Genomic DNA, 59,402 nt, shown 5'->3' on the forward strand with positions numbered 1-59,402 from the left:
GGAAATCCCTCTCCGACCGCGTGCTTCCCGAGGGCGGGCTGGCGGGGACCTGTGGCCAACTGGGAGTTGTTTCTTCTGTTTTCAAATAGGATTTAAAAGTTGTGCAAAGTTTTTTCTTAACGTTTATTTTATTAAAAAATTCCGAAAAAGACCTGTGCTGTACCTCGTCATTTGGGGGATAAATTTTACTCGTTGCTGTTGTGGAGGAGCAGGCGTTTTCACCTTGGCCATAATAAACAGAAATGGGTGTAGACAAAACCAACCAACCAACCAACCAACCAACCAACCAACCAACTAACAAACAAACCAACCAAACAACGAAAAGACTACTTCCCTCAACAACAACAACAAAAATCATAAAAGCAAAACAAAAAAAAACCTCCAAAAAAAAAAAAAAACAAACCCACCAAAAAAAAAAAAAAAAGAAAAAACCCACCAAAAAAAAAAGGAAAACAAACAGAAAACCTCCGTAGAAAACACGCTGATCCAGCCTTTCAACGTTCTGACGCTTCGGCAAGCCCAGATGGCCAGACCAGAACCTGGTCTCTGGGCGGGGGCCTGGCCATTCGTCCACAGAGGGAGGGGAGTGGGGGTGGGGATGGGGGAGGGGGAGGGGCGGTCGACCAGCTGGCCCGGCCCTGACATAGTCTTTGGCTGTGGATAACAGAGATTGGGTTGACTGGGGCCTGGGCCGAAGCGCTGGTCCCGCCCTCGGCTGGCCGAGAAGCGCCAAAGCAAGCCACCCTCCTGCAGCCGGAGCCAGGTGCCTGGACATGACCGGAGCGGGGGTAGGACGAGCAGGGGGCACGCTGTCTGCAAGGAGGCAGCGTCCGAAGGGTGGTCCTGGATGCCGACGGGACCATTCAGATCCAGAAGTGTCCGTGCGTGACTGCGGATTTACACACACAGACGCGCACACGCACGCGCACGCGCACACGCAGAAGCACACCCACACCCACACCCACACCCACACTCCTCCCCCCACTCCCCCCTGCACCCCACACCCGCACCCGCACCCGCACCCGCACCCACAACACAAAGGTATTCATCCACCTTTGTGTAGTAAAAAGTATACTTGCACAATGTTTTGTACTCGTATTATTTTGCGCTATTAAAAACGGGGAAGTTAAAACGCGGGATTTGGGGCGGCGGCGGGGAGAGGGTAAAAGAGAGGGATTGACCTTTGCCCTTTCAAAATGGGCGGCTGACTGGTTTGGCTCCGTGGACAGAGCATCGGCGTGCGGACCAAAGGGTCCCAGGTCCGATTCCAGTCGAGGGCATATACCTCGCTTGTGGGCACATCCCCAGTAGGAGGTCTGCAGGAGGGCAGCTGATTGAGGTTTCTCCATCTTGGAGGTTTCTAATTCTCTATCCCTCTTCCTTCCACACTGTAAAAAAATCATTCTTCTGGCTGTGGATGTGGGCTCGAGAGACCAGAATCACCCCCCAGAACCAGCAGGATGTGTTTCTATGTCGTGGGAACCGTTAGTGTTCACTTACCTACCTTCGTCCTCGCCAGGCGCCGCCCTGGAGTCTTCATCCTGTTCCATGAGAACCACTTCGGGTTCCTCTGGCTGTCGGCAAAACACTTCATCCTGTTCCGCAGAGTCCAGAACACCTTCCAGAATGGGGAGGCAACCATCCCTGCAGGCCTTCCTGGGGATGCCCTCGAACATTCAGTCCGGGCCCCCCTGGGAGGAGCAGCTTGTATGCACTTTGAAGATTGGATCTTCTGACTTGGTTTAAAAAACAAAAAAAAACAAACAAACAAACAAACAGGCAAAAACCCTCCTCTTAAAATTAAACACACACACACACACACACACACACACACACACAAAATAAAATAATAATAAAGAAAACCACAACCCTCCTTAGTAATGACATTGATCCAGCCTTTCAATGCTTTAGACACTTCGGCAAGCCCATGCGGCCCGGCCCGGACTTGGTCTCTGGACAGGGGCCTGAGCATTCATTCATCCAGAGAGGGAGCTGGACCAGAGGGCCCAGCCCAAGCATGGCTTAAGAGCCCGTCCCGCCCTCTGCTGGTCGAGTAGCGCTAATGCAAGTCACCCTCCCGCAGCCACCTCTGGGGAAGGCAGACACAGGTGCCTGGACTTGACCTGAGGGGGGGAAGGACAAGCAGGGGGTGCACCGCCTACAAGAAGGCAGGGGCTGAAGGGTGCTCATGGATGCCGACGGACCATTCAGATCAAGAAGTGTCTGTGCGGGACTGTGTGTTTACGTCCGCAGTCACGCACAGACAAGCACTCTGCCGCACTCAGACCCTGCTCCGAAGGGCCCCACAGACACAGGGACGAGTCATGCCCTCCCTCGGTAGGGCTAAGCTGTTTGACTGCAGACAGATGGCATTCTCTCCCTAGGCCCCAACTCTTCACCCTGTTCAGAAGGGTACCCTCGCCCTGGCCCTCAACTTCTTCAACTCCAGCTTCCGGTCTTCCTGAGAACTGACCCGTTTATGCAAATCAATTTCACCTGCCTCAGCCTCAGCGTCCTCTTCCAGAGATGGGTTCATGTCACCTGCAAGGTGTCCCTGCTCCCACCACACTGGAAGCCCTCAAGGTGCCAAACCCTAAGCTGCTTTTCTGTAGGGAGACGCCTCCAGGGATATGCCTCTAGGGGTGTGAGGGTGTGGTGTGGGGAGTCGGGGGTGGGGGGGCGGCGGGAACATTTCACAGAAATGCAGTAAACACGAACACGAACACACACACAGCTGTGGTACATCTACCCAGTGGAATACTACGCTGCGGTAAAAAAGTGGGAAGACGAAGGAATTCTTGCCAGCATGGATGGAACTGGAGAGCATTATGCTCAGTGAAATTCGCCCGTCAGAGAAAATTGAATACCACATGATCTCACCCATTTGTGGAATACAGAGAACAACATAGACTGACGAACAGGGACCGATCCATACACATCTATACCCCCGCTCTCTGACGGGGCTGTTTGACTGCTGGTGGCCTCTGGCGTCCTGGGCTCAAAGCCAAGTATGGAAAGCATACACATTTTATTCACATCCACCTCAGCCTCTGCCTCCCATGACCTCCAAGGGCCGCTGCGTCCGGTGGGTTTGCGTCTCCGGTCTCCCCCTCCCCCATCCCGCACACCCCACCCCCCTCCCCCTCCCCCTCCCCCCCCTCCCAATGCAAATGGGACCAATGTTTTCAGGGGTCCATTGCTGAGAGATAGAATCAATTGCAATGCATGAAGAGAAATGAGCACAGAAATAAGAAAAGAAAAAAATAATAACAATATAAAGTAAAATAAAACCCGCCAACACTCTTCACGGGTCCCGGGTCGGAGGAGCCTGCCCAAGAGGCGCCCGCCGGTCAAGCACCCCAGGCATCGCAGCCACTTTCAGGAGAACCTTTCCTGGAGATGCGCCACCTGCCCCACCCTAAAGTTGGCGTCCCCCAAACGGTGACGCTTCATTCCTGGGAGCGGCTGATTGGTGGGCCTCTCTGGCTCCTCCCACCCACCACGCTCTGGGACTATAAAAGTAGGGGCGGCAGCACCTCGCAGGGTCTATGGTTCGCAGACCTTCTCAGCCCCGAAGAAGGCGCATCTGAACTCTGTCTCCATCTGAACAGCTGTCTCCGTGTCATTTCTTCTTCCGCAGGAGTCCGTCCACACCTTTGCGAATCCCTGGGCCTGGACCCCAACATCTGGTGCCCGCTCGGATACGGCTCCGGCGCCACGCGCACGCGCGCGCGGTAAGGGAAGGGCCGGCGTGCTTCCCGCAAGGGCTCGATCCGAGCCCGATTCCTGCCCGCCATGGCCGACAAAGTCAACACGTCTCTGGACGACATCATTCGGCTGAACCGCAGCCAGCGGGGCGGCCGCGGCGGGGGCAGGGACCGAGGGCGGGACCGAGGGCGGGACCGAGGCTGGGCCGGCTCCCAGGGAGGCCGCAGTGGTGGAGCGAGCCGGGGCGGCGGGCCCTTCCGGAACCGGGCGGCCCTCGACCCAGGCAGGAACCGGCCGGCGCCCTACAGCAGGCCGCCGAGACAGCTTCCCGACGAGTGGCAACACGACCGCTTCCGCAGGGGCTTGGGCAGGGGCGCCGGCCCGGTGACCGGGGGGAAGCTGCTTCTGTCCAACCTGGCCTTCGGAGTGTCCGACGCGGACGTCCAGCAGCTGTTTGCGGAGTTCGGGCCTCTGAAGAAGGCCGGGGTCCACTACGACCGCTCCGGCCGCAGCCTGGGAACAGCCCACGTGCACTTTGCGCGGAAGGCAGACGCCCTGGAAGCCATGAGACAGTACCACGGCGCCCCTTTGGATGGCCGTCCCCTCAACATCCAGCTCGTCACCTCGCAGATACACACGCAGCGCAGGCCGGTACAGAGTGTCAACAGAGGCGGGGTGACTCCACACCGAGGATCTGGAGGCTTGGGCGGCGGCATGCCGAGTCGTGCCCGCGGAGGCAGCCGGGCTACAGGCAGGGGCACCGGACGCAATTCAAAGCAACAGATCTCTGCGGAGGAGTTGGACGCCCAGCTGGACGCTTACAACTCCATGAGGAGCACCAAAAAGGTGGACGCCCAGGTGAACACTGGCAGCGTGCTGAGGGGCACCAAAAAGTTGGACTCCCAGAAGGACGCTTACAACCCGATGAGGAGCACCAAAAAGCTGGACGCCCAGGTGAACACAGGCAGCGCGATGAGGGGCGCCGAGCAGTTGGACCCCCAGAAGGACGCTTGCAGCGCGATGAGGGGCGCCGAGCAGTTGGAGGACGCCCTGCTGGACGCTTGCAACACCGTGATGGACACCGAGGAGTTGGAGGACGCCCTGCTGGACGCTTGCGACACGGTGATGGACACCGAGGAGTTGGAGGACGCCCTGCTGGAAGCTTACGACACGGTGATGGACACCACCTAAAGCACCACCAAGCCAGTGCGTGCGTGGTGGAGCTACGCCTGGAAATCCTCTCGCGGTGCTTCCCGAGGGCGGGCTGGCGGGGACCTGTGGCCAACTGGGGAGTTGTTTCTTCTGTTTTCAAATAGGATTTAAAAGTTGTGCAAAGTTTTTTCTTTAACGTTTATTTTATTAAAAAATTCCGAAAAAGACCTGTGCTGTACCTCGTCATTTGGGGGATAAATTTTACTCGTTGCTGTTGTGGAGGAGCAGGCGTTTTCACCTTGGCCATAATAAACAGAAATGGGTGTAGACAAAACCAACCAACCAACCAACCAACCAACCAACCAACTAACAAACAAACCAACCAAACAAACGAAAAGACTACTTCCCTCAACAACAACAACAAAAATCATAAAAGCAAAACAAAAAAAACCTCCAAAAAAAAAAAAAAACAAACCCCACCAAAAAAAAAAAAAAAGAAAAAACCCACCAAAAAAAAAAGGAAAACAAACAGAAAACCTCCGTAGAAAACACGCTGATCCAGCCTTTCAACGTTCTGACGCTTCGGCAAGCCCAGATGGCCAGACCAGAACCTGGTCTCTGGGCGGGGGCCTGGCCATTCGTCCACAGAGGGAGGGGAGTGGGGGTGGGGATGGGGGAGGGGGAGGGGCGGTCGACCAGCTGGCCCGGCCCTGACATAGTCTTTGGCTGTGGATAACAGAGATTGGGTTGACTGGGGCCTGGGCCGAAGCGCTGGTCCCGCCCTCGGCTGGCCGAGAAGCGCCAAAGCAAGCCACCCTCCTGCAGCCGGAGCCAGGTGCCTGGACATGACCGGAGCGGGGGTAGGACGAGCAGGGGGCACGCTGTCTGCAAGGAGGCAGCGTCCGAAGGGTGGTCCTGGATGCCGACGGACCATTCAGATCCAGAAGTGTCCGTGCGTGACTGCGGATTTACACACACAGACGCGCACACGCACGCGCACGCGCACACGCAGAAGCACACCCACACCCACACCCACACCCACACACCTCCCCCCACTCCCCCCTGCACCCACACCCGCACCCGCACCCGCACCCGCACCCACAACACAAAGGTATTCATCCACCTTTGTGTAGTAAAAAGTATACTTGCACAATGTTTTGTACTCGTATTATTTTGCGCTATTAAAACGGGGAAGTTAAAACGCGGGATTTGGGGCGGCGGCGGGGAGAGGGTAAAAGAGAGGGATTGACCTTTGCCCTTTCAAAATGGCGGCTGACTGGTTTGGCTCCGTGGACAGAGCATCGGCGTGCGGACCAAAGGGTCCCAGGTCCGATTCCAGTCGAGGGCATATACCTCGCTTGTGGGCACATCCCCAGTAGGAGGTCTGCAGGAGGCAGCTGATTGAGGTTTCTCCATCTTGGAGGTTTCTAATTCTCTATCCCTCTTCCTTCCACACTGTAAAAAAATCATTCTTCTGGCTGTGGATGTGGGCTCGAGAGACCAGAATCACCCCCCAGAACCAGCAGGATGTGTTTCTATGTCGTGGGAACCGTTAGTGTTCACTTACCTACCTTCGTCCTCGCCAGGCGCCGCCCTGGAGTCTTCATCCTGTTCCATGAGAACCACTTCGGGTTCCTCTGGCTGTCGGCAAAACACTTCATCCTGTTCCGCAGAGTCCAGAACACCTTCCAGAATGGGGAGGCACCATCCCTGCAGGCCTTCCTGGGGATGCCCTCGAACATTCAGTCCGGGCCCCCTGGGAGGAGCAGCTTGTATGCACTTTGAAGATTGGATCTTCTGACTTGGTTTAAAAAACAAAAAAAACAAACAAACAAACAAACAGGCAAAAACCCTCCTCTTAAAATTAAACACACACACACACACACACACACACACACACACACACAAAAAATAAAATAATAATAAAGAAAACCACAACCCTCCTTAGTAATGACATTGATCCAGCCTTTCAATGCTTTAGACACTTCGGCAAGCCCATGCGGCCCGGCCCGGACTTGGTCTCTGGACAGGGGCCTGAGCATTCATTCATCCAGAGAGGGAGCTGGACCAGAGGGCCCAGCCCAAGCATGGCTTAAGAGCCCGTCCCGCCCTCTGCTGGTCGAGTAGCGCTAATGCAAGTCACCCTCCCGCAGCCACCTCTGGGGAAGGCAGACACAGGTGCCTGGACTTGACCTGAGGGGGGGAAGGACAAGCAGGGGGCGCACCGCCTACAAGAAGGCAGGGGCTGAAGGGTGCTCATGGATGCCGACGGACCATTCAGATCAAGAAGTGTCTGTGCGGGACTGTGTGTTTACGTCCGCAGTCACGCACAGACAAGCACTCTGCCGCACTCAGACCCTGCTCCGAAGGGCCCCACAGACACAGGGACGAGTCATGCCCTCCCTCGGTAGGGCTAAGCTGTTTGACTGCAGACAGATGGCATTCTCTCCCTAGGCCCCAACTCTTCACCCTGTTCAGAAGGGTACCCTCGCCCTGGCCCTCAACTTCTTCAACTCCAGCTTCCGGTCTTCCTGAGAACTGACCCGTTTATGCAAATCAATTTCACCTGCCTCAGCCTCAGCGTCCTCTTCCAGAGATGGGTTCATGTCACCTGCAAGGTGTCCCTGCTCCCACCACACTGGAAGCCCTCAAGGTGCCAAACCCTAAGCTGCTTTTCTGTAGGGAGACGCCTCCAGGGATATGCCTCTAGGGGTGTGAGGGTGTGGTGTGGGGAGTCGGGGGGGGGGGGCGGCGGGAACATTTCACAGAAATGCAGTAAACACGAACACGAACACACACACAGCTGTGGTACATCTACCCAGTGGAATACTACGCTGCGGTAAAAAAGTGGGAAGACGAAGGAATTCTTGCCAGCATGGATGGAACTGGAGAGCATTATGCTCAGTGAAATTCGCCCGTCAGAGAAAATTGAATACCACATGATCTCACCCATTTGTGGAATACAGAGAACAACATAGACTGACGAACAGGGACCGATCCATACACATCTATACCCCCGCTCTCTGACGGGGCTGTTTGACTGCTGGTGGCCTCTGGCGTCCTGGGCTCAAAGCCAAGTATGGAAAGCATACACATTTTATTCACATCCACCTCAGCCTCTGCCTCCCATGACCTCCAAGGGCCGCTGCGTCCGGTGGGTTTGCGTCTCCGGTCTCCCCCTCCCCCATCCCGCACACCCCACCCCCCTCCCCCTCCCCCTCCCCCCCCTCCCAATGCAAATGGGACCAATGTTTTCAGGGGTCCATTGCTGAGAGATAGAATCAATTGCAATGCATGAAGAGAAATGAGCACAGAAATAAGAAAAGAAAAAAATAATAACAATATAAAGTAAAATAAAACCCGCCAACACTCTTCACGGGTCCCGGGTCGGAGGAGCCTGCTCAAGAGGCGCCCGCCGGTCAAGCACCCCAGGCATCGCAGCCACTTTCAGGAGAACCTTTCCTGGAGATGCGCCACCTGCCCCACCCTAAAGTTGGCGTCCCCCAAACGGTGACGCTTCATTCCTGGGAGCGGCTGATTGGTGGGCCTCTCTGGCTCCTCCCACCCACCACGCTCTGGGACTATAAAAGTAGGGGCGGCAGCACCTCGCAGGGTCTATGGTTCGCAGACCTTCTCAGCCCCGAAGAAGGCGCATCTGAACTCTGTCTCCATCTGAACAGCTGTCTCCGTGTCATTTCTTCTTCCGCAGGAGTCCGTCCACACCTTTGCGAATCCCTGGGCCTGGACCCCAACATCTGGTGCCCGCTCGGATACGGCTCCGGCGCCACGCGTACGCGCGCGCGGTAAGGGAAGGGCCGGCGTGCTTCCCGCAAGGGCTCGATCCGAGCCCGATTCCTGCCCGCCATGGCCGACAAAGTCAACACGTCTCTGGACGACATCATTCGGCTGAACCGCAGCCAGCGGGGCGGCCGCGGCGGGGGCAGGGACCGAGGGCGGGACCGAGGGCGGGACCGAGGCTGGGCCGGCTCCCAGGGAGGCCGCAGTGGTGGAGCGAGCCGGGGCGGCGGGCCCTTCCGGAACCGGGCGGCCCTCGACCCAGGCAGGAACCGGCCGGCGCCCTACAGCAGGCCGCCGAGACAGCTTCCCGACGAGTGGCAACACGACCGCTTCCGCAGGGGCTTGGGCAGGGGCGCCGGCCCGGTGACCGGGGGGAAGCTGCTTCTGTCCAACCTGGCCTTCGGAGTGTCCGACGCGGACGTCCAGCAGCTGTTTGCGGAGTTCGGGCCTCTGAAGAAGGCCGGGGTCCACTACGACCGCTCCGGCCGCAGCCTGGGAACAGCCCACGTGCACTTTGCGCGGAAGGCAGACGCCCTGGAAGCCATGAGACAGTACCACGGCGCCCCTTTGGATGGCCGTCCCCTCAACATCCAGCTCGTCACCTCGCAGATACACACGCAGCGCAGGCCGGTACAGAGTGTCAACAGAGGCGGGGTGACTCCACACCGAGGATCTGGAGGCTTGGGCGGCGGCATGCCGAGTCGTGCCCGCGGAGGCAGCCGGGCTACAGGCAGGGGCACCGGACGCAATTCAAAGCAACAGATCTCTGCGGAGGAGTTGGACGCCCAGCTGGACGCTTACAACTCCATGAGGAGCACCAAAAAGGTGGACGCCCAGGTGAACACTGGCAGCGTGCTGAGGGGCACCAAAAAGTTGGACTCCCAGAAGGACGCTTACAACCCGATGAGGAGCACCAAAAAGCTGGACGCCCAGGTGAACACAGGCAGCGCGATGAGGGGCGCCGAGCAGTTGGACCCCCAGAAGGACGCTTGCAGCGCGATGAGGGGCGCCGAGCAGTTGGAGGACGCCCTGCTGGACGCTTGCAACACCGTGATGGACACCGAGGAGTTGGAGGACGCCCTGCTGGACGCTTGCGACACGGTGATGGACACCGAGGAGTTGGAGGACGCCCTGCTGGAAGCTTACGACACGGTGATGGACACCACCTAAAGCACCACCAAGCCAGTGCGTGCGTGGTGGAGCTACGCCTGGAAATCCTCTCGCGGTGCTTCCCGAGGGCGGGCTGGCGGGGACCTGTGGCCAACTGGGGAGTTGTTTCTTCTGTTTTCAAATAGGATTTAAAAGTTGTGCAAAGTTTTTTCTTTAACGTTTATTTTATTAAAAAATTCCGAAAAAGACCTGTGCTGTACCTCGTCATTTGGGGGATAAATTTTACTCGTTGCTGTTGTGGAGGAGCAGGCGTTTTCACCTTGGCCATAATAAACAGAAATGGGTGTAGACAAAACCAACCAACCAACCAACCAACCAACCAACCAACCAACTAACAAACAAACCAACCAAACAAACGAAAAGACTACTTCCCTCAACAACAACAACAAAAATCATAAAAGCAAAACAAAAAAAACCTCCAAAAAAAAAAAAAAAACCCCACCAAAAAAAAAAAAAAAAAAAAACCCACCAAAAAAAAAAAAAAAAAAAAAAAAAAAAAGGAAAACAAACAGAAAACCTCCGTAGAAAACACGCTGATCCAGCCTTTCAACGTTCTGACGCTTCGGCAAGCCCAGATGGCCAGACCAGAACCTGGTCTCTGGGCGGGGGCCTGGCCATTCGTCCACAGAGGGAGGGGAGTGGGGGTGGGGATGGGGGAGGGGGAGGGGCGGTCGACCAGCTGGCCCGGCCCTGACATAGTCTTTGGCTGTGGATAACAGAGATTGGGTTGACTGGGGCCTGGGCCGAAGCGCTGGTCCCGCCCTCGGCTGGCCGAGAAGCGCCAAAGCAAGCCACCCTCCTGCAGCCGGAGCCAGGTGCCTGGACATGACCGGAGCGGGGGTAGGACGAGCAGGGGGCACGCTGTCTGCAAGGAGGCAGCGTCCGAAGGGTGGTCCTGGATGCCGACGGACCATTCAGATCCAGAAGTGTCCGTGCGTGACTGCGGATTTACACACACAGACGCGCACACGCACGCGCACGCGCACACGCAGAAGCACACCCACACCCACACCCACACCCACACACCTCCCCCCACTCCCCCCTGCACCCACACCCGCACCCGCACCCGCACCCGCACCCACAACACAAAGGTATTCATCCACCTTTGTGTAGTAAAAAGTATACTTGCACAATGTTTTGTACTCGTATTATTTTGCGCTATTAAAACGGGGAAGTTAAAACGCGGGATTTGGGGCGGCGGCGGGGAGAGGGTAAAAGAGAGGGATTGACCTTTGCCCTTTCAAAATGGCGGCTGACTGGTTTGGCTCCGTGGACAGAGCATCGGCGTGCGGACCAAAGGGTCCCAGGTCCGATTCCAGTCGAGGGCATATACCTCGCTTGTGGGCACATCCCCAGTAGGAGGTCTGCAGGAGGCAGCTGATTGAGGTTTCTCCATCTTGGAGGTTTCTAATTCTCTATCCCTCTTCCTTCCACACTGTAAAAAAATCATTCTTCTGGCTGTGGATGTGGGCTCGAGAGACCAGAATCACCCCCCAGAACCAGCAGGATGTGTTTCTATGTCGTGGGAACCGTTAGTGTTCACTTACCTACCTTCGTCCTCGCCAGGCGCCGCCCTGGAGTCTTCATCCTGTTCCATGAGAACCACTTCGGGTTCCTCTGGCTGTCGGCAAAACACTTCATCCTGTTCCGCAGAGTCCAGAACACCTTCCAGAATGGGGAGGCACCATCCCTGCAGGCCTTCCTGGGGATGCCCTCGAACATTCAGTCCGGGCCCCCTGGGAGGAGCAGCTTGTATGCACTTTGAAGATTGGATCTTCTGACTTGGTTTAAAAAACAAAACAAACAAACAAACAAACAAACAAACAGGCAAAAACCCTCCTCTTAAAATTAAACACACACACACACACACACACACACACACACACACACACACACACAAAATAAAATAATAATAAAGAAAACCACAACCCTCCTTAGTAATGACATTGATCCAGCCTTTCAATGCTTTAGACACTTCGGCAAGCCCATGCGGCCCGGCCCGGACTTGGTCTCTGGACAGGGGCCTGAGCATTCATTCATCCAGAGAGGGAGCTGGACCAGAGGGCCCAGCCCAAGCATGGCTTAAGAGCCCGTCCCGCCCTCTGCTGGTCGAGTAGCGCTAATGCAAGTCACCCTCCCGCAGCCACCTCTGGGGAAGGCAGACACAGGTGCCTGGACTTGACCTGAGGGGGGGAAGGACAAGCAGGGGGCGCACCGCCTACAAGAAGGCAGGGGCTGAAGGGTGCTCATGGATGCCGACGGACCATTCAGATCAAGAAGTGTCTGTGCGGGACTGTGTGTTTACGTCCGCAGTCACGCACAGACAAGCACTCTGCCGCACTCAGACCCTGCTCCGAAGGGCCCCACAGACACAGGGACGAGTCATGCCCTCCCTCGGTAGGGCTAAGCTGTTTGACTGCAGACAGATGGCATTCTCTCCCTAGGCCCCAACTCTTCACCCTGTTCAGAAGGGTACCCTCGCCCTGGCCCTCAACTTCTTCAACTCCAGCTTCCGGTCTTCCTGAGAACTGACCCGTTTATGCAAATCAATTTCACCTGCCTCAGCCTCAGCGTCCTCTTCCAGAGATGGGTTCATGTCACCTGCAAGGTGTCCCTGCTCCCACCACACTGGAAGCCCTCAAGGTGCCAAACCCTAAGCTGCTTTTCTGTAGGGAGACGCCTCCAGGGATATGCCTCTAGGGGTGTGAGGGTGTGGTGTGGGGAGTCGGGGGGGGGGGGGCGGCGGGAACATTTCACAGAAATGCAGTAAACACGAACACGAACACACACACAGCTGTGGTACATCTACCCAGTGGAATACTACGCTGCGGTAAAAAAGTGGGAAGACGAAGGAATTCTTGCCAGCATGGATGGAACTGGAGAGCATTATGCTCAGTGAAATTCGCCCGTCAGAGAAAATTGAATACCACATGATCTCACCCATTTGTGGAATACAGAGAACAACATAGACTGACGAACAGGGACCGATCCATACACATCTATACCCCCGCTCTCTGACGGGGCTGTTTGACTGCTGGTGGCCTCTGGCGTCCTGGGCTCAAAGCCAAGTATGGAAAGCATACACATTTTATTCACATCCACCTCAGCCTCTGCCTCCCATGACCTCCAAGGGCCGCTGCGTCCGGTGGGTTTGCGTCTCCGGTCTCCCCCTCCCCCATCCCGCACACCCCACCCCCCCTCCCCCTCCCCCTCCCCCCCCCTCCCAATGCAAATGGGACCAATGTTTTCAGGGGTCCATTGCTGAGAGATAGAATCAATTGCAATGCATGAAGAGAAATGAGCACAGAAATAAGAAAAGAAAAAAATAATAACAATATAAAGTAAAATAAAACCCGCCAACACTCTTCACGGGTCCCGGGTCGGAGGAGCCTGCTCAAGAGGCGCCCGCCGGTCAAGCACCCCAGGCATCGCAGCCACTTTCAGGAGAACCTTTCCTGGAGATGCGCCACCTGCCCCACCCTAAAGTTGGCGTCCCCCAAACGGTGACGCTTCATTCCTGGGAGCGGCTGATTGGTGGGCCTCTCTGGCTCCTCCCACCCACCACGCTCTGGGACTATAAAAGTAGGGGCGGCAGCACCTCGCAGGGTCTATGGTTCGCAGACCTTCTCAGCCCCGAAGAAGGCGCATCTGAACTCTGTCTCCATCTGAACAGCTGTCTCCGTGTCATTTCTTCTTCCGCAGGAGTCCGTCCACACCTTTGCGAATCCCTGGGCCTGGACCCCAACATCTGGTGCCCGCTCGGATACGGCTCCGGCGCCACGCGCACGCGCGCGCGGTAAGGGAAGGGCCGGCGTGCTTCCCGCAAGGGCTCGATCCGAGCCCGATTCCTGCCCGCCATGGCCGACAAAGTCAACACGTCTCTGGACGACATCATTCGGCTGAACCGCAGCCAGCGGGGCGGCCGCGGCGGGGGCAGGGACCGAGGGCGGGACCGAGGGCGGGACCGAGGCTGGGCCGGCTCCCAGGGAGGCCGCAGTGGTGGAGCGAGCCGGGGCGGCGGGCCCTTCCGGAACCGGGCGGCCCTCGACCCAGGCAGGAACCGGCCGGCGCCCTACAGCAGGCCGCCGAGACAGCTTCCCGACGAGTGGCAACACGACCGCTTCCGCAGGGGCTTGGGCAGGGGCGCCGGCCCGGTGACCGGGGGGAAGCTGCTTCTGTCCAACCTGGCCTTCGGAGTGTCCGACGCGGACGTCCAGCAGCTGTTTGCGGAGTTCGGGCCTCTGAAGAAGGCCGGGGTCCACTACGACCGCTCCGGCCGCAGCCTGGGAACAGCCCACGTGCACTTTGCGCGGAAGGCAGACGCCCTGGAAGCCATGAGACAGTACCACGGCGCCCCTTTGGATGGCCGTCCCCTCAACATCCAGCTCGTCACCTCGCAGATACACACGCAGCGCAGGCCGGTACAGAGTGTCAACAGAGGCGGGGTGACTCCACACCGAGGATCTGGAGGCTTGGGCGGCGGCATGCCGAGTCGTGCCCGCGGAGGCAGCCGGGCTACAGGCAGGGGCACCGGACGCAATTCAAAGCAACAGATCTCTGCGGAGGAGTTGGACGCCCAGCTGGACGCTTACAACTCCATGAGGAGCACCAAAAAGGTGGACGCCCAGGTGAACACTGGCAGCGTGCTGAGGGGCACCAAAAAGTTGGACTCCCAGAAGGACGCTTACAACCCGATGAGGAGCACCAAAAAGCTGGACGCCCAGGTGAACACAGGCAGCGCGATGAGGGGCGCCGAGCAGTTGGACCCCCAGAAGGACGCTTGCAGCGCGATGAGGGGCGCCGAGCAGTTGGAGGACGCCCTGCTGGACGCTTGCAACACCGTGATGGACACCGAGGAGTTGGAGGACGCCCTGCTGGACGCTTGCGACACGGTGATGGACACCGAGGAGTTGGAGGACGCCCTGCTGGAAGCTTACGACACGGTGATGGACACCACCTAAAGCACCACCAAGCCAGTGCGTGCGTGGTGGAGCTACGCCTGGAAATCCTCTCGCGGTGCTTCCCGAGGGCGGGCTGGCGGGGACCTGTGGCCAACTGGGGAGTTGTTTCTTCTGTTTTCAAATAGGATTTAAAAGTTGTGCAAAGTTTTTTCTTTAACGTTTATTTTATTAAAAAATTCCGAAAAAGACCTGTGCTGTACCTCGTCATTTGGGGGATAAATTTTACTCGTTGCTGTTGTGGAGGAGCAGGCGTTTTCACCTTGGCCATAATAAACAGAAATGGGTGTAGACAAAACCAACCAACCAACCAACCAACCAACCAACCAACCAACTAACAAACAAACCAACCAAACAAACGAAAAGACTACTTCCCTCAACAACAACAACAAAAATCATAAAAGCAAAACAAAAAAAACCTCCAAAAAAAAAAAAAAAACCCCACCAAAAAAAAAAAAAAAGAAAAAACCCACCAAAAAAAAAAAAAAAAAAAAAAAAAAAAAGGAAAACAAACAGAAAACCTCCGTAGAAAACACGCTGATCCAGCCTTTCAACGTTCTGACGCTTCGGCAAGCCCAGATGGCCAGACCAGAACCTGGTCTCTGGGCGGGGGCCTGGCCATTCGTCCACAGAGGGAGGGGAGTGGGGGTGGGGATGGGGGAGGGGGAGGGGCGGTCGACCAGCTGGCCCGGCCCTGACATAGTCTTTGGCTGTGGATAACAGAGATTGGGTTGACTGGGGCCTGGGCCGAAGCGCTGGTCCCGCCCTCGGCTGGCCGAGAAGCGCCAAAGCAAGCCACCCTCCTGCAGCCGGAGCCAGGTGCCTGGACATGACCGGAGCGGGGGTAGGACGAGCAGGGGGCACGCTGTCTGCAAGGAGGCAGCGTCCGAAGGGTGGTCCTGGATGCCGACGGACCATTCAGATCCAGAAGTGTCCGTGCGTGACTGCGGATTTACACACACAGACGCGCACACGCACGCGCACGCGCACACGCAGAAGCACACCCACACCCACACCCACACCCACACACCTCCCCCCACTCCCCCCTGCACCCACACCCGCACCCGCACCCGCACCCGCACCCACAACACAAAGGTATTCATCCACCTTTGTGTAGTAAAAAGTATACTTGCACAATGTTTTGTACTCGTATTATTTTGCGCTATTAAAACGGGGAAGTTAAAACGCGGGATTTGGGGCGGCGGCGGGGAGAGGGTAAAAGAGAGGGATTGACCTTTGCCCTTTCAAAATGGCGGCTGACTGGTTTGGCTCCGTGGACAGAGCATCGGCGTGCGGACCAAAGGGTCCCAGGTCCGATTCCAGTCGAGGGCATATACCTCGCTTGTGGGCACATCCCCAGTAGGAGGTCTGCAGGAGGCAGCTGATTGAGGTTTCTCCATCTTGGAGGTTTCTAATTCTCTATCCCTCTTCCTTCCACACTGTAAAAAAATCATTCTTCTGGCTGTGGATGTGGGCTCGAGAGACCAGAATCACCCCCCAGAACCAGCAGGATGTGTTTCTATGTCGTGGGAACCGTTAGTGTTCACTTACCTACCTTCGTCCTCGCCAGGCGCCGCCCTGGAGTCTTCATCCTGTTCCATGAGAACCACTTCGGGTTCCTCTGGCTGTCGGCAAAACACTTCATCCTGTTCCGCAGAGTCCAGAACACCTTCCAGAATGGGGAGGCACCATCCCTGCAGGCCTTCCTGGGGATGCCCTCGAACATTCAGTCCGGGCCCCCTGGGAGGAGCAGCTTGTATGCACTTTGAAGATTGGATCTTCTGACTTGGTTTAAAAAACAAAACAAACAAACAAACAAACAAACAAACAGGCAAAAACCCTCCTCTTAAAATTAAACACACACACACACACACACACACACACACACACACACACACACAAAATAAAATAATAATAAAGAAAACCACAACCCTCCTTAGTAATGACATTGATCCAGCCTTTCAATGCTTTAGACACTTCGGCAAGCCCATGCGGCCCGGCCCGGACTTGGTCTCTGGACAGGGGCCTGAGCATTCATTCATCCAGAGAGGGAGCTGGACCAGAGGGCCCAGCCCAAGCATGGCTTAAGAGCCCGTCCCGCCCTCTGCTGGTCGAGTAGCGCTAATGCAAGTCACCCTCCCGCAGCCACCTCTGGGGAAGGCAGACACAGGTGCCTGGACTTGACCTGAGGGGGGGAAGGACAAGCAGGGGGCGCACCGCCTACAAGAAGGCAGGGGCTGAAGGGTGCTCATGGATGCCGACGGACCATTCAGATCAAGAAGTGTCTGTGCGGGACTGTGTGTTTACGTCCGCAGTCACGCACAGACAAGCACTCTGCCGCACTCAGACCCTGCTCCGAAGGGCCCCACAGACACAGGGACGAGTCATGCCCTCCCTCGGTAGGGCTAAGCTGTTTGACTGCAGACAGATGGCATTCTCTCCCTAGGCCCCAACTCTTCACCCTGTTCAGAAGGGTACCCTCGCCCTGGCCCTCAACTTCTTCAACTCCAGCTTCCGGTCTTCCTGAGAACTGACCCGTTTATGCAAATCAATTTCACCTGCCTCAGCCTCAGCGTCCTCTTCCAGAGATGGGTTCATGTCACCTGCAAGGTGTCCCTGCTCCCACCACACTGGAAGCCCTCAAGGTGCCAAACCCTAAGCTGCTTTTCTGTAGGGAGACGCCTCCAGGGATATGCCTCTAGGGGTGTGAGGGTGTGGTGTGGGGAGTCGGGGGGGGGGGCGGCGGGAACATTTCACAGAAATGCAGTAAACACGAACACGAACACACACACAGCTGTGGTACATCTACCCAGTGGAATACTACGCTGCGGTAAAAAAGTGGGAAGACGAAGGAATTCTTGCCAGCATGGATGGAACTGGAGAGCATTATGCTCAGTGAAATTCGCCCGTCAGAGAAAATTGAATACCACATGATCTCACCCATTTGTGGAATACAGAGAACAACATAGACTGACGAACAGGGACCGATCCATACACATCTATACCCCCGCTCTCTGACGGGGCTGTTTGACTGCTGGTGGCCTCTGGCGTCCTGGGCTCAAAGCCAAGTATGGAAAGCATACACATTTTATTCACATCCACCTCAGCCTCTGCCTCCCATGACCTCCAAGGGCCGCTGCGTCCGGTGGGTTTGCGTCTCCGGTCTCCCCCTCCCCCATCCCGCACACCCCACCCCCCTCCCCCTCCCCCTCCCCCCCCTCCCAATGCAAATGGGACCAATGTTTTCAGGGGTCCATTGCTGAGAGATAGAATCAATTGCAATGCATGAAGAGAAATGAGCACAGAAATAAGAAAAGAAAAAAATAATAACAATATAAAGTAAAATAAAACCCGCCAACACTCTTCACGGGTCCCGGGTCGGAGGAGCCTGCTCAAGAGGCGCCCGCCGGTCAAGCACCCCAGGCATCGCAGCCACTTTCAGGAGAACCTTTCCTGGAGATGCGCCACCTGCCCCACCCTAAAGTTGGCGTCCCCCAAACGGTGACGCTTCATTCCTGGGAGCGGCTGATTGGTGGGCCTCTCTGGCTCCTCCCACCCACCACGCTCTGGGACTATAAAAGTAGGGGCGGCAGCACCTCGCAGGGTCTATGGTTCGCAGACCTTCTCAGCCCCGAAGAAGGCGCATCTGAACTCTGTCTCCATCTGAACAGCTGTCTCCGTGTCATTTCTTCTTCCGCAGGAGTCCGTCCACACCTTTGCGAATCCCTGGGCCTGGACCCCAACATCTGGTGCCCGCTCGGATAGGGCTCCGGCGCCACGCGTACGCGCGCGCGGTAAGGGAAGGGCCGGCGTGCTTCCCGCAAGGGCTCGATCCGAGCCCGATTCCTGCCCGCCATGGCCGACAAAGTCAACATGTCTCTGGACGACATCATTCGGCTGAACCGCAGCCAGCGGGGCGGCCGCGGCGGGGGCAGGGACCGAGGGCGGGACCGAGGGCGGGACCGAGGCTGGGCCGGCTCCCAGGGAGGCCGCAGTGGTGGAGCGAGCCGGGGCGGCGGGCCCTTCCGGAACCGGGCGGCCCTCGACCCAGGCAGGAACCGGCCGGCGCCCTACAGCAGGCCGCCGAGACAGCTTCCCGACGAGTGGCAACACGACCGCTTCCGCAGGGGCTTGGGCAGGGGCGCCGGCCCGGTGACCGGGGGGAAGCTGCTTCTGTCCAACCTGGCCTTCGGAGTGTCCGACGCGGACGTCCAGCAGCTGTTTGCGGAGTTCGGGCCTCTGAAGAAGGCCGGGGTCCACTACGACCGCTCCGGCCGCAGCCTGGGAACAGCCCACGTGCACTTTGCGCGGAAGGCAGACGCCCTGGAAGCCATGAGACAGTACCACGGCGCCCCTTTGGATGGCCGTCCCCTCAACATCCAGCTCGTCACCTCGCAGATACACACGCAGCGCAGGCCGGTACAGAGTGTCAACAGAGGCGGGGTGACTCCACACCGAGGATCTGGAGGCTTGGGCGGCGGCATGCCGAGTCGTGCCCGCGGAGGCAGCCGGGCTACAGGCAGGGGCACCGGACGCAATTCAAAGCAACAGATCTCTGCGGAGGAGTTGGACGCCCAGCTGGACGCTTACAACTCCATGAGGAGCACCAAAAAGGTGGACGCCCAGGTGAACACTGGCAGCGTGCTGAGGGGCACCAAAAAGTTGGACTCCCAGAAGGACGCTTACAACCCGATGAGGAGCACCAAAAAGCTGGACGCCCAGGTGAACACAGGCAGCGCGATGAGGGGCGCCGAGCAGTTGGACCCCCAGAAGGACGCTTGCAGCGCGATGAGGGGCGCCGAGCAGTTGGAGGACGCCCTGCTGGACGCTTGCAACACCGTGATGGACACCGAGGAGTTGGAGGACGCCCTGCTGGACGCTTGCGACACGGTGATGGACACCGAGGAGTTGGAGGACGCCCTGCTGGAAGCTTACGACACGGTGATGGACACCACCTAAAGCACCACCAAGCCAGTGCGTGCGTGGTGGAGCTACGCCTGGAAATCCTCTCGCGGTGCTTCCCGAGGGCGGGCTGGCGGGGACCTGTGGCCAACTGGGGAGTTGTTTCTTCTGTTTTCAAATAGGATTTAAAAGTTGTGCAAAGTTTTTTCTTTAACGTTTATTTTATTAAAAAATTCCGAAAAAGACCTGTGCTGTACCTCGTCATTTGGGGGATAAATTTTACTCGTTGCTGTTGTGGAGGAGCAGGCGTTTTCACCTTGGCCATAATAAACAGAAATGGGTGTAGACAAAACCAACCAACCAACCAACCAACCAACTAACAAACAAACCAACCAAACAAACGAAAAGACTACTTCCCTCAACAACAACAACAAAAATCATAAAAGCAAAACAAAAAAAACCTCCAAAAAAAAAAAAAAAACCCCACCAAAAAAAAAAAAAAAGAAAAAACCCACCAAAAAAAAAAAAAAAAAAAAAAAAAAAAGGAAAACAAACAGAAAACCTCCGTAGAAAACACGCTGATCCAGCCTTTCAACGTTCTGACGCTTCGGCAAGCCCAGATGGCCAGACCAGAACCTGGTCTCTGGGCGGGGGCCTGGCCATTCGTCCACAGAGGGAGGGGAGTGGGGGTGGGGATGGGGGAGGGGGAGGGGCGGTCGACCAGCTGGCCCGGCCCTGACATAGTCTTTGGCTGTGGATAACAGAGATTGGGTTGACTGGGGCCTGGGCCGAAGCGCTGGTCCCGCCCTCGGCTGGCCGAGAAGCGCCAAAGCAAGCCACCCTCCTGCAGCCGGAGCCAGGTGCCTGGACATGACCGGAGCGGGGGTAGGACGAGCAGGGGGCACGCTGTCTGCAAGGAGGCAGCGTCCGAAGGGTGGTCCTGGATGCCGACGGACCATTCAGATCCAGAAGTGTCCGTGCGTGACTGCGGATTTACACACACAGACGCGCACACGCACGCGCACGCGCACACGCAGAAGCACACCCACACCCACACCCACACCCACACACCTCCCCCCACTCCCCCCTGCACCCACACCCGCACCCGCACCCGCACCCGCACCCACAACACAAAGGTATTCATCCACCTTTGTGTAGTAAAAAGTATACTTGCACAATGTTTTGTACTCGTATTATTTTGCGCTATTAAAACGGGGAAGTTAAAACGCGGGATTTGGGGCGGCGGCGGGGAGAGGGTAAAAGAGAGGGATTGACCTTTGCCCTTTCAAAATGGCGGCTGACTGGTTTGGCTCCGTGGACAGAGCATCGGCGTGCGGACCAAAGGGTCCCAGGTCCGATTCCAGTCGAGGGCATATACCTCGCTTGTGGGCACATCCCCAGTAGGAGGTCTGCAGGAGGCAGCTGATTGAGGTTTCTCCATCTTGAAGGTTTCTAATTCTCTATCCCTCTTCCTTCCACACTGTAAAAAAATCATTCTTCTGGCTGTGGATGTGGGCTCGAGAGACCAGAATCACCCCCCAGAACCAGCAGGATGTGTTTCTATGTCGTGGGAACCGTTAGTGTTCACTTACCTACCTTCGTCCTCGCCAGGCGCCGCCCTGGAGTCTTCATCCTGTTCCATGAGAACCACTTCGGGTTCCTCTGGCTGTCGGCAAAACACTTCATCCTGTTCCGCAGAGTCCAGAACACCTTCCAGAATGGGGAGGCACCATCCCTGCAGGCCTTCCTGGGGATGCCCTCGAACATTCAGTCCGGGCCCCCTGGGAGGAGCAGCTTGTATGCACTTTGAAGATTGGATCTTCTGACTTGGTTTAAAAAACAAAACAAACAAACAAACAAACAAACAGGCAAAAACCCTCCTCTTAAAATTAAACACACACACACACACACACACACACACACACACACACAAAATAAAATAATAATAAAGAAAACCACAACCCTCCTTAGTAATGACATTGATCCAGCCTTTCAATGCTTTAGACACTTCGGCAAGCCCATGCGGCCCGGCCCGGACTTGGTCTCTGGACAGGGGCCTGAGCATTCATTCATCCAGAGAGGGAGCTGGACCAGAGGGCCCAGCCCAAGCATGGCTTAAGAGCCCGTCCCGCCCTCTGCTGGTCGAGTAGCGCTAATGCAAGTCACCCTCCCGCAGCCACCTCTGGGGAAGGCAGACACAGGTGCCTGGACTTGACCTGAGGGGGGGAAGGACAAGCAGGGGGCGCACCGCCTACAAGAAGGCAGGGGCTGAAGGGTGCTCATGGATGCCGACGGACCATTCAGATCAAGAAGTGTCTGTGCGGGACTGTGTGTTTACGTCCGCAGTCACGCACAGACAAGCACTCTGCCGCACTCAGACCCTGCTCCGAAGGGCCCCACAGACACAGGGACGAGTCATGCCCTCCCTCGGTAGGGCTAAGCTGTTTGACTGCAGACAGATGGCATTCTCTCCCTAGGCCCCAACTCTTCACCCTGTTCAGAAGGGTACCCTCGCCCTGGCCCTCAACTTCTTCAACTCCAGCTTCCGGTCTTCCTGAGAACTGACCCGTTTATGCAAATCAATTTCACCTGCCTCAGCCTCAGCGTCCTCTTCCAGAGATGGGTTCATGTCACCTGCAAGGTGTCCCTGCTCCCACCACACTGGAAGCCCTCAAGGTGCCAAACCCTAAGCTGCTTTTCTGTAGGGAGACGCCTCCAGGGATATGCCTCTAGGGGTGTGAGGGTGTGGTGTGGGGAGTCGGGGGGGGGGCGGCGGGAACATTTCACAGAAATGCAGTAAACACGAACACGAACACACACACAGCTGTGGTACATCTACCCAGTGGAATACTACGCTGCGGTAAAAAAGTGGGAAGACGAAGGAATTCTTGCCAGCATGGATGGAACTGGAGAGCATTATGCTCAGTGAAATTCGCCCGTCAGAGAAAATTGAATACCACATGATCTCACCCATTTGTGGAATACAGAGAACAACATAGACTGACGAACAGGGACCGATCCATACACATCTATACCCCCGCTCTCTGACGGGGCTGTTTGACTGCTGGTGGCCTCTGGCGTCCTGGGCTCAAAGCCAAGTATGGAAAGCATACACATTTTATTCACATCCACCTCAGCCTCTGCCTCCCATGACCTCCAAGGGCCGCTGCGTCCGGTGGGTTTGCGTCTCCGGTCTCCCCCTCCCCCATCCCGCACACCCCACCCCCCTCCCCCTCCCCCTCCCCCCCCTCCCAATGCAAATGGGACCAATGTTTTCAGGGGTCCATTGCTGAGAGATAGAATCAATTGCAATGCATGAAGAGAAATGAGCACAGAAATAAGAAAAGAAAAAAATAATAACAATATAAAGTAAAATAAAACCCGCCAACACTCTTCACGGGTCCCGGGTCGGAGGAGCCTGCTCAAGAGGCGCCCGCCGGTCAAGCACCCCAGGCATCGCAGCCACTTTCAGGAGAACCTTTCCTGGAGATGCGCCACCTGCCCCACCCTAAAGTTGGCGTCCCCCAAACGGTGACGCTTCATTCCTGGGAGCGGCTGATTGGTGGGCCTCTCTGGCTCCTCCCACCCACCACGCTCTGGGACTATAAAAGTAGGGGCGGCAGCACCTCGCAGGGTCTATGGTTCGCAGACCTTCTCAGCCCCGAAGAAGGCGCATCTGAACTCTGTCTCCATCTGAACAGCTGTCTCCGTGTCATTTCTTCTTCCGCAGGAGTCCGTCCACACCTTTGCGAATCCCTGGGCCTGGACCCCAACATCTGGTGCCCGCTCGGATAGGGCTCCGGCGCCACGCGTACGCGCGCGCGGTAAGGGAAGGGCCGGCGTGCTTCCCGCAAGGGCTCGATCCGAGCCCGATTCCTGCCCGCCATGGCCGACAAAGTCAACATGTCTCTGGACGACATCATTCGGCTGAACCGCAGCCAGCGGGGCGGCCGCGGCGGGGGCAGGGACCGAGGGCGGGACCGAGGGCGGGACCGAGGCTGGGCCGGCTCCCAGGGAGGCCGCAGTGGTGGAGCGAGCCGGGGCGGCGGGCCCTTCCGGAACCGGGCGGCCCTCGACCCAGGCAGGAACCGGCCGGCGCCCTACAGCAGGCCGCCGAGACAGCTTCCCGACGAGTGGCAACACGACCGCTTCCGCAGGGGCTTGGGCAGGGGCGCCGGCCCGGTGACCGGGGGGAAGCTGCTTCTGTCCAACCTGGCCTTCGGAGTGTCCGACGCGGACGTCCAGCAGCTGTTTGCGGAGTTCGGGCCTCTGAAGAAGGCCGGGGTCCACTACGACCGCTCCGGCCGCAGCCTGGGAACAGCCCACGTGCACTTTGCGCGGAAGGCAGACGCCCTGGAAGCCATGAGACAGTACCACGGCGCCCCTTTGGATGGCCGTCCCCTCAACATCCAGCTCGTCACCTCGCAGATACACACGCAGCGCAGGCCGGTACAGAGTGTCAACAGAGGCGGGGTGACTCCACACCGAGGATCTGGAGGCTTGGGCGGCGGCATGCCGAGTCGTGCCCGCGGAGGCAGCCGGGCTACAGGCAGGGGCACCGGACGCAATTCAAAGCAACAGATCTCTGCGGAGGAGTTGGACGCCCAGCTGGACGCTTACAACTCCATGAGGAGCACCAAAAAGGTGGACGCCCAGGTGAACACTGGCAGCGTGCTGAGGGGCACCAAAAAGTTGGACTCCCAGAAGGACGCTTACAACCCGATGAGGAGCACCAAAAAGCTGGACGCCCAGGTGAACACAGGCAGCGCGATGAGGGGCGCCGAGCAGTTGGACCCCCAGAAGGACGCTTGCAGCGCGATGAGGGGCGCCGAGCAGTTGGAGGACGCCCTGCTGGACGCTTGCAACACCGTGATGGACACCGAGGAGTTGGAGGACGCCCTGCTGGACGCTTGCGACACGGTGATGGACACCGAGGAGTTGGAGGACGCCCTGCTGGACGCTTGCGACACGGTGATGGACACCGAGGAGTTGGAGGACGCCCTGCTGGAAGCTTACGACACGGTGATGGACACCACCTAAAGCACCACCAAGCCAGTGCGTGCGTGGTGGAGCTACGCCTGGAAATCCTCTCGCGGTGCTTCCCGAGGGCGGGCTGGCGGGGACCTGTGGCCAACTGGGGAGTTGTTTCTTCTGTTTTCAAATAGGATTTAAAAGTTGTGCAAAGTTTTTTCTTTAACGTTTATTTTATTAAAAAATTCCGAAAAAGACCTGTGCTGTACCTCGTCATTTGGGGGATAAATTTTACTCGTTGCTGTTGTGGAGGAGCAGGCGTTTTCACCTTGGCCATAATAAACAGAAATGGGTGTAGACAAAACCAACCAACCAACCAACCAACCAACCAACCAACCAACTAACAAACAAACCAACCAAACAAACGAAAAGACTACTTCCCTCAACAACAACAACAAAAATCATAAAAGCAAAACAAAAAAAACCTCCAAAAAAAAAAAAAAAAAAACCCCACCAAAAAAAAAAAAAAAAGAAAAAACCCACCAAAAAAAAAAAAAAAAAAAAAAAAAAAAAGGAAAACAAACAGAAAACCTCCATAGAAAACACGCTGATCCAGCCTTTCAACGTTCTGACGCTTCGGCAAGCCCAGATGGCCAGGCCAGAACCTGGTCTCTGGGCGGGGGCCTGGCCATTCGTCCACAGAGGGAGGGGTGTGGGGGTGGGGGTGTGGGAGGGGGAGGGGCGGTGGACCAGCTGGCCCGGCCCTGACATAGTCTTTGGCTGTGGATAACAGAGATTGGGTTGACTGGGGCCTGGGCCGAAGCGCTGGTCCCGCCCTCGGCTGGCCGAGAAGCGCCAAAGCAAGCCACCCTCCTGCAGCCGGAGCCAGGTGCCTGGACATGACCGGAGCGGGGGTAGGACGAGCAGGGGGCACGCTGTCTGCAAGGAGGCAGCGTCCGAAGGGTGGTCATGGAAGCCGACGGACCATTCAGATCAAGAAGTGTCCGTGCGTGACTGCGGATTTACACACACAGACGCGCACACGCACACGCACACGCAGAAGCACACCCACACCCACACCCACACACCTCCCCCCACCCCCCCCTGCACCCCCACCCGCACCCGCACCCGCACCAACAACACAAAGGTATTCATCCACCTTTGTGTAGTAAAAAGTATAATTGTATAATGTTTTGTACTCGTATTATTTTGTGCTATTAAAACGGGGAAGTTAAAATGCGGGATTTGGGGCGGCGGGGAGAGGGTAAAAGAGAGGGATTGACCTTTGCCCTTTCAAAATGGCGGCTGACTGGTTTGGCTCCGTGGACAGAGCATCGGCGTGCGGACCAAAGGGTCCCAGGTCCGATTCCAGTCGAGGGCATATACCTCGCTTGTGGGCACATCCCCAGTAGGAGGTCTGCAGGAGGCAGCTGATTGAGGTTTCTCCATCTTTGAGGTTTCCAATTCTCTATCCCTCTTCCTTCCACACTGTAAAAAAATCATTCTTCTGGCAGTGGATGTGGGCTCGAGAGACCAGAATCACCCCCCAGAACCAGCAGGATGTGTTTCTATGTCGTGGGAACCGTTAGTGTTCACTTACCTACCTTCGTCCTCGCCAGGCGCCGCCCTGGAGTCTTCATCCTGTTCGATGAGAAACACTTTGGGTTCCTCTGGCTGTCGGCAAAACACTTCATCCTGTTCCGCAGAGTCCAGAACACCTTCCAGAATGCGGAGGCACCATCCCTGCAGGCCTTCCTGGGGATGCCCTCGAACATTCAGTCCGGGCCCCCTGGGAGGAGCAGCTTGCATGCACTTTGAAGATTGGATCTTCTGACTTGGTTTAAAAAACAAAACGAACAAACAAACAAACAAACAGGCAAAAACCCTCCTCTTAAAATTAAAAACACGCACACACGCACACACACACGCACACACACACACAACTTCTTAAAAGAAAAAATAAACAGCCCTGCCAACACACACACACACACACACACACACACACAATCACAATAAAATAATAATAAAGAAAACCACAACCCTCCTTAGTAATGACATTGATCCAGCCTTTCAATGCTTTAGACCCTTCGGCAAGCCCATGAGGCCCGGCCCGGACTTGGTCTCTGGACAGGGGCCTGAGCATTCATTCATCCAGAGAGGGAGCTGGACCAGAGGGCCCAGCCCAAGCATGGCTTAAGAGCCCGTCCCGCCCTCTGCTGGTCGAGTAGCGCTAATGCAAGTCACCCTCCCGCAGCCACCTCTGGGGAAGGCAGACACAGGTGCCTGGACTTGACCTGAGGGGGGGAAGGACAAGCAGGGGGCGCACCGCCTACAAGAAGGCAGGGGCTGAAGGGTGCTCATGGATGCCGACGGACCATTCAGATCAAGAAGTGTCTGTGCGGGACTGTGTGTTTACGTCCGCAGTCACGCACAGACAAGCACTCGCCGCACTCAGACCCTGCTCCGAAGGGCCCCACAGACACAGGGACGAGTCATGCCCTCCCTCGGTAGGGCTAAGCTGTTTGACTGCAGACAGATGGCATTCTCTCCCTAGGCCCCAACTCTTCTCCCCTGTTCCGAAGGGTACCCTCGCCCTGGCCCTCAACTTCTTCAACTCCAGCTTCCGGTCTTCCTGAGAACTGACCCGTTTATGCAAATCAATTTCACCTGCCTCAGCCTCAGTGTCCTCTTCCAGAGATGGGTTCATGTCACCTGCAAGGTGTCCCTGCTCCCACCACACTGGAAGCCCTCAAGGTGCCATTGGCACCTGGGTCCGCCCAAGGGAGGGGCCAAACCCTAAGCTGCTTTTCTGTAGGGAGACGCCTCCAGGGATATGCCTCTAGGGGTGTGGGGGTGTGGTGTGGGGAGTGGGGGGGGGTGGCGGGAACATTTCACAGAAATGCAGTAAACACGAACACGAACACACAAACAGCTGTGGTACATCTACCCAGTGGAATACTACTCTGCGGTAAAAAAGTGGGAAGAAGAAGGAATTCTTGCCAGCATGGATGGAACTGGAGAGCATTATGCTCGGTGAAATTCGCCCGTCAGAGAAAATTGAATACCACATGATCTCACCCATTTGTGGAATACAGAGAACAACATAAACTGACAAACAGGGACCGATCCATACACATCTATACCCAGAAGGGTCAGAGGCAAGAAATGAAATTACCGCCCAAGGTCTAGATCTCATGGATATCGTCGATCTAGGTCAAGGTCACCACTATATAGGCGATGCCCTTCGCGATCAAGGTCCCCTCCAGCATTTAGGGGACAGTCTCCAAAGAAACGGACTGTACCACAAGGGAAAACAGGACGTGCACATTTTCATAGATACAGAGAAGTTCCACCACCATATGACAGAAAAGCTTACTATGGCGGGAGTGTTGACTTTAGAGACCCCTTTGAAAACGAGCATTACCGAGAGTGGGAGAGAAAATACAGACAGTGGTATGACAAATACCACACAGGTTATGCTGCTGGAGCACAGGCTCGAGCATCAGCAAATGGAGATAACTTTCCTCCAGAGAGCTTTTCGCCACCTCATATCAGGAATTCTCCCCTTACAAGGGGCCGCGGAGAAGTTTACTCGGGTGGACAAAGTCGTAGAAGTCCAAACATAGGCGGTAGCAACTCTCCAGAAAAGCTTTCCACAAGAGACAGCCACAACCGGAAGGATAGTACAAAGTCAAAAGAGAAGGAGAGCGACAGTGCTGCAGGACATGGTAAAGGAAGGAAACATAAGGAACATCGAAGGCGGAAGGAAGCGAAGGCCTTCTAAACACAGAGTTGTTAGAACCTTCTGGAAAATCAAGAGAACCTACAAGTCCAGTGATGAGATACGTCCCAGGGGCCAAAAACAAAAACAAAAACAAAAACCCCATAAAGAAACAAACAAACAAAACAAATAAATAAACAAACAAAAGACCCCCAAAAAGCCCTCCTTAAAATAAAATAAAAATAAAAATAAAATGCCCACAACAACAACAAAAGAAGGGACTCCTTAGACACCACGGTGATCCAGGTTTTCAACGCACTGACGCTTTGGTAAGACCAGATGGCCAAGCCCGGACTTGGTCTCTGTGGGGGGACTGGCCGTCCATCCAGAGAGGGAGAGGGGCGGGGATGGGGGAGGGGCCAGGGCGGGGCGGTCGACCAGATGGCCGGGTGCTGACCATAGTCTTTGGCTGTGGATAACAGAGATTGGGTTGACTGGTTCTGGGGCTGTATGGCCCGTCCCGCCCTCGGCTGGTGGAGAAGCACCAATGCCACCCTCCCTCCGGGGGAAGGCAGCGCCAGGTGATTGGACTTCCCCAGTTCTGGGAAGGACAAGCAGGAGACGATGTCTGCGAGAATGCAGGGCGTGAAGCGTGCTCATGGGTGTGGACGGACCATTCAAAGCAAGGAGTGTCCGTGCGTGACTGCAGATGTGCACACACACACGCACTCCCACCCCCACAACGATCCACCTAACGCCCTCCCGCCCCCGCACTTCCCAACCCCCGCTACCACACACACACACAGAGAGAGAGAGAGAGAGAGAGAGAGAGAGAGAGAGAGAGAGAGACACCCACACACATACACACAGAAACAGCCACACACATACACGGGAGCACAAATTCCGCTATGAAACCAGTGGCCCACGTCTAGGAGTTTTACTGTGGCCTTTTTTCCTTTTGGCTTGTCCCGGCCCCACCCGCGCCTGTGTAAATATGTATGGTCCCCCTGTTCAACGCAGAAAACGGCGATGCCGCCCCGCGAGGCGTGGAGATGGAGCCTTGCGCACCTCCCTGGGCACCTGACCCATCTCCCAAGTCCTCCGGGAGCCCCGGGATTCGCTTTGGCCGGCCAGTGGCGCCCTCTGCTGGTCCTGGAGCGGTGACGCTTTCAGTCCTGGGGTCGGCTGATTGGTGCAGCGGGCGGCCTGCTGACTTGGCTCCTCCCACCACGCTCCTGGGCTATAAAAGAAAGCAGGGTCCTCTTGGCAGAGCTTCTCAGCTCCAGGCTGTGGTCTTCGTCGTCATCATCCTCGTCGTCGTCCTCGTTCTCCCAGGGAGCTTTCACGGAGAGAGCTTGCGAATACCCAGTCCCTGGACATAGAAGCCGCTAAGCACCTGGCTAGCACCTGGCTAGGCTGCTGATCCACGGAACGCTGTCTCCGTGTCATTTCTTCTTTGGCGACTCCATCCACACCTTTGGGAACCCCTGGACCTGCTGCCGCTGGACCCCGCCATCTCGGGCGCCGCACCGGGCAGAACAGAAAGGAAGAACTGGTCTTCGCAGTTTCCGGGCCTGTTCTCCCCGTTCTGAGACTAGAGGCGAAGGGAGCGCAGGGTGAGAGAAGCGCGGAGCACTCGGGTGGGGAAGCGTCCGGGAGCCTCGGCGGCGGCGGTGACAGGCCACCAAGGCCCGCGGCCGCCGGCCAGCCCTGCCTGGGTGGCGAGGCCGTGCCCGGAGCCCGGTGGAAGCCCGCTGCCAGCTTGGTGGTGACGCAGTGCCCCTTGGCGGAGCCCCTGGCCCTCCCGCCCTGGTCCACCCTCCTGCACCTTAAGTGATTCCGTGCTCGCGGTCTGGATTGCGGTGCTCACGCCCCTGCTGTGGGGTGGGGGTGTTGAACCCGAGGCCTGCGGTCCTTGGGTGTCTTGCGGGTGTTCTGTGTATGGGCATATACATACATTGAGCGCGTCCACGTCTCCACGCCCGACCTTAGTTAGGAGTCCTTTGGCACCATGGCCTGTGTGCATTATAAATTCGCTTCCAAACTCAACTATGCCATCGCCACCTTTGATGGGCGGCACATCTCCCTCCGTGACCTAAAGAAGCAGATTATGGGCAGAGAGAAGCTGAATGCTGCCAAGTGCGACCTGCAGATCAGCAACGCGCAGACCGAGGAAGAATATACCGATGACAATGCTCTGATCCCTAAGAATGTATCTGTAATTGTTAGAAGAATTCCTATTGGAGGTGTGAAATCTACAAGCAAGGCGGACGCTAGACGGCGCACGGAACCAGTGATGGGCACTTCAACAGTCACTGATGCCTCTTCTGCATCTATTTCTCTGGCCCAGCTTACGCAGACTGCCAATCTGGCTGAAGCCAATGCTTCTGAAGAAGATAAAATTAAAGCCACGATGGCGCAATCTGGCCGTGCATACGGCCCCGTCAATTACGTGAAGGAGCCTCTAGGTCCACCACCTCCATCTTATACCTGTTTCCGCTGTGGTAGACCCGGCCATTATATTAAGAACTGCCCAACCAACGGGGATGAACGCTTCGAGCCTCGCCCTAGGATTAAAAAGAGCACTGGAATCCCCAGAAGTTTCATGATGGAAGTGAAAGATCCCAACATGAAAGGTGCAAAGCTCACCAACACTGGAACATACGCAATACCCACTATAGAGGCAGAGGCATATGCAATTGGGAAGAAGGAAAGGCCACCTTTCTTACCAGAGGAGCCCTCTTCGTCTTCTGAAAAGGACGACCCTATCCCAGACGAGTTGCTGTGTCCCATCTGCAAAGACATGGTGACTGATGCCGCTATCATTCCCTGCTGTGCAAACAGCTATTGTGATGAGTGTATAAGAACAGCGCTCTTGGAATCAGAGGACCATACGTGTCCAACGTGTCATCAACATGATGTCTCTCCCGATGCTTTAATTGCCAATAAATTCTTGCGACAGGCTGTTACTAACTTCAAAAATGGAACTGGTGGTTATACAAAAAGACTGCGGAAACAGTTACCCCCACCACCACCCCCGATACCGCCCCCGAGACCTCTCATTCAGCGGAATCTACAGCCTCTGATGAGACCTCCAATATCAAGACAGCAAGATCCTCCGATGACTCCAGTCACCTCTTCATCAGGCCACCCGGCTCCCTCTATATCTTCATTAACTTCTAATCAGTCTCCCTTAGCCCCTGCTGTGCCCGGAAATTCATCCACCCCAGTGCCTGGACCTGATATAACCGCACCGGTGTCCATCTCAGTCCACTGGGAAAAATCAGATGGGCCTTTCCGGGATTCCGATCAAAAAATAGTGCCAGCCGCAGCCCTTGCCTCAGAGCATTCAAAGGGAACCTCTTCAGTAGCAATGACTGCCCTTGTGGAGGAGAAAGGTTACCCGGTGCCTGTGCTTGGAACCCCATCTTTGCTTGGACAGTCACCACCTGCTGGGTATAGCGTCCCTCCCCCCGGGTTCCCTCCAGCGCCGGCCAATTTGTCAACGCCTTGGGGATCATCAGGAGTGCAGACTGCTCATTCCAATACCATCCCAACAACACAAGCACCACTTGGGCCCGGGGAAGAATTCTATAGAGAGCAGCGACAGCTAAAAGGGGAGTCTAAATATCCCTATGGTGGTTCCTCATACTCCAGAAGTCCTTCTACTTACCCTAAATCAAGACCTGGTTCAACGCGGTCACCTTCTTATTCCCGATCATCTAGCCGCTCGCAATCTTGCTCCTATTCGCCATCACTTCCATATCCCAGAAGGGGCAGAGGCAAGAGACGAAATTACCGCCCAAGGTCTAGATCTCATGGATATCGTCGATCTAGGTCAAGGTCACCACTATATAGGCGATGCCCTTCGCGATCAAGGTCCCCTCCAGCATTTAGGGGACAGTCTCCAAAGAAACGGACTGTACCACAAGGGAAAACAGGACGTGCACATTTTCATAGATACAGAGAAGTTCCACCACCATATGACAGAAAAGCTTACTATGGCGGGAGTGTTGACTTTAGAGACCCCTTTGAAAACGAGCATTACCGAGAGTGGGAGAGAAAATACAGACAGTGGTATGACAAATACCACACAGGTTATGCTGCTGGAGCACAGGCTCGAGCATCAGCAAATGGAGATAACTTTCCTCCAGAGAGCTTTTCGCCACCTCATATCAGGAATTCTCCCCTTACAAGGGGCCGCGGAGAAGTTTACTCGGGTGGACAAAGTCGTAGAAGTCCAAACATAGGCGGTAGCAACTCTCCAGAAAAGCTTTCCACAAGAGACAGCCACAACCGGAAGGATAGTACAAAGTCAAAAGAGAAGGAGAGCGACAGTGCTGCAGGACATGGTAAAGGAAGGAAACATAAGGAACATCGAAGGCGGAAGGAAGCGAAGGCCTTCTAAACACAGAGTTGTTAGAACCTTCTGGAAAATCAAGAGAACCTACAAGTCCAGTGATGAGATACGTCCCAGGGGCCAAAAACAAAAACAAAAACAAAAACCCCATAAAGAAACAAACAAACAAAACAAATAAATAAACAAACAAAAGACCCCCAAAAAGCCCTCCTTAAAATAAAATAAAAATAAAAATAAAATGCCCACAACAACAACAAAAGAAGGGACTCCTTAGACACCACGGTGATCCAGGTTTTCAACGCACTGACGCTTTGGTAAGACCAGATGGCCAAGCCCGGACTTGGTCTCTGTGGGGGGACTGGCCGTCCATCCAGAGAGGGAGAGGGGCGGGGATGGGGGAGGGGCCAGGGCGGGGCGGTCGACCAGATGGCCGGGTGCTGACCATAGTCTTTGGCTGTGGATAACAGAGATTGGGTTGACTGGTTCTGGGGCTGTATGGCCCGTCCGGCCCTCGGCTGGTGGAGAAGCACCAATGCCACCCTCCCTCCGGGGGAAGGCAGCGCCAGGTGATTGGACTTCCCCAGTTCTGGGAAGGACAAGCAGGAGACGATGTCTGCGAGAATGCAGGGCGTGAAGCGTGCTCATGGGTGTGGACGGACCATTCAAAGCAAGGAGTGTCCGTGCGTGACTGCAGATGTGCACACACACACGCACTCCCACCCCCACAACGATCCACCTAACGCCCTCCCGCCCCCGCACTTCCCAACCCCCGCTACCACACACACACACACACACAGAGAGAGAGAGAGAGAGAGAGAGAGAGAGAGAGAGAGACACCCACACACATACACACAGAAACAGCCACACACATACACGGGAGCACAAATTCCGCTATGAAACCAGTGGCCCACGTCTAGGAGTTTTACTGTGGCCTTTTTTCCTTTTGGCTTGTCCCGGCCCCACCCGCGCCTGTGTAAATATGTATGGTCCCCCTGTTCAACGCAGAAAACGGCGATGCCGCCCCGCGAGGCGTGGAGATGGAGCCTTGCGCACCTCCCTGGGCACCTGACCCATCTCCCAAGTCCTCCGGGAGCCCCGGGATTCGCTTTGGCCGGCCAGTGGCGCCCTCTGCTGGTCCTGGAGCGGTGACGCTTTCAGTCCTGGGGTCGGCTGATTGGTGCAGCGGGCGGCCTGCTGACTTGGCTCCTCCCACCACGCTCCTGGGCTATAAAAGAAAGCAGGGTCCTCTTGGCAGAGCTTCTCAGCTCCAGGCTGTGGTCTTCGTCGTCATCATCCTCGTCGTCGTCCTCGTTCTCCCAGGGAGCTTTCACGGAGAGAGCTTGCGAATACCCAGTCCCTGGACATAGAAGCCGCTAAGCACCTGGCTAGCACCTGGCTAGGCTGCTGATCCACGGAACGCTGTCTCCGTGTCATTTCTTCTTTGGCGACTCCATCCACACCTTTGGGAACCCCTGGACCTGCTGCCGCTGGACCCCGCCATCTCGGGCGCCGCACCGGGCAGAACAGAAAGGAAGAACTGGTCTTCGCAGTTTCCGGGCCTGTTCTCCCCGTTCTGAGACTAGAGGCGAAGGGAGCGCAGGGTGAGAGAAGCGCGGAGCACTCGGGTGGGGAAGCGTCCGGGAGCCTCGGCGGCGGCGGTGACAGGCCACCAAGGCCCGCGGCCGCCGGCCAGCCCTGCCTGGGTGGCGAGGCCGTGCCCGGAGCCCGGTGGAAGCCCGCTGCCAGCTTGGTGGTGACGCAGTGCCCCTTGGCGGAGCCCCTGGCCCTCCCGCCCTGGTCCACCCTCCTGCACCTTAAGTGATTCCGTGCTCGCGGTCTGGATTGCGGTGCTCACGCCCCTGCTGTGGGGTGGGGGTGTTGAACCCGAGGCCTGCGGTCCTTGGGTGTCTTGCGGGTGTTCTGTGTATGGGCATATACATACATTGAGCGCGTCCACGTCTCCACGCCCGACCTTAGTTAGGAGTCCTTTGGCACCATGGCCTGTGTGCATTATAAATTCGCTTCCAAACTCAACTATGCCATCGCCACCTTTGATGGGCGGCACATCTCCCTCCGTGACCTAAAGAAGCAGATTATGGGCAGAGAGAAGCTGAATGCTGCCAAGTGCGACCTGCAGATCAGCAACGCGCAGACCGAGGAAGAATATACCGATGACAATGCTCTGATCCCTAAGAATGTATCTGTAATTGTTAGAAGAATTCCTATTGGAGGTGTGAAATCTACAAGCAAGGCGGACGCTAGACGGCGCACGGAACCAGTGATGGGCACTTCAACAGTCACTGATGCCTCTTCTGCATCTATTTCTCTGGCCCAGCTTACGCAGACTGCCAATCTGGCTGAAGCCAATGCTTCTGAAGAAGATAAAATTAAAGCCACGATGGCGCAATCTGGCCGTGCATACGGCCCCGTCAATTACGTGAAGGAGCCTCTAGGTCCACCACCTCCATCTTATACCTGTTTCCGCTGTGGTAGACCCGGCCATTATATTAAGAACTGCCCAACCAACGGGGATGAACGCTTCGAGCCTCGCCCTAGGATTAAAAAGAGCACTGGAATCCCCAGAAGTTTCATGATGGAAGTGAAAGATCCCAACATGAAAGGTGCAAAGCTCACCAACACTGGAACATACGCAATACCCACTATAGAGGCAGAGGCATATGCAATTGGGAAGAAGGAAAGGCCACCTTTCTTACCAGAGGAGCCCTCTTCGTCTTGTGAAAAGGACGACCCTATCCCAGACGAGTTGCTGTGTCCCATCTGCAAAGACATGGTGACTGATGCCGCTATCATTCCCTGCTGTGCAAACAGCTATTGTGATGAGTGTATAAGAACAGCGCTCTTGGAATCAGAGGACCATACGTGTCCAACGTGTCATCAACATGATGTCTCTCCCGATGCTTTAATTGCCAATAAATTCTTGCGACAGGCTGTTACTAACTTCAAAAATGGAACTGGTGGTTATACAAAAAGACTGCGGAAACAGTTACCCCCACCACCACCCCCGATACCGCCCCCGAGACCTCTCATTCAGCGGAATCTACAGCCTCTGATGAGACCTCCAATATCAAGACAGCAAGATCCTCCGATGACTCCAGTCACCTCTTCATCAGGCCACCCGGCTCCCTCTATATCTTCATTAACTTCTAATCAGTCTCCCTTAGCCCCTGCTGTGCCCGGAAATTCATCCACCCCAGTGCCTGGACCTGATATAACCGCACCGGTGTCCATCTCAGTCCACTGGGAAAAATCAGATGGGCCTTTCCGGGATTCCGATCAAAAAATAGTGCCAGCCGCAGCCCTTGCCTCAGAGCATTCAAAGGGAACCTCTTCAGTAGCAATGACTGCCCTTGTGGAGGAGAAAGGTTACCCGGTGCCTGTGCTTGGAACCCCATCTTTGCTTGGACAGTCACCACCTGCTGGGTATAGCGTCCCTCCCCCCGGGTTCCCTCCAGCGCCGGCCAATTTGTCAACGCCTTGGGGATCATCAGGAGTGCAGACTGCTCATTCCAATACCATCCCAACAACACAAGCACCACTTGGGCCCGGGGAAGAATTCTATAGAGAGCAGCGACAGCTAAAAGGGGAGTCTAAATATCCCTATGGTGGTTCCTCATACTCCAGAAGTCCTTCTACTTACCCTAAATCAAGACCTGGTTCAACGCGGTCACCTTCTTATTCCCGATCATCTAGCCGCTCGCAATCTTGCTCCTATTCGCCATCACTTCCATATCCCAGAAGGGGCAGAGGCAAGAGACGAAATTACCGCCCAAGGTCTAGATCTCATGGATATCGTCGATCTAGGTCAAGGTCACCACTATATAGGCGATGCCCTTCGCGATCAAGGTCCCCTCCAGCATTTAGGGGACAGTCTCCAAAGAAACGGACTGTACCACAAGGGAAAACAGGACGTGCACATTTTCATAGATACAGAGAAGTTCCACCACCATATGACAGAAAAGCTTACTATGGCGGGAGTGTTGACTTTAGAGACCCCTTTGAAAACGAGCATTACCGAGAGTGGGAGAGAAAATACAGACAGTGGTATGACAAATACCACACAGGTTATGCTGCTGGAGCACAGGCTCGAGCATCAGCAAATGGAGATAACTTTCCTCCAGAGAGCTTTTCGCCACCTCATATCAGGAATTCTCCCCTTACAAGGGGCCGCGGAGAAGTTTACTCGGGTGGACAAAGTCGTAGAAGTCCAAACATAGGCGGTAGCAACTCTCCAGAAAAGCTTTCCACAAGAGACAGCCACAACCGGAAGGATAGTACAAAGTCAAAAGAGAAGGAGAGCGACAGTGCTGCAGGACATGGTAAAGGAAGGAAACATAAGGAACATCGAAGGCGGAAGGAAGCGAAGGCCTTCTAAACACAGAGTTGTTAGAACCTTCTGGAAAATCAAGAGAACCTACAAGTCCAGTGATGAGATACGTCCCAGGGGCCAAAAACAAAAACAAAAACAAAAACCCCATAAAGAAACAAACAAACAAAACAAATAAATAAACAAACAAAAGACCCCCAAAAAGCCCTCCTTAAAATAAAATAAAAATAAAAATAAAATGCCCACAACAACAACAAAAGAAGGGACTCCTTAGACACCACGGTGATCCAGGTTTTCAACGCACTGACGCTTTGGTAAGACCAGATGGCCAAGCCCGGACTTGGTCTCTGTGGGGGGACTGGCCGTCCATCCAGAGAGGGAGAGGGGCGGGGATGGGGGAGGGGCCAGGGCGGGGCGGTCGACCAGATGGCCGGGTGCTGACCATAGTCTTTGGCTGTGGATAACAGAGATTGGGTTGACTGGTTCTGGGGCTGTATGGCCCGTCCCGCCCTCGGCTGGTGGAGAAGCACCAATGCCACCCTCCCTCCGGGGGAAGGCAGCGCCAGGTGATTGGACTTCCCCAGTTCTGGGAAGGACAAGCAGGAGACGATGTCTGCGAGAATGCAGGGCGTGAAGCGTGCTCATGGGTGTGGACGGACCATTCAAAGCAAGGAGTGTCCGTGCGTGACTGCAGATGTGCACACACACACGCACTCCCACCCCCACAACGATCCACCTAACGCCCTCCCGCCCCCGCACTTCCCAACCCCCGCTACCACACACACACACACACAGAGAGAGAGAGAGAGAGAGAGAGAGAGAGAGAGAGAGAGACACCCACACACATACACACAGAAACAGCCACACACATACACGGGAGCACAAATTCCGCTATGAAACCAGTGGCCCACGTCTAGGAGTTTTACTGTGGCCTTTTTTCCTTTTGGCTTGTCCCGGCCCCACCCGCGCCTGTGTAAATATGTATGGTCCCCCTGTTCAACGCAGAAAACGGCGATGCCGCCCTGCGAGGCGTGGAGATGGAGCCTTGCGCACCTCCCTGGGCACCTGACCCATCTCCCAAGTCCTCCTGGAGCCCCGGGATTCGCTTTGGCCGGCCAGTGGCGCCCTCTGCTGGTCCTGGAGCGGTGACGCTTTCAGTCCTGGGGTCGGCTGATTGGTGCAGCGGGCGGCCTGCTGACTTGGCTCCTCCCACCACGCTCCTGGGCTATAAAAGAAAGCAGGGTCCTCTTGGCAGAGCTTCTCAGCTCCAGGCTGTGGTCTTCGTCGTCATCATCCTCGTCGTCGTCCTCGTTCTCCCAGGGAGCTTTCACGGAGAGAGCTTGCGAATACCCAGTCCCTGGACATAGAAGCCGCTAAGCACCTGGCTAGCACCTGGCTAGGCTGCTGATCCACGGAACGCTGTCTCCGTGTCATTTCTTCTTTGGCGACTCCATCCACACCTTTGGGAACCCCTGGACCTGCTGCCGCTGGACCCCGCCATCTCGGGCGCCGCACCGGGCAGAACAGAAAGGAAGAACTGGTCTTCGCAGTTTCCGGGCCTGTTCTCCCCGTTCTGAGACTAGAGGCGAAGGGAGCGCAGGGTGAGAGAAGCGCGGAGCACTCGGGTGGGGAAGCGTCCGGGAGCCTCGGCGGCGGCGGTGACAGGCCACCAAGGCCCGCGGCCGCCGGCCAGCCCTGCCTGGGTGGCGAGGCCGTGCCCGGAGCCCGGTGGAAGCCCGCTGCCAGCTTGGTGGTGACGCAGTGCCCCTTGGCGGAGCCCCTGGCCCTCCCGCCCTGGTCCACCCTCCTGCACCTTAAGTGATTCCGTGCTCGCGGTCTGGATTGCGGTGCTCACGCCCCTGCTGTGGGGTGGGGGTGTTGAACCCGAGGCCTGCGGTCCTTGGGTGTCTTGCGGGTGTTCTGTGTATGGGCATATACATACATTGAGCGCGTCCACGTCTCCACGCCCGACCTTAGTTAGGAGTCCTTTGGCACCATGGCCTGTGTGCATTATAAATTCGCTTCCAAACTCAACTATGCCATCGCCACCTTTGATGGGCGGCACATCTCCCTCCGTGACCTAAAGAAGCAGATTATGGGCAGAGAGAAGCTGAATGCTGCCAAGTGCGACCTGCAGATCAGCAACGCGCAGACCGAGGAAGAATATACCGATGACAATGCTCTGATCCCTAAGAATGTATCTGTAATTGTTAGAAGAATTCCTATTGGAGGTGTGAAATCTACAAGCAAGGCGGACGCTAGACGGCGCACGGAACCAGTGATGGGCACTTCAACAGTCACTGATGCCTCTTCTGCATCTATTTCTCTGGCCCAGCTTACGCAGACTGCCAATCTGGCTGAAGCCAATGCTTCTGAAGAAGATAAAATTAAAGCCACGATGGCGCAATCTGGCCGTGCATACGGCCCCGTCAATTACGTGAAGGAGCCTCTAGGTCCACCACCTCCATCTTATACCTGTTTCCGCTGTGGTAGACCCGGCCATTATATTAAGAACTGCCCAACCAACGGGGATGAACGCTTCGAGCCTCGCCCTAGGATTAAAAAGAGCACTGGAATCCCCAGAAGTTTCATGATGGAAGTGAAAGATCCCAACATGAAAGGTGCAAAGCTCACCAACACTGGAACATACGCAATACCCACTATAGAGGCAGAGGCATATGCAATTGGGAAGAAGGAAAGGCCACCTTTCTTACCAGAGGAGCCCTCTTCGTCTTGTGAAAAGGACGACCCTATCCCAGACGAGTTGCTGTGTCCCATCTGCAAAGACATGGTGACTGATGCCGCTATCATTCCCTGCTGTGCAAACAGCTATTGTGATGAGTGTATAAGAACAGCGCTCTTGGAATCAGAGGACCATACGTGTCCAACGTGTCATCAACATGATGTCTCTCCCGATGCTTTAATTGCCAATAAATTCTTGCGACAGGCTGTTACTAACTTCAAAAATGGAACTGGTGGTTATACAAAAAGACTGCGGAAACAGTTACCCCCACCACCACCCCCGATACCGCCCCCGAGACCTCTCATTCAGCGGAATCTACAGCCTCTGATGAGACCTCCAATATCAAGACAGCAAGATCCTCCGATGACTCCAGTCACCTCTTCATCAGGCCACCCGGCTCCCTCTATATCTTCATTAACTTCTAATCAGTCTCCCTTAGCCCCTGCTGTGCCCGGAAATTCATCCACCCCAGTGCCTGGACCTGATATAACCGCACCGGTGTCCATCTCAGTCCACTGGGAAAAATCAGATGGGCCTTTCCGGGATTCCGATCAAAAAATAGTGCCAGCCGCAGCCCTTGCCTCAGAGCATTCAAAGGGAACCTCTTCAGTAGCAATGACTGCCCTTGTGGAGGAGAAAGGTTACCCGGTGCCTGTGCTTGGAACCCCATCTTTGCTTGGACAGTCACCACCTGCTGGGTATAGCGTCCCTCCCCCCGGGTTCCCTCCAGCGCCGGCCAATTTGTCAACGCCTTGGGGATCATCAGGAGTGCAGACTGCTCATTCCAATACCATCCCAACAACACAAGCACCACTTGGGCCCGGGGAAGAATTCTATAGAGAGCAGCGACAGCTAAAAGGGGAGTCTGAATATCCCTATGGTGGTTCCTCATACTCCAGAAGTCCTTCTACTTACCCTAAATCAAGACCTGGTTCAACGCGGTCACCTTCTTATTCCCGATCATCTAGCCGCTCGCAATCTTGCTCCTATTCGCCATCACTTCCATATCCCAGAAGGGGCAGAGGCAAGAGACGAAATTACCGCCCAAGGTCTAGATCTCATGGATATCGTCGATCTAGGTCAAGGTCACCACTATATAGGCGATGCCCTTCGCGATCAAGGTCCCCTCCAGCATTTAGGGGACAGTCTCCAAATAAACGGACTGTACCACAAGGGAAAACAGGACGTGCACATTTTCATAGATACAGAGAAGTTCCACCACCATATGACAGAAAAGCTTACTATGGCGGGAGTGTTGACTTTAGAGACCCCTTTGAAAACGAGCATTACCGAGAGTGGGAGAGAAAATACAGACAGTGGTATGACAAATACCACACAGGTTATGCTGCTGGAGCACAGGCTCGAGCATCAGCAAATGGAGATAACTTTCCTCCAGAGAGCTTTTCGCCACCTCATATCAGGAATTCTCCCCTTACAAGGGGCCGCGGAGAAGTTTACTCGGGTGGACAAAGTCGTAGAAGTCCAAACATAGGCGGTAGCAACTCTCCAGAAAAGCTTTCCACAAGAGACAGCCACAACCGGAAGGATAGTACAAAGTCAAAAGAGAAGGAGAGCGACAGTGCTGCAGGACATGGTAAAGGAAGGAAACATAAGGAACATCGAAGGCGGAAGGAAGCGAAGGCCTTCTAAACACAGAGTTGTTAGAACCTTCTGGAAAATCAAGAGAACCTACAAGTCCAGTGATGAGATACGTCCCAGGGGCCAAAAACAAAAACAAAAACCCCATAAAGAAACAAACAAACAAAACAAATAAATAAACAAACAAAAGACCCCCAAAAAACCCTCCTTAAAATAAAATAAAAATAAAAATAAAATGCCCACAACAACAACAAAAGAAGGGACTCCTTAGACACCACGGTGATCCAGGTTTTCAACGCACTGACGCTTTGGTAAGACCAGATGGCCAAGCCCGGACTTGGTCTCTGTGGGGGGACTGGCCGTCCATCCAGAGAGGGAGAGGGGCGGGGATGGGGGAGGGGCCAGGGCGGGGCGGTCGACCAGATGGCCGGGTGCTGACCATAGTCTTTGGCTGTGGATAACAGAGATTGGGTTGACTGGTTCTGGGGCTGTATGGCCCGTCCCGCCCTCGGCTGGTGGAGAAGCACCAATGCCACCCTCCCTCCGGGGGAAGGCAGCGCCAGGTGATTGGACTTCCCCAGTTCTGGGAAGGACAAGCAGGAGACGATGTCTGCGAGAATGCAGGGCGTGAAGCGTGCTCATGGGTGTGGACGGACCATTCAAAGCAAGGAGTGTCCGTGCGTGACTGCAGATGTGCACACACACACGCACTCCCACCCCCACAACGATCCACCTAACGCCCCCCGCCCCCGCACTTCCCAACCCCCGCTACCACACACACAGAGAGAGAGAGAGAGAGAGAGAGAGAGAGAGAGAGAGAGACACCCACACACATACACACAGAAACAGCCACACACATACACGGGAGCACAAATTCCGCTATGAAACCAGTGGCCCACGTCTAGGAGTTTTACTGTGGCCTTTTTTCCTTTTGGCTTGTCCCGGCCCCACCCGCGCCTGTGTAAATATGTATGGTCCCCCTGTTCAACGCAGAAAACGGCGATGCCGCCCTGCGAGGCGTGGAGATGGAGCCTTGCGCACCTCCCTGGGCACCTGACCCATCTCCCAAGTCCTCCTGGAGCCCCGGGATTCGCTTTGGCCGGCCAGTGGCGCCCTCTGCTGGTCCTGGAGCGGTGACGCTTTCAGTCCTGGGGTCGGCTGATTGGTGCAGCGGGCGGCCTGCTGACTTGGCTCCTCCCACCACGCTCCTGGGCTATAAAAGAAAGCAGGGTCCTCTTGGCAGAGCTTCTCAGCTCCAGGCTGTGGTCTTCGTCGTCATCATCCTCGTCGTCGTCCTCGTTCTCCCAGGGAGCTTTCACGGAGAGAGCTTGCGAATACCCAGTCCCTGGACATAGAAGCCGCTAAGCACCTGGCTAGCACCTGGCTAGGCTGCTGATCCACGGAACGCTGTCTCCGTGTCATTTCTTCTTTGGCGACTCCATCCACACCTTTGGGAACCCCTGGACCTGCTGCCGCTGGACCCCGCCATCTCGGGCGCCGCACCGGGCAGAACAGAAAGGAAGAACTGGTCTTCGCAGTTTCCGGGCCTGTTCTCCCCGTTCTGAGACTAGAGGCGAAGGGAGCGCAGGGTGAGAGAAGCGCGGAGCACTCGGGTGGGGAAGCGTCCGGGAGCCTCGGCGGCGGCGGTGACAGGCCACCAAGGCCCGCGGCCGCCGGCCAGCCCTGCCTGGGTGGCGAGGCCGTGCCCGGAGCCCGGTGGAAGCCCGCTGCCAGCTTGGTGGTGACGCAGTGCCCCTTGGCGGAGCCCCTGGCCCTCCCGCCCTGGTCCACCCTCCTGCACCTTAAGTGATTCCGTGCTCGCGGTCTGGATTGCGGTGCTCACGCCCCTGCTGTGGGGTGGGGGTGTTGAACCCGAGGCCTGCGGTCCTTGGGTGTCTTGCGGGTGTTCTGTGTATGGGCATATACATACATTGAGCGCGTCCACGTCTCCACGCCCGACCTTAGTTAGGAGTCCTTTGGCACCATGGCCTGTGTGCATTATAAATTCGCTTCCAAACTCAACTATGCCATCGCCACCTTTGATGGGCGGCACATCTCCCTCCGTGACCTAAAGAAGCAGATTATGGGCAGAGAGAAGCTGAATGCTGCCAAGTGCGACCTGCAGATCAGCAACGCGCAGACCGAGGAAGAATATACCGATGACAATGCTCTGATCCCTAAGAATGTATCTGTAATTGTTAGAAGAATTCCTATTGGAGGTGTGAAATCTACAAGCAAGGCGGACGCTAGACGGCGCACGGAACCAGTGATGGGCACTTCAACAGTCACTGATGCCTCTTCTGCATCTATTTCTCTGGCCCAGCTTACGCAGACTGCCAATCTGGCTGAAGCCAATGCTTCTGAAGAAGATAAAATTAAAGCCACGATGGCGCAATCTGGCCGTGCATACGGCCCCGTCAATTACGTGAAGGAGCCTCTAGGTCCACCACCTCCATCTTATACCTGTTTCCGCTGTGGTAGACCCGGCCATTATATTAAGAACTGCCCAACCAACGGGGATGAACGCTTCGAGCCTCGCCCTAGGATTAAAAAGAGCACTGGAATCCCCAGAAGTTTCATGATGGAAGTGAAAGATCCCAACATGAAAGGTGCAAAGCTCACCAACACTGGAACATACGCAATACCCACTATAGAGGCAGAGGCATATGCAATTGGGAAGAAGGAAAGGCCACCTTTCTTACCAGAGGAGCCCTCTTCGTCTTGTGAAAAGGACGACCCTATCCCAGACGAGTTGCTGTGTCCCATCTGCAAAGACATGGTGACTGATGCCGCTATCATTCCCTGCTGTGCAAACAGCTATTGTGATGAGTGTATAAGAACAGCGCTCTTGGAATCAGAGGACCATACGTGTCCAACGTGTCATCAACATGATGTCTCTCCCGATGCTTTAATTGCCAATAAATTCTTGCGACAGGCTGTTACTAACTTCAAAAATGGAACTGGTGGTTATACAAAAAGACTGCGGAAACAGTTACCCCCACCACCACCCCCGATACCGCCCCCGAGACCTCTCATTCAGCGGAATCTACAGCCTCTGATGAGACCTCCAATATCAAGACAGCAAGATCCTCCGATGACTCCAGTCACCTCTTCATCAGGCCACCCGGCTCCCTCTATATCTTCATTAACTTCTAATCAGTCTCCCTTAGCCCCTGCTGTGCCCGGAAATTCATCCACCCCAGTGCCTGGACCTGATATAACCGCACCGGTGTCCATCTCAGTCCACTGGGAAAAATCAGATGGGCCTTTCCGGGATTCCGATCAAAAAATAGTGCCAGCCGCAGCCCTTGCCTCAGAGCATTCAAAGGGAACCTCTTCAGTAGCAATGACTGCCCTTGTGGAGGAGAAAGGTTACCCGGTGCCTGTGCTTGGAACCCCATCTTTGCTTGGACAGTCACCACCTGCTGGGTATAGCGTCCCTCCCCCCGGGTTCCCTCCAGCGCCGGCCAATTTGTCAACGCCTTGGGGATCATCAGGAGTGCAGACTGCTCATTCCAATACCATCCCAACAACACAAGCACCACTTGGGCCCGGGGAAGAATTCTATAGAGAGCAGCGACAGCTAAAAGGGGAGTCTGAATATCCCTATGGTGGTTCCTCATACTCCAGAAGTCCTTCTACTTACCCTAAATCAAGACCTGGTTCAACGCGGTCACCTTCTTATTCCCGATCATCTAGCCGCTCGCAATCTTGCTCCTATTCGCCATCACTTCCATATCCCAGAAGGGGCAGAGGCAAGAGACGAAATTACCGCCCAAGGTCTAGATCTCATGGATATCGTCGATCTAGGTCAAGGTCACCACTATATAGGCGATGCCCTTCGCGATCAAGGTCCCCTCCAGCATTTAGGGGACAGTCTCCAAAGAAACGGACTGTACCACAAGGGAAAACAGGACGTGCACATTTTCATAGATACAGAGAAGTTCCACCACCATATGACAGAAAAGCTTACTATGGCGGGAGTGTTGACTTTAGAGACCCCTTTGAAAACGAGCATTACCGAGAGTGGGAGAGACAATACAGAGAGTGGTATGACAAATACCACACAGGTTATGCTGCTGGAGCACAGGCCCGAGCATCAGCAAATGGAGATAACTTTCCTCCAGAGAGCTTTTCGCCACCTCATATCAGGAATTCTCCCCTTACAAGGGGCCGCGGAGAAGTTTACTCGGGTGGACAAAGTCGTAGAAGTCCAAACATAGGCGGTAGCAACTCTCCAGAAAAGCTTTCCACAAGAGACAGCCACAACCGGAAGGATAGTACAAAGTCAAAAGAGAAGGAGAGCGACAGTGCTGCAGGACATGGTAAAGGAAGGAAACATAAGGAACATCGAAGGCGGAAGGAAGCGAAGGCCTTCTAAACACAGAGTTGTTAGAACCTTCTGGAAAATCAAGAGAACCTACAAGTCCAGTGATGAGATACGTCCCAGGGGCCAAAAACAAAAACAAAAACAAAAACAAAAACCCCATAAAGAAACAAACAAACAAAACAAATAAATAAACAAACAAAAGACCCCCAAAAAACCCTCCTTAAAATAAAATAAAAATAAAAATAAAATGCCCACAACAACAACAAAAGAAGGGACTCCTTAGACACCACGGTGATCCAGGTTTTCAACGCACTGACGCTTTGGTAAGACCAGATGGCCAAGCCCGGACTTGGTCTCTGTGGGGGGACTGGCCGTCCATCCAGAGAGGGAGAGGGGCGGGGATGGGGGAGGGGCCAGGGCGGGGCGGTCGACCAGATGGCCGGGTGCTGACCATAGTCTTTGGCTGTGGATAACAGAGATTGGGTTGACTGGTTCTGGGGCTGTATGGCCCGTCCCGCCCTCGGCTGGTGGAGAAGCACCAATGCCACCCTCCCTCCGGGGGAAGGCAGCGCCAGGTGATTGGACTTCCCCAGTTCTGGGAAGGACAAGCAGGAGACGATGTCTGCGAGAATGCAGGGCGTGAAGCGTGCTCATGGGTGTGGACGGACCATTCAAAGCAAGGAGTGTCCGTGCGTGACTGCAGATGTGCACACACACACGCACTCCCACCCCCACAACGATCCACCTAACGCCCCCCGCCCCCGCACTTCCCAACCCCCGCTACCACACACACACACACACACAGAGAGAGAGAGAGAGAGAGAGAGAGAGAGAGAGAGAGAAACACCCACACACATACAAACAGAAACAGCCACACACATACACGGGAGCACAAATTCCGCTATGAAACCAGTGGCCCACGTCTAGGAGTTTTACTGTGGCCTTTTTTCCTTTTGGCTTGTCCCGGCCCCACCCGCGCCTGTGTAAATATGAATGGTCCCCCTGTTCAACGCAGAAAACGGCGATGCTGCCCCGCGAGGCATGGAGATGGAGCCTTGCGCACCTCCCTGGGCACCTGACCCATCTCCCAAGTCCTCCCGAAGCCCCGGGAATCACTTTGGCCGGCCAGTGGCGCCCTCTGCTGGTCCTGGAGCTGTGTAGCTTTCAGTCCTGGGGGCGGCTGATTGGTGTAGTCGGTGGCCTGCTGATTTGGCTCCTCCCACCACGCTCCAGGGCTATAAATGAAAGCAGGGTCCTCTTGGCAGAGCTTCTCAGCTCCAGGCTGTGGTCTTCGTCTTCGTCGTCATCCTCGTTGTCCTCGTTCTCCCAGGGAGCTTTCATGGAGAGAGCTTGGGAATACCCAGTCCCTGGACATAGCAGCCGCTAAGCACCTGGCTAGCACCTGGCTAGGCTGCTGATCCACGGAACGCTGTCTCAGTGTCATTTCTTCTTTGGCGACTCCATCCACACCTTTGGGAACCCCTGGACCTGCTGCAGCTGGATCCTGCCATCTTGGGAGCCGCACGGGGCAGAACAGAAAGGAAGAACTGGTCTTCGCAGTTTCCGGGCCTGTTCTCCCAGTTGTGAGACTAGAGGCGAAGGGAGCGCAGGTGAGAAAAGAGCGGAGCACTCCTGTTGGGAAGCCTCTGGGAGCTTCAGCGGTGGGGGTGGTGGTGACAGTCCACCAAGGCCCCAGGCCGCCGGCCAGCGGGGCCTGTGTTTCGATGCTCTGCCGGGAGCCCGATGGAATCCCGCTGCTGGCTTGGTGGTGACGCTGTGCCCCTTTAATTTGGGAATGGTTTAGATATGGATGGAGAGCTAGAAGTATAGAGGAAGAAGCTGTGAATGATGCATTGAAAAGCTACACATAGAAAGCTTTTGTGAACAGAAAGTTCCTCCCTTCAGATATCACATTGTCGAAGGTTGTCAAGTCAGCAGTTGGAAACTTTGATTTAAACATGGGGAACATTGGGGCTGTACATATATGTATGTGTAAGTTCACCGTTCCATATGGTGATGGTTGAATTTGCAGAGATGAAATCACCAATAGAATGTGTTTGGACAAAAAAGGAAGGGACAGATGATGGAACTCTGAAAGGAGAATTTGAGTGGACAGAGAAGGAAAAGCCTGCAAAGAAAAAGAAAAAGTAAGTCAGAGAAGTTGAAAGAGAAAGAGGGGACTTGTGTCTTATGAGCAGAGGGACAAGAGAATGTCAGAACATTGAGTTTCATTGTCAAAAGCCATTTGCCTGATCAAGTAAGACTGGTATAGTAAGTTTTCACTTAACATCATTGATAGGTTCTTGGAAACTGTGACTTCAAGAGAAACAATGTATGTAATGGCACACACAAGCTTATTAGTAATATTCTGTGGCACACCAAATATATATATATATATTTGTAAATCTGACAAAAAGAAAACAGGTATAATTTTGGTCCATTCACACCAGACAGTTATTGTTGTGTTGGCTGTTGGCATTTTTAAAAATTCGATAATCTAAAGGAAAATAGGTTAGTGTCCCGACTAAATAGTCAGGTGCTTCACATTTTCAAAATTCTTGCCGCATACCAGCGTGCTTTTGAAGGCACATGGACTGAAAATCGCTGCCATAGGCTAACTGATACAGGCAAGAATTAAGTTGTAATGGCATCTTAGGAACGTTTTAACTAAACAACATTAAATGAAACGGTACTCAGAGACCTGCTGTATATAGTTTTGACAAAGAGGTCAGTAGAAGTCAAAATGAAACAATTTTTAAAAATCTGGCTTTGACCAGAATAAAAAAGGCTATGACTATTGTTAGGTTAGGTGGCTCAGGAGGCAGCACAAGAAATAGAGAGTCCAGTGAATCAGAAAAGAAAGGAAAGGAAAAGGTTTATTTCGGTGTCCCAGGGAGACCCAGGTACCCCAAGGACAGGGCAAGTGGATTCACACCAACAGGGAGGGGGGAGCTTTTTTTATACTCCAGTTGGGTGAGGGGCAGGGACATGAGCTGAGGAATTCTCTGCCGCAGGGGATGGGCAGGGGTATTCAGAAAGAAGTCAGTATCTGTGTGGGGCTATGTGGATTAAGGGAGAAGAAGCCAGTATCTGTGTCTGGCAGGTTGATCTGTGAGAAATTCCAGGGGAAGTCCATTGTCTCATCACATGTTTGCATGTATCTGATCCTGGGCTCTCTCTGACTTAACAACTATAGATTAGTCTTTAGAGATATTTGGTGGTAAAGTGAAGGAGAAAGGTAAATTACTTTGAGCATGATTGTAGGCTTAGGGGAAGGAGAAAACTAAGCAACCGTTGAGTGGCAGGAGGTCCCAAAGTCAATGGGGTGGGGTAGAGAAGTCTCCAGAGAAGATTGTTTTAAAGGTGTCTGCTCTTCTAAGCGAGGTCCACAGACCGGTAGCATCAGCAGCACCTGGGAACTTGCTAGAGATGCAAAATCTCAGGGCAAATTGCAGGTGTAATGAAGCAGAATCCACATTTTAACAAGATCCCCAGGTGATCATAGCTTGTAACCCTCACAAAAAGCGGTGAGATGGGCATTACTGCTCCCGTTTTTACCAATAATGAGACTAAGGCTTCAAGAAGTTGCCTGAGATAGCACAGCTGATTAGCAGCTGAGCCAACATTCAATCCCAGCACTTTATGACTCCAATGCTCCTTCCAAAAGGTAGAAAAGGAAGTTCAAAGGAGTTTTTGCTTTCACTCCATTCAGAATTGTTTCTGATGCTAGAACGCCGCCAGCGATCAATCACAGATCTGCAGCTCTAGTGCCGCCTCTGTGTTTGCTGAGACTGGGAAGCTCCCATCCCTCTCTGAGCCCTTGGCTTACTCGCCAGAAATCACCTAGGCAGGGTTGAACTTCACTTCCCAACAAACCTTGAGGCTTCCTATCACTAGAGGAATGAGGAGAACCTAGCTGCTCTCTCTTCTGGAGTGGAGGGTTCCAGCAGAGGCGGGACACGTCCCAGCATGACTTAAAGGGCGCGCGGCAGCCTGGGATATGTAGTCTGGCTGGAACCAGAGCGCCCCCTCAAATGAATGGGGTCCGGCTGATAGTGAACTACAGCTCCTCTGGCCTGGAGCGTTGGTGGCGGCGCCTGGCAAGAGTGGAGCTCCAGGAAGGGATGAAGGTCTGTGCCACCTCCAAGGTAGTGGTCTAGGCTGGCGCTTTCTCCCAGCGTGCACTCCCCTTCCCCGCGCCCGCTCTTTGCTGTGGGCTTGGTGTTCGCTGGCTGCTGCAGTAACGTGATCTTCCTGGAGCTCCTGGTCAGGTGAGTGCCCCCCTGGGTTCCTGGGGCTGCACCGAGAAAGCTGTCCGCAGGCTTCCCGGGGTCGGCTCTGAGCTCCTGGAACCCTGAGAGTCCATTCCTTCATCCTGCGCTCTGCCCGCTGTCCCACCAAATAGTTTCACAGCATCTCTCGCAGAAACACTTGGGGTGTTGTTGACATCACCCCCTTTCCACACACCGGGGGATTGAATCCGGGGAGGTTTCTCACGTGATTGCCCTCGGGTTGGCAGGTGCTTGTGGCAGACCCCAAGGTTCCTTTAGCTCTTTTCTGGGGTAATAATGCCACGTTTGGCTTAAGCAAAGCTTTTCTGAAAGGACAGAGCAGGACTGATGGCTGTGTCCTTAACCCCTCTTTCCAAGAAAAAGCCGCAGGGTGTATCAGTTACTCAGCCTGCCCTTATCTCGGCCAATGGGAAAGTGGGGGAAAATAGCCCAAGGCCAAAAGTATGCTGGCCACCCCCCCTGTCTTTGTGTAACCAGACCCTAGCTGCACCCTGCCCGAACCCCCGACCCCAAGCCCTATAAATTATTTGTTCTCTTGGGATTCGGGGCTCTCTCTTGCACCCAGTAATGGAAGCAAGGGGGGGACCAAGCGAGGTTGTATAAGAGATCCTCTGCTTTTGCATCGGACTGGCTCCCTGGCATGGTTTCTTGGGGATCTTGAATTCTGGGCATAACATTTTGGGGGCTCATCTGGGATCCCCAACACCATCGATGGGACTCCCAGTCCGGAGGGCCTGACTGACCGCGGTAGGTCTTGTTTGTGTCGTGTGTTTTGTTTGTATCTATCCGGTGTGAGCTCACTTCTGAAATCTGTAAATGCCTGTAAATGCCTGTAATAATGATCTGAGTGGATGCACGGGATCAACAGGCGGGAGGAGCTGGGGGACGCCCCGATCCTCCATCTGAAGGGGTATAGCTTTGCTTCCGCGGAGTCGGAAGGTCTGTAGGAACCCCTCAATCTGAGAAAAGGCAGGTCGCTCCTGCTGGTTGGCGCGCAGCCAACGTCTGGCTTTCGTTTTGTTTTGTTTTTTTTGCTTCCATGGAGTTGGAAGGCTGTACTTCTTTGGGCCCTTTAGTTGTTTGTGTTTCCGTTTTATTTTGTGGATTTGCTGGATTAATAATTTCAAGGAGATTGGGGGATGAATGTGGAGGGAGGGGGACTGCTCTCACCCCTCCTTTGTGTGGCGGTCGGGCGGCCGCCTGAGTGAGGGTCTGTGGAAACAGGTCACCCCCTCCCCAAGTATTCTAAAATTAAAATCCTTCTTGTAATTGAAAAGCATTTACAAATTTATAAATGCATCCGGGATTTCTGTGCACATGTAAAGGGAAAAGGCCAGTTTAAAAACGAGTGTGCATAGTTTTGAGCTGAACTTGACCTTTTGCTGAGTACAGAATAAAAACCCGATACTGTTTTGGTCTTAAAAACGGTGAAGATGAACCTGAGAAAGAAATGCAGACAGGTTTCCCAAGGCGATTTAAAGTAGCTCTTTTGAAATTTCCCGCCCTGAGGCAAGTACCACCAGCAAGTTGAAAGTCAAGTTTACATGTAGATAGCTATGGTTTTGTTTCTTGACTTCCCCAACAGGAAAATTGTGACCATTTTAGCAGCTATGCCAGGCTTATTGGCTGGAGACTTAAAACTTTTAAGTGCAAATCATCTAAAAGCATTGAAATTTATAATACTGAAATGTTGATCTAAATATGCCTAAGTTAATCTGTTAATTGAAAATGCCTTTGCTTATTAATCTGATTGAGAAGAGAGGATTGATTTTGTGACCTCAACTGAAGATTTTTAATACAAAAACCAGTTTAAACTTAATTGATATTAAGATAATTATAAAAAGTACAAACAGCTAATGAGATTTCTGTTTGTCTACAATATAATGTTGGCCATCTACCTTTTAGGGGTTTTGGTTTGCTCTGTCAGAGAACAGTGGACAGCCACAATGTTGAGCTGTGTGACTTGGCAGCCGCCATGTCAGCCACATGGCATGCCGCACCCCTGGGGGCCGCCATCTTGGAACAACAAAGGCCCCGCCCTCTGACTTAGCCAATCACAAAAGGAGTGTCTGCTCACTGAGGCAGGATGGGATTTCAGAGGTGGAGTTTTAAGGCGGAGTTTTACTGCGGAAATGCGGATGGGGCAAAAAGTGTGCTAGCCTCGAGGATTTATTTAATACTTAATAAATTAGCAATCACGGTCTTAATATAATTTCAGTGGTATGATAGCAATAGAACCACAGTTATACATAATATCATAAACAAATTAAGAGTAATTGATTCCATGGTCAAGACAAAATCCTATTATGTTGAGAACTGTTTTTAAGTGTTGAAAATGTTTTCCTAAGTTTTACCTAGGTTACCCAAGAAAGATTTTTCTTTTTTCTGTGTCTCTTAAAATGTATTGCTAATCACCTAAGAATTAAGGCTAAGAGTTCTAGCTACCTGAAAAGCATGGCCTTGATATAATAAAAGGAAAAAAAGAAATATTAAATGAATGGTATACCAGTGAGCTGGGACTGGTCACTAATGGTAGATGTGAGAAAGGGAGCCCTCCCCATCTGTTCCTGTCTGCTCAAGATCCCAAGACTGTAAAAGTATTTGTTCACTGAAAGAATGTAAGTATAAATGTTTATTTGATGTTTGTATGTCTACTTGGGTATAATTATTTGTTCATGTAAGTGTGGAAGTATATTCTGTGCTAGGTTGGGATTTTGGAATTCTGGGGTAGATTTAAAAGGTATTTGTGGCTTTTCTAGTCTGATTGGGACATTAAAGCGTGGGGCTCACAGTTCCTCAGGGCAGAGATTCCATGGGCCCTTCCCCCTGCCTGTGCTGAATTAAATAATACAGGTCAGTGTCATTTAGCTTGCTGGTTAAAGGAAAACAATGGGCCTTAGAATCTGTAAAGGTGGGCAGGAATGAAGCTGGTCAAATGTACTGAAAGGGTTTGGTACCTGTTGCTGCTAGCAAAGGAGGGGCTGGTACCCCTTCTAGCGCACTCCCTTGAAAAAGGCCTGGTTGCTGCTCTGCCACAAAGGGAACTGGTAGAAAGGCAAGAAAGCAGAGCGCTGTAACTGATAAACAGGGTTACCTAGAAGCCATCAGGACTTTGAAGTTCTCCAAGAGAGGAGGAATCTGACTCAGAGACTGGCGAGGACTGGGTCGCTTTTCTTTAACTATCTCTTTCCTTGAGAGGGCTCTAGAGGGTGCACGAGGACATTTGGCCACGCCTCCGCGTCATCTATGAGACCAGCCCAACCCCAACTCCTCATCAGCACAGACCAGGAGATTGAGTCTACATCAGAAGGCACCGCCGGGAGACCCTAGAGGCACTTTGGAAGGATCCCTACATTGTGGGGCTGACGACCCCCACCGCTCTCAAGGTAGACAGCATCACAACCTGGGTCCATCCGGAAAGACTTCATCACCAAATGGAGCATCGATCGATCGAGATCAACCCAACCTGCTCAAGCTCAAGCTACGGAGTGCTTGACCTGCCTGATGCCGGTAACATGACTCGCAATCGCTCCTGTCACCAGGAACCCCCACAATACTGTGTAATACACTTAGATAATGCCTGCATCTTCATGGACATGGCTCCAAAAAGACAAGGACCATTTATAGAATCACATGTTTAGTAGAAGATTTGGCTACCTGAAGCGGCCATGATGCCAATATTATGTTTCATTGTATTGATATGTTATATTAACCTTTGATTCTTTTGCAGGTTTGAATATATGTTGGCTGTTCTGGAAGGGAGCTGTGTGGGGTGACCCCCAAAAGTAAAGGGTGTCTAGCTGCCAAGAGGACAAGTGCCCAACTGGGCAGGGAAGGGTGCCCATCAGGTTTTGGTCTCTGTTGAGAGACAGCTAACAGTTGACAGCCTGTAATACTGTCTTGCAGGCCTGCGTGACCATGCCCATGTCAGGGGTAGTAAAGCTGAAAAAAGCCTGTTTAGACTAGAAAGTCTGAGGCATGGTTATGCATAGAAAGAAGGTTTTATACCAACAATTACTGTTTTGTTTTAAATCCATGAAAAGAAATTAGCAAGGAAAGTCAGAAAATCTTAGAGTAAATCAGTATGTTTTTCTCCTTATGTAATTCCTCCAAAATCTGGCAATGCTAAGTAAGTACATTTCTTTGCATAGATTCAGTAAGACTGGTTCCTAATAATGGTTTTATTAACGGAAAACTTTGACTGGAGTATCATGTTTTAAAGAGCCCTGTCTGAACTCTAAAGACTTGAAGCCACTAAGAATGCCATGAAGAAAGCTTGGTATCCTGCCTGGGAGCCCTGAAGATGGCTGGCACTGGAGCGTCAGGCCCATGCCCTACCATCACTGGCGGTTGGTAAGAGTAGAAGGGGAGCAGTAAAGATGCCTCTGCATCCCTGCAGAACCCCCACACACTCTGGGCCGCAACGAGTAGGGGGGCTACTGAGATGGGCCTTAAAGCCTGGAGCGTGGGCTCAGGTGGAGTTGCTACAGGTGAAGGATTCACCTAACTCAGCAGATACTGCAGGCAGGCCTGATGGCATCTGGATGGCTTGGCTTCCTGGCCCTACGGGGCACATTAAGGTTCAACCATGAAATTCCAGCAAAGGTAGTCAGTTACCATTCTTGTTGTGTTTATGCAAACATCAGGACAGTAGATAAATTAATCTTGATTTGGCTTTTTAATAGCCATGGAGGAATTTTAAGAAGAAAAATCCTATTTCAATAGAAGTTGTTAAAGCTAAAATGATTTCTTTCCCTTCCACCGGACCATTTGTTAAGCTTATAAGAATAGTTCAACTGATAGTTCTGTGTGCTCACTACGGGCCCCTAGCGACGGTGAAATAAAAATGCAGTCCGTCTCATGATTGAGCTGGAAGTTCCAAGACAAGGGGGGAATGAAAGGACAGAGCAGGACTGATGGCTGTGTCCTTAACCCCTCTTTCCAAGAAAAAGCCGCAGGGTGTATCAGTTACTCAGCCTGCCCTTATCTCGGCCAATGGGAAAGTGGGGGAAAATAGCCCAAGGCCAAAAGTATGCTGGCCACCCCCCCTGTCTTTGTGTAACCAGACCCTAGCTGCACCCTGCCCGAACCCCCGACCCCAAGCCCTATAAATTATTTGTTCTCTTGGGATTCGGGGCTCTCTCTTGCACCCAGTAATGGAAGCAAGGGGGGGACCAAGCGAGGTTGTATAAGAGATCCTCTGCTTTTGCATCGGACTGGCTCCCTGGCGTGGTTTCTTGGGGATCTTGAATTCTGGGCATAACATTTCGACTTATAATGCAGTCTGGTTTTGCACACACTGAAAAGAAAGGGTCATGTGTATTAAAGTGCCTCCAAAGCATTTGTTTTGCTATCCTTACAGATCAGATGGCCATGAGGACTTTGCTCAAACATTACCTCTCAATGATATAGGTGAATCAGTTCTTATTTATGTATATGGTCCGTCTGATTGACCTAAGAGAGCATTTCTAGCTTTAAGATATTAGTCTTTAAATTGGGAGACATGTATTTTGAGACCTAACTTTCTAAATTAAGATTGGGGGAGTGGATAAAAACAGCTGTGGTACATTTATACAGTGGAATACTACTTGGCTGTAAAAAAGAAGAAAATCTGACCTTTTGCAACAGCATGGATGGACCTGAGGAGTATTATGCTAAGTCAAATGAGCCAGAGAAAGACAAATACCATATGATCTCAGGTATATGTGGAATATAATCAACACAAGCATAGGTACATAACAGATTGACAGCTGTCAGAGGGGAGGAGAGTTGAGGGCTGGGTGAAAAAAGGTGAACAGATTAAGAAAAAAAAAAAATATATATATATATATATATATATATATATATATATATATATATATATATATATATATATATATATATATATGACACATAGGCAGGAACAACAGTATGGTGATAGCCAGGTGGAAAGGAGGGGTTGGGAGGTAGAAGTGGGCAAAGAAGAGGTAAGTGGGAACAGAAATATACTTGACTTTGGGTGGTGAGTGCAGGATGCAGGTGATGTTTTTATTGAGTTGTACACTTGAAACCTGTATGGTTTTATTAACCAGTGTCACCCCAATAAATTCAATTAAAAAAGAAAAAAAGAATGGGGGTGCCAAATGGAAGCTTCCAGTGGTGAGCAGGAGGTATTACACACAGATGTCAAATTTTAATGTTGCACACCTGAAACTTATGCAATGTTAGCTAAAAGAAAGAACGAAAGAAAGAAAGAGAGAGAGAAGAAAAGAAAAGAAAAAAGAGAAGAAAAGAAGAAAAGAAAAGGAAGTAAAGAAAAGAATGGCTTCACCAAAGGGAAACTAGGATGGCATGCAAATAATGTTGAGTAATAATGTGCAACGTTAGCTTATTTCTGGCCTCTAAATTCTGTTCCTTTGGTCTGTATGTCTCTTTTTCTGATTGTTTTAGCTTTGTAGTATAATTTTAAGACAGGCAGTGTGATACATCCAGCTTTGTCCTTTTTTCTCTAGGTAGCTTTGGCTATTTTAGGGTCTTTTGTGGTTCCATATAGATCTGAGGATTTTTTGTTCTTATTTCTGTGAAAAATACCATTGGGGTTTTGATGGGGATTGTGTTAAATCTGTATATTACTTTAGGTAATGGTCATTTTTAACAGTGTTAATTCTTCCAATCCATGAACATGGAATATCTTTCCATTTCTTTGTGTCTTCTTGAGTGTCTTTCAACAATGGCTTATAGTTTTCAGTGTACAGGTCTTTCACCTCCTTTGTTAAATTTCTTCCTAGGTATTTTATCCTTCTTGTTGCAGTTGTAAATGGGATTGTTTTGTTTCTTTTTCTGGTATTTTGTTGTTTGCATATAGCAGGGGTCCTCAAACTGTGGCCCGTGGGCCACATGCAAATACAAATATTGTATTTGTTCCCGTTTTGTTTTCTTACTTCAAAATAAGATATGTGCAGTGTGCATAGGAATTCGTTAATAGTTTTGTGTTTTGTTTTAAACTATAGTCCAGCCCTCCAATGGTCAGAGGGACACTGAACTGGCCCCCTGTTTAAAAAGTTTGAGGACCCCTGGCATATAGGAATATAGTGGATTTTTGTGTATTGATTTTTGTTTTTTGCTACTTTATTGTATTTGTCATTGTTTCTAATAGTCTTTTGGTGGAGTCTTTAGGGCTTTCTATATACAGAATCATGTTGTCTGCAAATAGTGACAGTTCTGTTTCGACACCTTTTATTTATTTTCTCCCCTAATTGCTCTGGCTTGCACTTCCAGTACTATGTTGAATTACAGTGGCAAGAGTGAGCAACCTTGTTTTGTTTCTGATCTTAGAGAAAAAAAGTCCAGTTTTTCACCATTGAATATGATATTAGCTGAGGGTTTGTCATATATGGCCTTTATTATGTTGAGATACTTTCCTTCTATATCCATTTTATTGAGTATATTAATCATAAGTGGATGTTGTATCTTGTCAAATGCTTTTTCTGCATCTATTGAGATGATTATATGATTTTTATCTTTTATTTTGTTAATGTGGTTTATCACATTGATTGATTTGCAAACATTGAACCATCCTTGCATCCAGGGAATGAACCCTACTTAATCTTTTTTTTTTCCAATTTGTTTTTACTAGAGGCCTGGTGCACAGATTTGTGCCCTGGTGGGGTCCCTCGGCCTGGCCTGTGGACATCCCCCGAGGAGTCCCAGATTGTGAGAGAGCATAGTCCAGGCCAAGGGACCTCACTGGTGCACAATTGAGGCTGGGAGAGACCACAGGAGGGCTCCAGGGTGTGTTCGGCCCTCCTCACCCAGTCCCAATCGGCCAGACCCAGCAGCAAGCTAACCTGCCGGTTGGAGTGTCTGCCCCATGATGGTCAGTGTGCATCATAGTGACTGGTTGAACGGTCGAATGAATGGTCAGACACTTAGCATATTAGGCTTTTATTATATAGGGTTGATTTCTGAGAGAGGAAAGGAGAGGAAGTGGGGGATAGAAACATCGATGAGAAATATCGATCTGTTGCCTCCTGCACGCCCCCTACTAAGGATCTGTTAGAGCTGACCAGCGTACCCTGAGTGATGGATGAATGATTACTCTAATACAATGTTTGCTGTGAAAGAGAGGACTAAAGGATTGCCTGGCTAAAGGAACCAGACAGCCAGGATCACCTGTCTCATTAGGCTTTTATTGTAGCAGCAGTTTGAGATAAAGTTTATCTTTTAGATACAATCAGTAGGGTAAGTAATCTTGGGAGGACACATGTGTTTGCAGTGTCTTTTAAACAAGGACATTCAAAGATTAAGCATAAGAATTCCAGTAAACATCCAGGGGTCTGCATGTGCACAGACTTGTTTGGAAAGGTCAAGGAATAATTAGGGGTGTGGCCTTTGGCACTCCCCTAAGTCGTAATTCCAATAAATAGGACAGTCTGCCTTCAGCACACTTTTTTTTTTTCTCTCAGAATGTCCTCCTTACAAACTTTCCATCCAAGTCTCTTGTGCGCCCCAACAGGGATTGAGCCTACAACCCGGTATGTGCCCTGACCAGGAATTGATCTGAGATCTTCTGGTGCATGGGTCATTGCTCAACCACTGAGCCACACTGACTGGGCAACCCCACTTAATTGTGATGTATTATCCTTTTAATGTATTGTTATATTTGCTAATATTTTGTTTAGAAATTTTGTATCTATGTTCATCTGAGATATTAGCCTGTAATTTTCTTCTTGTGTGTTAATATCAGGGGAATGTTGGTCTCATAAAATAAAAAAGGAAGTAGTCCCTCCTCTTCAATTTTTTGGAAGAGGTTGCGAAGGATTAGTATTAAGTCTTCTTTGAGTGTTACTGTTTCATTTTCCTTACTAGTGAGCACTCTCTTTAGGTTTTCCAATTCATGGTTCAGTCTATGTTGGTTGTATATTTCTAAGAATTTTACCATTTTTTTTTAGTTTTATAGAATTTGGTGGTGTATAGCCTTTCATAGTGTTTTTGTATAATGATTTATATTTCTGTGATGTCCACTGTAACTTCTCTTTCGTTTCTGATTTTGATTCTGTTTTCACTTTTTGGTTAGTGTATGTAACTAGAGGTTTGTCAATTTTGTTTATCTTTTCAAAATACCAGCAATTTCATTGATTTTTTTTTCTATCCTTTTTTTGTTCTCTGTTTCATTTATTTCTTCTCGGATTATTATTATTATTGTTCCTCTACTGATTTTGAGCTTTATTTGTTCTTCTTATTCTAGATGTCTTTTCTACTTGCTAAGATAAATTTAATTTTTAAAATTTCTTTTATTTTGAGATAGGCCTGTAATAAGCTAAACTTCTCTCTTAATATCACTTTTGCTGCATCCAAAACATTTTGGTATTTTG

At 53.1% G+C, this 59,402-nt stretch overlaps 9 protein-coding genes across 9 annotated transcripts; all 9 read left to right on the top strand.

Annotated features, from left to right (window-relative positions):
• Nucleotides 1-3,795: 3,795 nt before the first annotated feature.
• LOC132234436 (THO complex subunit 4-like) lies at nt 3,796-4,899 on the top strand. The gene has a single exon (XM_059695408.1). It carries the CDS (start codon nt 3,796-3,798, stop codon nt 4,897-4,899), a length of 1,104 nt encoding a protein of 367 aa, XP_059551391.1.
• A 3,825-nt stretch (nt 4,900-8,724) lies between these two features.
• Nucleotides 8,725-9,828, top strand: LOC132234437 (THO complex subunit 4-like). The gene has a single exon (XM_059695410.1). The coding sequence runs from the start codon at nt 8,725-8,727 to the stop codon at nt 9,826-9,828; it is 1,104 nt and encodes a 367-aa protein (XP_059551393.1).
• Nucleotides 9,829-13,685: 3,857 nt separating this feature from the next.
• LOC132234438 (THO complex subunit 4-like) lies at nt 13,686-14,789 on the top strand. The gene has a single exon (XM_059695411.1). It carries the CDS (start codon nt 13,686-13,688, stop codon nt 14,787-14,789), a length of 1,104 nt encoding a protein of 367 aa, XP_059551394.1.
• Nucleotides 14,790-18,641: 3,852 nt separating this feature from the next.
• On the top strand, nt 18,642-19,745 carry LOC132234439 (THO complex subunit 4-like). Its single transcript, XM_059695412.1, has one exon. It carries the CDS (start codon nt 18,642-18,644, stop codon nt 19,743-19,745), a length of 1,104 nt encoding a protein of 367 aa, XP_059551395.1.
• Nucleotides 19,746-23,573: 3,828 nt separating this feature from the next.
• On the top strand, nt 23,574-24,728 carry LOC132234440 (THO complex subunit 4-like). Its single transcript, XM_059695413.1, has one exon. It carries the CDS (start codon nt 23,574-23,576, stop codon nt 24,726-24,728), a length of 1,155 nt encoding a protein of 384 aa, XP_059551396.1.
• Nucleotides 24,729-30,391: 5,663 nt separating this feature from the next.
• LOC132234441 (E3 ubiquitin-protein ligase RBBP6-like) lies at nt 30,392-34,107 on the top strand. Its single transcript, XM_059695414.1, is given in 3 exon segments — nt 30,392-32,768; nt 32,771-32,833; nt 33,746-34,107. Coding segments are annotated over 3 exon segments (2,802 nt in total).
• Nucleotides 34,108-34,736: 629 nt separating this feature from the next.
• On the top strand, nt 34,737-38,452 carry LOC132234442 (E3 ubiquitin-protein ligase RBBP6-like). The gene is given in 3 exon segments (XM_059695415.1): nt 34,737-37,113; nt 37,116-37,178; nt 38,091-38,452. Coding segments are annotated over 3 exon segments (2,802 nt in total).
• A 629-nt stretch (nt 38,453-39,081) lies between these two features.
• Nucleotides 39,082-42,782, top strand: LOC132234443 (E3 ubiquitin-protein ligase RBBP6-like). Its single transcript, XM_059695417.1, is given in 3 exon segments — nt 39,082-41,458; nt 41,461-41,523; nt 42,421-42,782. Coding segments are annotated over 3 exon segments (2,802 nt in total).
• Nucleotides 42,783-43,411: 629 nt separating this feature from the next.
• LOC132234444 (E3 ubiquitin-protein ligase RBBP6-like) lies at nt 43,412-46,918 on the top strand. Its single transcript, XM_059695418.1, is given in 3 exon segments — nt 43,412-45,788; nt 45,791-45,853; nt 46,773-46,918. Coding segments are annotated over 3 exon segments (2,586 nt in total).
• The last annotated feature ends 12,484 nt before the right edge of the window (nt 46,919-59,402 follow it).

Source organism: Myotis daubentonii, chromosome 5 (assembly GCF_963259705.1).
Source record: "Myotis daubentonii chromosome 5, mMyoDau2.1, whole genome shotgun sequence".
Taxonomy (NCBI): Eukaryota; Metazoa; Chordata; class Mammalia; order Chiroptera; family Vespertilionidae; genus Myotis; species Myotis daubentonii.

Coding starts and splice junctions, on each gene's coding strand:
- LOC132234437 (XM_059695410.1), top strand. CDS start 8,725: ATGGCCGACAAAGTCAACACGTCTCTGGACGACATCATTCGGCTGAAC.
- LOC132234440 (XM_059695413.1), top strand. CDS start 23,574: ATGGCCGACAAAGTCAACATGTCTCTGGACGACATCATTCGGCTGAAC.
- LOC132234436 (XM_059695408.1), top strand. CDS start 3,796: ATGGCCGACAAAGTCAACACGTCTCTGGACGACATCATTCGGCTGAAC.
- LOC132234438 (XM_059695411.1), top strand. CDS start 13,686: ATGGCCGACAAAGTCAACACGTCTCTGGACGACATCATTCGGCTGAAC.
- LOC132234439 (XM_059695412.1), top strand. CDS start 18,642: ATGGCCGACAAAGTCAACATGTCTCTGGACGACATCATTCGGCTGAAC.